General features: G+C 49.6%; 2 protein-coding genes across 3 annotated transcripts in view; one reads left to right on the top strand and one right to left on the bottom strand.

Moving 5' to 3' along the window:
* The first annotated feature begins 462 nt into the window (after window positions 1–462).
* On the top strand, window positions 463–31,871 carry C11H1orf198 (chromosome 11 C1orf198 homolog). The gene is made up of 4 exons (XM_032491838.1): window positions 463–852; window positions 13,865–13,915; window positions 24,566–25,114; window positions 28,967–31,871. The coding sequence occupies exons 1-4, from the start codon at window positions 520–522 to the stop codon at window positions 29,021–29,023; spliced, it is 990 nt and encodes a 329-aa protein (XP_032347729.1). The 5' UTR covers window positions 463–519; the 3' UTR covers window positions 29,024–31,871.
* A 31,825-nt stretch (window positions 31,872–63,696) lies between these two features.
* CAPN9 (calpain 9) overlaps window positions 63,697–70,683 on the bottom strand; it is a 46,660-nt gene continuing 39,673 nt past the window's right edge. For both annotated transcript variants that reach the window (XM_032491839.1, XM_032491840.1), the window contains exons 19-20: window positions 68,869–68,927; window positions 63,697–65,314 (exon numbers count right to left, since the gene is read on the bottom strand). In XM_032491839.1, coding sequence (XP_032347730.1) covers window positions 65,288–65,314; window positions 68,869–68,927 — 86 coding nt within the window. In that variant the 3' untranslated portion in view covers window positions 63,697–65,287. The remainder of the gene's footprint in view (window positions 65,315–68,868; window positions 68,928–70,683) is intronic.

Here is a 70,683-nt window from a genome sequence, read left to right on the forward strand (position 1 = left end):
TCAAACAAGTGACCACGTGGCGCTATGGCGGTCACCACCAGCAATCCTGTCAGACCGCCAGGCGCGGACTTGGGGACCCGCCAGCCACCTCCTGAGCTGGCCAAGGGGAGCCGCGAAAAGTGGGGTACCACGGGAACCCAGCAGAGAGCAGATCCGCAGGACCTGGGAGCCGCGAGGGGGTCGCAAGGGGGGAAGGCGGGGTTCCCGAGGTGGGCGGACACGGGAGGCGGGGTTCCCGAGAGTAGGGGTCGCGGAGGGCGGGGTTCCCGGAAGCAGTGGGGCGCAGAGGGCGGGGTCCCCGGAGTAGGGCGGGCGCGCGGGGGGCGGGACTGCAGGGATTGGGCGGGCTCGGGAGGCCGGGCGCCCGGGCGCAGCGGGGCGCCGGGGTCCCGGGGGGGGGAAGGGCGCCGTGCGGGGGCGGGCGGGGCGGGGCGGGGCGAGGGCGGGGGCGGTGCTCCGGCCGAGGGGCGGGGGCCGGGGCGGGCGCGGCGCGGGCGGGGAGCGGCCGGCAGGCCGGGCATGGCGTCCATGGCGGCGGCGATCGCGGCCTCGCGCTCGGCCGTCATGAGCGGGAACCGGCCTCTGGATGACAGGGAGCGGAAGCGCTTCACCTACTTCTCGTCGCTGAGCCCCATGGCCAGGAAGATCATGCAGGACAAGGAGAGGATCCGGGAGAAGTACGGGCCCGAGTGGGCGCGGCTGCCGCCAGCGCAGCAGGACGAGATCATCGACCGGTGCCTGGTGGGGCCGAGCGCCCCGGCGCCCCGCGACCCCGGGGACCCCGAGGAGCTCGCGCGCTTCCCCGGCCTGCGCGGGCCCACCGGCCAGAAGGTGGTGCGCTTCGGGGACGAGGTAGGTGCTCGCCGGGCGAGTTCCCCCCTTCCACGCCCCGAGGCGCCCCCGGCCCGGCGGACACCTGCCCCGAGAAGCCGCCCCAGCCGGGCGTGCGGGCAGGGGCTGGAGTGAAGCCGAAGGAGCGCGGTGGGTTGGGCGGGGGCCGGAGCCGGAGGTCTGTGGGGTGGGGGGATCCCTGGGGGAGTTTGTGGAGGATCGTCGAGAGGAGGAGGTCATTCAAGACCCGCGGTCTAGACCTGCCCCGCCGGGCAGCATGGGTCCCGAGACTTCTCCCGGAGCTGCAGACCAAAGTGGAAACAGCAAGGGATTTTAAGCCAGACAAGTCTGGGTTCCAATCCGCTCTGCCACTGAGCTGTCTGGCTGCAAGTGACCTAACCTCTTAGAGCCTCAGTTCCCCCCTCCCTACCCCAACTCCCAGCCCCTGAACTGGGAGTAATAGTACCCACCCCACGCCTGCCAGGGAATGCGGTCAGCAAATGATATGTATTAATATTAATATTTGTGATGAGCTGTGTGAGGAGAGTGAAATTGTCAAGCAAGATGACAAGAGGGAAGAGGTGCCTTCCAAGATCAGGAGGTGAAACCCAAGATGTTTCCTGGGATGTTTCCGAGTGAGCCTGACATCCAGCTTTGTTTTAGGGGTGGGCATGGCGGCCCCCTTTTTCTAACCCAAATCTAAGGGATGCATTGAAATGAGCTCTCTTGAGCCTTTGGTACATATAAGGGCATGCCTGGATCTCTGACCCAGACGCTGTGCTGGGACTTCTAGAGGGTCATGGTGAAGGAAAAACACTGAAACAACACAAGAAAAAACTCAAGGGTGACCATACTAAGTCACAAACTTGGGAGACTCAGGCCTTCTGTGCTGCTCAGAAAGTTGGTCTTTTTCTTGGAAATGTGTTTAACTAAAACCTGTTCGCTGCCATTAGAATCTGCGGCTCTTTGGTCTTTCAAACTCAACTTTTGCCAGGAGGGTCAAAGGCAAAGGGAGGGAGACGTATACAAAGAGACATATACAGCAAAAGCCACATCCTGTGGGGGCCGAGAGGCTGCAGGGGGAGGGGCTGGGCTTGGAGAGGTTTTCTGAGGAAGCTGTGGACTGTGGAAAGAATTCTAGTTAGGAATGAGGTTTAAATCTGATTTTCAAGCGTGGGTGTGCTGAGACATTTATTAATACAAAATGTTTGTGGTCATAAACCCACTTTACTGCGAGGGAAGTGTGAGAGGACAGAAATATGCTGGCGACATTGCCTTATTCTTTAGATTTTAAACTCCGAAGGCTTTGCCAGGAAAAACCAGGGTGTGGTGAACGGAAGGGATGAGAATATAGGTTTAAAATGTATTCCTAGAGCTGAAACATTTTTAGTGTGAAAATCTGCATCTCTTCAAAGACGTCTGCAGTGTTGGTGCTGAGCCTTGGGTGATGGAAAAGCAGGCAGCCCCTCTTTGGAAAAGTCATGAATGAATAACTGAGAGGAAATAAACCTGCAAGTACTTACAGATGTTGGAGAGTGACTGTCATTTTCCCTTAGCTTGCTGTCCGGCTAAGAATATCCGCATGCTCGCCCATCACCAAAACCCCCACGCCATGTAAGGGTCCAGGATTGCTGATAAGGGGAATTGTTTTGTGCCCTGATTCCTTGACTAGGCACCAGACTGAGCTCCTTGTAAATTTGTCAACCCAACGCGATTTAACAGCCAGCAGAACGTTTTGCTCGGACACCTGCACATCCTTCTAGGAGCAGATCAGCCCTGTTCTTCAGAACTAACCTCAGCTCTGCAAAAAGGGCTGTGAGAATGTCCCGGAATGCCTCTGACCGACCTCGCAGCACAGGTGGCAGAGAGACAGAGACACACTGAGTTTGAGGAGAGGTACGGAGGAACGTTGCCCAGGGTGTATTTTTGCCTGCCATGGCTCTGTGGTTTAACTGCACTGGAGAGTTTAAGGTGTGTTCTTGGGACTTGGCAGGAAGTTGGCACCAAAATGGAGCCGGTGGTCTCATGCCTAGGAGGAGGGCCACGCATGGAGGAAGGCTGGCTCCTGGGCATAAGGAGTGGTGGATAAGGACATGATAGGGGGCAACCCCTGGGGAGGCTGCTGGACAGAGTGGCCTAGTGGCCACTTCCTGTTTGTTCTGTCTTGGGAAGTGGTCCCAGAGGCCTCCACAGCTAATCACGAAGCGGAGAGTGCTCCCCAGTGCCCTCTAGTGCCCAGCCAGCTGCACCACCCCCAGCATCCACAGGCCGCCAGCTGATGGATGGCTGAGTGCTCAGGTGAACCACAGCTCTTGCTTGAGCCAATGGCTGACCTTGGCTAACAAGCAGGGTGGGTCTCTCGCTGATACTTGGGAAAGACCACCGGGGATACTGTGTTCCCAGGGCTTTTCCTCAGGCTGCACTCGAAAGCGCCTGGGTGTGGCCGTCAGCCTGCGGTTTGAATTTTGGCTCTCCTTTTGACCATGGTCAGTCCCTAGCCTCTCTGAGCTTCAGTGTTCCCGCCTCTACAATGGGAAGAACATTACCAGGATGGTCATAGAGATGATGGGTGTGAAAGGCCGATGGGACTGAGAAACGGTTGTGATGGTGAGAAGGTTAAGGCTTCAGCCAATCTCTCCGCGTCCACTTTGGAAAATCACTGACTCTCATGAAATGAGTAAATTGCTCATGTCGTTGAGCCTGGAGTTCCCTGTGAGAAGGCGCTGCTCCCTGGTCAGCGCTGGGGCTGTGCCTCGGGGCGCATGTTTGAAAGCTCGGTGGGCTCTGTCCACTGTGTGGACGTGATGCGGTCTGCTCCTGGTCACCAGCCTCAGACTGTGCCCCCTTTCAGCTACCCTGAAGGACAAGGACGGTGCCTGTTTCTCTGATTGCCCTCTCCCCCACCCCCACAGCAGTGTATTACATCACGTCATGCAAATGTAGCCTCTGAACGTGACCATCATCGAGTCATGGTTGAGTTTCGGGAACAGCAAGTGGAAACTTGCTTGTGTGTTCATGGTCACGGATCCTGGAGGCTGAGAGCGTGGTCGGAGCTCGGCTCACACGGCCACGTGGCCCACGTGGGGCTGTTCTGAGTACGACAGGTGTGGCAGCGTGTCATCTGTGTGTTCGTTTTGATCCTGGATATCTGTAAAGCAAGAAGACCAGGGTCCAGGCCCAGATCCACCCTTGCTGGGATGACGCACCTGCCGCAGAGATGGAGGCTGGCTGCCTTTGAACTTTGAAGCCGTGAGGGGGTCTTATCGGTGCTTAGGTTCTTACCACCTTGGCCATCAATCGAGTGACGATTGCTCAAAGCCTGTTGTATTGGAAACGAGAGCCTTTCACGCTCTGGGGGTGCTTAACCTTCTCACAGTCTCACGAACTCCTTTAAAGATCCCCCCACGTGAACACATGATCTCAGTGCAGCTTCAACGCGAGGACACCAGCCCCACCTGCTGCCCCGCTCCCATCAGCTCCCCGAGCCCCTCCTGCGCCCAGAATCTGGAGGTGCTGCCCTCTCAGCAACAAAGGAGGGGCACTGGGCGTCCCCTCAGCCGGTTCTGGTCCCGCCCGCCGCCAGCAAGGCTGCCCTCTTTGGGTGGCGAGGTTCTCCCTCCATGAGTGGGGGGCTCACGGGGCTTCCGGCTCACAGGCCTTGGTTGGAACAGACAGAGATGTTGAGGCAGGCCCCTGGGGTCAAGTTCTTGGTCTGACCACCACCATGAAGGCATGTTTGCAAACTGGTGCTTTTAACTGCCTGACTTTCCCTGTGCCTCTCGATTATCACGTTCCTCCTCTGGCAGTAAAAGTTTTGGAATGCCCCACTGGGGAGATGAAGGGTTTTCATTTTAGAGGGATTTCGCCATCACGCCAGTCTGCTTCTGCTGATCCCTGTCACCAGACAGCAAAACCAAACAAACAAACCAAAAAACCCCCTGAGTTTTTAGAAATGTGTTGCTCTCTGCTCCCTGCCCGGGACTCCCAAACTCCTGCCACCCATCCAGCAGGATGTGGGCGCACTGGTGAGAGTGACCGGGTTCTGAGCTCCACGCTGCATTCTTAGCTCCGAATAGGCCCTCTGCAGGTGACCCAGAAGTCTGCTTCTTGTGCACCTGCCCGCCCCTTTCACCTCAGGCAGGAAGGCTGTTTGCAGGTGCCAGCCCCAGAGGCCCTGATCTGGATTTTGCGTGCCGGAGAACACGGAGTTTTAAAGCCTTGGAGTCAGACACCCCGAGCCCCTGTTCAGCAGCTTAGTGTGACCAGCTGCTGTCGGGAGGAGGTGTTCCTCTGGCACCATCCCTAACATTCCTGCCACTGGTTCCCGCTGGCTGGCATGTCTCTTACTCCTCCCGACCTGCATCTCTTTTTCTGGGGCTGAGTCTCGGCCTCCTTGACTCCTGGACACCTTCCGCAGGCCTCTGCAGGCCCCGCGGCTTTGCCCAGCCCCACTGCCCACCCAGCTCCTGCTCTCCGCTGGCTGAAGAAGCCCCTGTCTCTGAAGAACTCAGGAGGCCAGGGGCCAGTATGGAAAACCCGAGTCCAGCGGACCTCGCTGAGCCCATGTCGTCCAACCCAGGCCTTCTGGGCTGCCGGCGAAGGGCCCCCTCACCCCCACTCCTCAGGCCAGCCTGCATGTTTGTGTTTTAAAATAAACTAATTAAATTGTTACATAGTTTATAAAATAACATACCTGTATGTTACTGTTAAAAGTTTCAAACAGTGCAGAACGAAGCAGCATTGTGAAGCAGTTGGCAGTGTCCTTCCAGAACCTTCCTCAGTTATTAGATCCTTTTTAGATTTGAGTTTGTTTGGAGACGTGGCTTCCTGATGACCTGTGACCTGTCAGGTCCCCTCTTTCCTTTCCACTTCGGCAGCTTGACTTTCTTTTTTCAGCCTTTGGGGAAAAAGCACGAAGTTGGAGAATTGCTTTCTCAGTAATTTGGACTTGTTTTTTTTAAGAAAGGTGGAATGTGTAATTATGATTTCCACCTTCCATCTGGCAGACGCATGCATTCTTTTAGAAAAGATGACAGAGTGGATGTGGCTTTTTGTGTCCCTGTTCCTGGGGTCTGTGCCCTGGCTCCAGGCAGGACTTGAAAACGTGGCCATGAGTCCAGTCCATTTCCACGGGCCTCGAGGGCGAGGCTGTGGGGCCTCTTCCACAGGCTTCTTCTTTCAGATGGACGGTCCTCTGCCCAGGGCAGCACCTGGCCTTGTACCCTGCAGAGCTGGGCTCCCTGGGAGGGAGGGCGTGGAACAGGTGGCCCTGGTAGCTGAGGCAGGAACGCGGTCTCTCCCTGGCTCCCGAGGGCGTGTGGCCCAGAGGCTGCCAGGGAACAGGTTTTGCAAAGAAATGAAATGACAGGTTCATGGTCATGGAGCAGGGGAGGGGGAAGTGCTGGGAAGCATGTTGGTAGGTGTGGCGTCATCTTGTAATTGACAGGAGCCACTAAGCGAGAGAGTCCCTTAGTCCTGGCAAAAAAAAAAAAAAAAAAAAAAAAAAAATCAAGGCCAGACCTGTCTGTTGAAACTTCCTGCTCATCCTCCTGTTCATTTCTTTAGACATCCCCGCCACGCCATCGCTCCTCCCGTCACCACGTCGGCGCCGAGGTTTTGTTTCTGCTGAGGTCTGTGGAGGCCTGAGTTTCTGAATCTGTGTTCATGGTAGACCCTGCCCAGTCATTAGATCGTAACTGCTTTTCTGTTGTTGAAACTGCAGTTTTGGACTTACAGCGATGGAAACCGTCTTATCTCAGCAGAGTTAAATATATTACAAGTCAAAGGGGAAAGCTTCTAGTCCATAAATAGATAAACAGTAGCCCCTAAGAATAAGCAGTTGGTTAAAAGAGCATGTTCTTCTTCCTCACTCCTCCCCCCTTTTTTTTTTTTTTTAGTAGACTTAATTTTTTAGAGCAGGTTTAGGTTCCCAGCAAAATTGAGTGGAACGTGCAAAAGAGTTCCCGTATACCCCTTCCCCGATGGGCACAGCCGCCCCCAGGGTCAGCACCCCCCCCCCCCGAGTGGCGCAGCTGTTACAGGGGATGAACCTGCTCTGACACATCGGCCTCGCCCCCAATCCAGAGTTTACATCAGGGCTCCCTCCTGGTGCTGTACATCCTGTGGTTTGGACAAATGTCCGATGGCACAATTCCATCAGGACAGTACCATACAGAGTATTTTTCGCTGCCCTAAAAATCTGTGCTCCTCCGTTCACCCCTCTCTCCCCTCCAGCCCCTGGCACCAGCTGAGGCTTTTAGTCTCCATGGTTTTGCCTTTTTCCAGAATGTCACATCATACAGTTGGCATCATACAGTAAGTAGCCTTTGCAGATTGGCTTTTTTTCACTTAATCATATGCATTGGAGGTTCCTCCATGTCTTTTCATGACTTGAGAGCTCATTTCTTTCTAGCGCTGAATGATATTTCAGCTTCTGGATGGACCACAGTTTACTTCCCTGTTCACCTACCGAAGGACATCGGGGCTGCTTCCAAGTTTTGGCAGTTATGAATAAAGCCACTACAATCAGCCGTGTGTAGGTTTTTGGTGGACCCGCGCTTCCAGCTCATTTAGCTAAATATGAAGGAGCATGATTGCGTCACTACTGTTTTTAAGATGCTCCTGCGTCTTTGAGGAACAGCCTGACACTGAACAGCTCACCACGAGGAATGTGCTTTGTGCTGGATGTGCCGGGAGGCCCAGCCTCTGACATCCCTGGGGGATGAGGCAGTTGGTGACGTGGGGGAGTGTCTGTACCACCCCCTTTCTCTATCTTACAGTATTTCACAGTTTAAAGTTCTTACCCTGACACCAAGATGCCCCATCTGTCAACCAGAAACTCCCCTAATTGAGGGACTTCAGGAAGACAGTGACAACGTGTGGTTCCAGCAAGCACCTCGCAGGGTTCCAGGACCCTGATGCGGCCTCTGAGTCACTCGAGATAAAGGAGATGTGTTTCTGGGGAACTTAATGGTTGGGATTCTGACTTTTAGAAACTCAGTTCTCTGGGTTGGGGGAGAAATTTGACCAACGGCGCGCGGAATTCTGACTCTGCTGCACAGGAACGTTTCCGCTTGCGGTCACCGCATTTCTCACGTGCTGTGGTGGCAGGAGTTTCATGTGATCTGTGAACGCTGGGAAGCATGAAATGAAAGCAGCCTTTTAACCTGATTTGCTGGAGCTTTGCAGCGTAGTAGGAGACCGTCTGTTCGCCTTGGTTGATTATCTCACGCGCAGAGTGTGACTTTGCCTGCTCCAAGGTGAGGCTGGTGAGAGCCGGCCCAGAAAACCCCTCGTGAGAGCAGCCTGAACCCGGGTTGCTTTAGCAGAAGTCCTTACTGTGGGGTGATGAGAGTCACCTCGCAGTATTTATTGAGACCGCCTCTGTCCGGGGGGGTGGCCTGGACAGACAGAGGTGGGCCCCTGAGCCTCGGAGGTCAGCCAGCGCGGTCTGCGTGGCCAAGTGTCCCCGACGTGAAGAGAGTCGGGGCCCTTTTGGAGGACTGAGCTTTGGAATTACCTGGGAAGTTGTTGGTTTTTTAAAACAGAGCCAGGTGGGACCCACAGTCTTCGTGTTAAGACAGCACCCTGGTGACTGATTTACAGCCGGACCTGGAACCTCTAGGCTGGGGATGCTCTTCAGAGAGTCTCCGTCCCAAGACCAGTAAGGACCAGGAGGTGGCCGTCCCCCTGGCTGCCTGGGACAGGTGTGCCAGGGAGAGGGCATCTGTGGGAAGGTGCTGTTTGTTCAGACTGCAGTTACAGAAAGGCGCCCAGGTTGTCCTTCAGAGAGGCCTGGGGTGGAAATGAGACTTCGGAAGCAATTCTCTGAATGTGGCAGGAGAGGCACCGCTTCCTGTCCACTGGCTGCCGGTGGCCTGGCTTTGTGCAGGGGAAGCTCAGAGCCGCTTTGAAAAGTCTGTGCTCCTGGCCCCACTCCCTCAGGCTGACCCGGGGACACCACTAGGGGACACCGTTGTAGACTGCCATCCGCAGGCACTGTCCACCCCACGTGCTTGAGCCCTGATGAAATTCCCCAGCCCTAAAATGGAAAGAAATTATAAAAGAATACAGGGCTTATGAGTCCCTGGTCCATTTCATTAAGAGGAGATGCTAATATTGATAACATTCCACGTTTGAAATGAATTTTAAAAGTCCAGAGTTTTTCATTTTAGAATCATTTTGGAATGCTCATCACTCTGACCGAGAAATCAACCAGTGGTAGAGGAGTTAGTCGCTTGTCACCAAATAATTTCAAAAGCAAAATCACTAAAATCCTTTAAAAGTGTAACAGTAAACAATTACACGCAATGCAGAACGTGGTGAATTTCAGCATGGTTGCTGTCGGTTGCAGCCTGCGGGGGGCAGTGCGGGGAGCAGTCCTGATGTGCAGCGCTTGCGGACTGGCGGGGAGGTGTCCCCCCAGGGCCTGCTGTAAGCCCCCAGGTGGCCCACTGGGTCAGAGCGGGTCAGGGAGCTGCAGTGACACCATCGGGTGGAGTTACAGGTGCACTTCCCATCCTGCGGATGTCGTGGACGTAAGTAACCTCAAGAGCGCAGGTAACAGCAAAATGGACTAAAGTAATTCAGAGATAACGGTTTTAGTATTTGTTACCTTTGACGGGGTTTTTTTTTTTTTTTTTGATTGGGGGGACACTTTTTTGAAAAATAAATTTTAATTTTGGGAGCCGTTTTAGCTTCCCAGCAAAAACAAATGGAAAGGATGGATTTCTGGCATACACCCTACTGTCACACAGGGACATCCTCCTGCACTATCAACAACCCCCTGACCAGAGTGGAATGTTTGTTACTATGGATGAACCTACACTGACGCATACATCATTATTGTTCGAAGTCCATAGTTTACACTGGGGTTTACTCTTGCTGTTGGATTTTCTCTGAGTTTGGGGGAAAGTGTCCATCATTGCAGTATTGGTACAGAGTATTTTCACAGCCCTGAAACTGCTCTGTGCTCTGCCCGTTTCATTCCTCCTTCTGTTTAACCCTGGCAACCACTGATCTGTTTACTGTCTCTGTGATTTTACCTTCTCCAGAATGTTGTATAGTTGGAATGGTACAATGTATAGCCTTTTCAGATTTTGTTTGTTGTGATAAAATACTGATAACACAAAACTGACCATTTTAAACATTTCTAGGTGTACAGTTAGTACATTCACAATGTCATGTAGCCATCACCATCGGTCATTTCTTGAACTTCTCCATCACCCCAAAGAGAAGCTCTGTACCTCTTAAAAATTCCTCCCTCTCCTCCCCGCTGGTGAGCTCTGCTTTCTATCTCCGTGAATTTGCCTAGTCTGGGTACCTCAGATAAGTGGAATCATGCAATATTCGCTCTGCTGTGACTGGCTTATTTCATTCAGCATGACGTCTTCAAGGTTGTGGCACGTGTCAGAATTTCCTTTCTCCTTCAGGCTGAGTGGTACTCGTTGATGTATGTACCACATTTTCTTCATCCATCTGTTGATGAACGTTTGTGTTTCCACGTTTTGGCTATTGTGAGTAAAGGCATACGAGTATCTGTTCAAGTCCCTGCTGTCTGTTCTTTTGGCTCTATACCTAAACATTGAATTGCCGGATCCAGTGTAATTCTGTGTTTAATTTTTCTGAGGAACCACCACACTGTTTCCATAGTGGCTGCACCATTTTACATTCAAACCAGCAACACATGAAGGTCCAGTTTCTCCATGTCCTTGCAAACACTTGTTATTTTCTGTTGTGTGTGTGTGTGTGTGTTTTTAATAATAGCCATCCTTATGTGTACGAAGTATATTACTTTTGTTTTTAACACCATATATTTAACTCTAAGTTTATATAATTTAACTTTTCACAATGACTGTGTTTAACAACAGGTTCAAAATGCCAGAAAATGTCACAGTCAGCTCTCGTGAGTGGGTGCCAGCCTGCCCCGGGTTGCAGCCTCCAAAAGTGAAAATGTCTGGGCCCCACAAAGATCATAAAACATGCCGGCATCCACCCTGCACAGAGTAGCAGAGTAGTAGCTGCTGGAGCTTCTCCGTGAGTGTGCATTCTGGCACCACAGGCAGAGAATGATCTTCTTTTTTCAAAAGCACTGTTTCTGTGAGGAGGTAAACGCTTTGTTTGGTGAACACTTTCTGGATGAGAGCGAGAGCACAGGCCTCTGGGACTTTGGACAGAGAGAACGGGATGTGTGTCCATCCTGGAGTCCTTGGGGCCGAGTGGGGACCTGCAGAGGCTCCCCGTGTTGTGCTTGCCTCTGATACTTGCCAGGCAATCAGGGCGCGTGTCCCGTGGCCCAGCTGTGGCTTCCCCTCTGCTTTTTGTCCTGTTTCTTTGGGATTTGGTTACCTGAGGCTTCTTCCCATGCTGCGCTCCGAAGAAAAATTTCCAGGGAGACTCAGGGTTGTCTCTGGTCTGGTCTGGTCTTATGGAGCGTTTGTCTCTGAGGATAACTCTCGGCCAAATGAAGCCCACCCAGTGTTGTCCTGTGGTCTAAGCAGACGTGTTTTGGTGCTTCTGTAGTTTCTTTCTTCTTTTCTTTTTTTACTGAAGTACATTCAGTTACAATGTGTCCATTTCTGGTGTACAACACAGTGTCCCAGTCATGTATATACATGCATATATTGATTATCATATTTTTTTCACTAAAGGTTCTTACAAGATGTTGAACATAGTTCCCTGTGCTCTACAGAAGAAACTTTTAAAAAAATCTATTTTTATATATAGTGGCTAAAATTTGTAAATCTCAAGCTTCTGTAATTTCTGATCCTGGGCGCCAGGGAGGCAGATGGGGGAAGTCTTCTAGGCAGTTCTACAGAAAGCATATGTGACGGTCAACAGCATGTGCCTGGCCACGTTTTGGTTGCCTGCCGATCACCGTGGGCGGAGAAGAAAGATCGCATCGTTTGTGTCGCATGCTCACATGTGCGTGTGTGCGCATTCGTGCACGCCTGTCGCCACTTCGCAATTCCGATGCTGTTTGCATCTGACTGCTTGGAAAGCCTGCTCTTGCCGCCAACGCTTTTTGTAGCTGGTGTGTGCAGCCAACGCCTGACATCAGAGCCTCAATCACATTTTTGTTTGGCACATTTATTTCTGTTCAGCACATTATTATTTTTGATGAGCTCAGAATTGCGGAAATCTGAGGAATTTGCCCCTTGATTCGGTTTCCTGCTGGAGCAAACAGAAGATTTTTGACTTGACACCAAGTTGGGGGGGCATCACAGGGGCCCCCCCTCTCTGTCTACAGCCCCCTTGGAATTTCGGCCAGTACGGGCTGCAGCCACGTGAGCCCGCTGGCTTCCCAGACTCCAGGCTGCATCTTTGTTCCCCTGAGTCTTGCGTTCACCCACCTCCCAAAGCCCCAAACGTTATTATTGTGATCTTTGCAGATTTCAAGCTGCATAATTAATATTCAGAGGATAGATCATGGCACATGAGAAGGGATGTCCAGTTCCAGTGTGTCCTGCTTTTGGCCAGTGGTCCTGTTCCCTTCCCTACCTCTGCCTGCCCAGTAAATCACCACACGTTTCCTCTGTCCCCTGAGGTGGCCACTTGGCTGTCCCCCTTGGATAGAAGGAGAACATTTGTCGTTGATTTTCCTTTGCTTTTTTTCCCCAGGTCCAAATCTAGAGTAAAGGGAACTTACTTTCCATCAACCACCTTTATTTTTCCCATCTGAAAACAAAGTCCTTCTTGTTTTATTGCTTCTAAGAGGCACTTAAAAGGTCTAGAGATCATAGAATTTTAAGGACTTTCAGGTCATTTAACTCAACTGCCCTCTCCTCCCCTCCCCTGAACACACGCACACAGGCACACACACACACACAGGGACCTGGACCCAGGAGGCCCCTGCAGCTAAGGCTTGTTAACTCACACCCCTGCCGTCAGCCCGCTTCCACTTTTGGAGGGACAGAGTTTGTACATTGAAAAGTAACTTGGGCCTCACTGAAATTCCCAGTAGGGGTGCAGTGGCCCACGTTCCCTCTTCTTTTTAAAGTTTTGCCTGACAGCTGGGAATGGCAGGAGACAGCTTGGAGGCTGGAGATGGAGTTGGCACTGAGAGAGGTGGGCCCTCTGCACAGCTGGCTCTCTTCTTGGAGGAGGGGGTGCCGGATAACCTCGCTCGGGAGGCAGGGGGTGCCCCTGCGTGGGAGGAAGACACTGCACGCCTGGGGGGCTTTATGCAAGGACAGTCTCCGTTCAAAATGCTCTACTCCATTTTCAGTCTGTATCGCCCAGGGGGGTCCCAGTTTTTGGTTCAGAAAATGTGCTCCCCAGTAGAAGCTGGGCCCAGATGAGACATTTGCTAGTGCTGGAAGACAGCTGGGAGGTTGGAGGGGTGGCCAAGGAAAGGTGATTTTCCAAACGTTTGTTTAGAGCAGTAAGCGAAACCTCGGGGATCCAAGGTCAAATTGCCGGTGACTGCTCTGAAGGGCTCTTTCTGGGCTGCTCTGCTCTAGGGCCAGAGTGATCTGAGTCCTTTTATAACTAGGCACGTGCATCCCATTGGCATTGTCTGCATTGATTTGCTGATCATTGCCTTTCAGGTCTTTGGTAGGCACTTTGGGCGAAGGAGGGGGGCTCAGATGTCAGCGCTCTTTTCAAATGTCATTTTTTTTAGTCCCGCTAGGGGAGGGTGATTCTCCTTTGACAGATGAGGAGACCGAGGCCCAGGAGGCTAAGTCATCCTCCCCCCGCCACGTGTAATCACATGTAGGGCTGAGACTTGAGCCCCTGAAGCCCTGTTTCTTTCCTACTCAGCTCCCCTGTCATTGCATCTGTCCCAGGGCCCCCCAGGCATTTGTCCAATGTCTGTCTGACATGGGGTGGGTGTGCAGGGCCCAGCAAGATGAGGGGAAAACCAAACCGGAGCGTCGCATGACTCTCTGCAGAGCCTGAAAACCTCAGGCTGGTTTCGAGCCAGGAGTTGGGATTCTTCCTAAATTTTGATGCCCCCGTGGCCTCGGCTGGTTGTTTGCATGGAGTATGTTTGGGTTTGGATTTGAGATTTATTCTTGAATTTTTGTTTCAGGACATAACTTGGCAAGATGAGCACTCTGCCCCTTTCTCCTGGGAAACGAGGGTAAGTTGGATTAAATTTAGATTCGTTCGCCCTTTTGAAAAGAATGGCGTCACTACAGATGCTCCTTTCAGCACTTGGGGGGCTCCGAAGCCAGGGGCCCCACCGCGGGGCTGCAGGGATGCGCCCGCTGCTGGGGAGGGGGGTTGGGGAAGGAGAGGAGGTGGGAGGGACCTGTGCTGAGTTAGGTTTGATGATGGATTTAAGTAGGGGTTGGAGAGGGAAGGGCATATCTCAGTGGTGGAGCGCACGCTTCACAGGCACGAGGTCCTGGGTTCAATCCTTGGTACCGCCATTAAAAATAAATAAATAAATAAACCTACTTACCTCTCCCCCCAAAAAAATAAAGTTGGGGTTGTCACTGTGGGGGGCACAGAGGCAGCCCCAGGTGTAGGGGGGCCCTTTCTCTGCTCACACCTCCCCTGCCAGCACTTGGCACCTTGGCGGGGGCTCCATGAGGCAAAACTTTGAGGGGAGCTCTTTTTGGGGGAGGGCATTAACAGCTGCTTTTATTAAAATGAAATCAAAAGGGCAACAGAGACAGGAAGTGGGGTGGATGAGGGGGCAAGAGAGAGACAGTGGCGGAGACAAGACAGTAGATCTGTCAGAATGGCCTGGAAGAGCCAGCTCTAAGGCGGAAGAGCCCTGAGGGTGAAAGACAAGCGGGGAAGGCTGCTGTCTGAGCCCCAGGAAGCTGGAGTAGCCAGCGGATACACGCACACGTGTCAGCCGGTGCGGCCCACCCCGGGGGCTCGCCCTGGCTCCAGGCATTCATTTATTGCTGCAGTATGACTGTTGCCAGAGTTGCTCCAGAGGGTCAAGCTTAACTGCTTTTAATTCAGGTCCCCATTCTCCCTTGTTGTCCCGGGACCAGTGTATTATTAATAAGAAGCAAAGTGACCAAAAGGCAGACGTCTCTAACCCCAGGAAAAGAAGGACAAAGACCAGGGTTCTCTGAATTCTAGAACATTCGCTGCTGTGTGTTGGAGGGTTCTTTCCATGGTGGGCATGACCATGACAGCTGTGTGTCTGGAGCAGCGCTCTGACTTGAGGTCAGATCAGGGCTTTCAAGCCCTGATATCCAAAGGGCATCACTTGTCCCCATAGTCGTTCACGCCAGCAGAAGTAACATACCAGGGGCTGCAAGAGGGGTGGGTCAGAGTGGGGGGCGGGTGGACTACAGGTGACCAGAGAGGCCCTCATGTCGGGGTCTGTGTCTTAAAATGAAGGATTTACAAGGGTTCAGATGGGTCAGGACAGCTGGCGTTGCACACAGGCGGTTTTCCAGCTGACCCTGATCGCCCCGAGTGATGCGGAAGCCTGTGGCAGTTGAGGGACTCTGTCACGAGAGAGTTGAGAAGGGGCTTTTGAGAGTACATGTTCCCACAGCAAGCACAGATGCCTTCTGCCTTCAGGGTGCCAGGTCATTGGTCTCAAACATCTGAAAATAGAGATGCAAACGTCTGCATCTTGCGCGAGCTTTTTATTGTTTTGTTTCCATGGCGGATTAATAACCCAAGTCTGTGCAGAGGGCAGGGTGAACAAAAATGTTGTGCCAGGGAGCTGTAGGGATCTGGGTGCTGGGGTGGCTGAGGGTGGGGTGGGAGGGAGCCAGGGATATCAAGAAGCAGCCTGGGATTGCAGCAGCTCTGAAATCCAAGCGGTGAATCCCTTGTCCCTTGAGAATGCAAAGGATGTTGTAGGCGGGTGCAAAGGGCATCAGTACACTGGCACCAGCCAGGGTCCTCAGTGGTCCTTTTATATGGGCCCCCAGATGGGTATCTGGGGAGCATGAGTCCTCAAGACGACACCTAGGAAGCGGCACGTGGGTCCTCTGCAGGTGGGAATGAGCAGCCTCAGGTACCGCGGCTCAGAGGCAGTGCAGGTGTCCCCGGACTGGGCCCTCTGTTACATGACACCTCGGTGACGAAGACCCAGAGAAGTCGAATTGGTTAAATGCCCTGAGCCCTAAGTCCGTCGTGTGCCTGTGAGGACACCTGCTCTCATCATAAGATTTTACCTTGTTAAATGTTGTGGAGTTGGACGTGTTATCTGCCGCAGATGACACTCTGGGACAAGGCGGGGGCAGCACCTGGCATGGCTGCTGAGAATGAGGCTCAGCTCCCGGGGTCAGTGTGGGAACAGTTGCCTGGGAAATGTCTCCAGAACACAGAGGGCTGACAGGGTCCAGCGGGGATGCTGACTGTCCACAGAGACCAGGCGGATCCCTTAGGAGCCTGCATCAGTGGGGAAGACTTGATAAAATCAAGTCAGTGTGTGTTGCCCGTGCTAACTGGCTTCCTTTTGGTAAAACGCAGAGTCTTTGTGGCTCAGAGCTCTCCGTTCCATTTCCTGTTCCCTTTGCATGAGAGAACCAGCATAGGGCATGAACTGTGGGCTCTCTGCGTCCTCGCTTTTTGGTTTGCTCTCTCAAGGTCAGACTTGCATAAAGTCAGAACTTTGTAGCGGCAACACAGAGAATGTTCTAGGGACCGAAGAGCCTAACCCCTACTCTGTTCCCACGAACCAGTGTCCAGCTTGAGAACGCCCCGCACTCAGCCCTCCCCAGCCGTAAGCTCCAGTGCCCTGAGTGCCTGCCTCCTTTATCCCACTCTTCTTAGGACTTAAAGATTGATGGGACTCTCTTTGGAGAGCTGCGCACAGGCGGTGGTACCCGGGGCAAGGTGGCCACGACCTCCCAGTGCGGGGCTGGAGATTCTCCCTCAGGTGATGCCTTGCAGCTTCGTGACTCGAAGCAGCCTTTTCTTTGCTCCTGATTCTGTGGGTCAGCGGTCTGGCCAGGTCTCAGCTGGGCTCTTGTTGTCGGCCTGGCCGGGGGAGTGCTCCTGTGCCGTCCGACAGCTGAGGGGAGCTGTCTGCTCAGGGAGAACTTGGCTTCTCCTGTGTCCATTTGGGGCCCCGCATGTCCAGCGAGCCACTTGGTGGTGGAAGAGTTCCCTGGGGCAAGAGGGGACGCCGAGAAGGCCCCCAGAGGCTGAGGCTTGGGGACCACGGGGTCCCCTCTGCTTTCTTCTGCTGGTCACACCCTGGCACAGCCCAGCCCAGATCCAGGGCATGAGGACAGAGACCGCATCTCCTGATGGAGAGTTGCGGAGGGTTTGTGCCATTTTGTATCTAAGACTCCAAACCCTGGAAGCCCTGAAATTGGGTCCTTTTATTGGGTTGTTTGTTGGTCATACATTGATTTCTTTTTTAATTTCAATCTTAATGGTGGTAAAATACACATAACATGAAATGTGCTCTCTGAGCCATTGTGAACATACAGTTCAGTGGCATTAAGTTCTCACTGTTGTGCAGCCATCCCACCATCCACCTCCAGAACTTGGTCCTCTTCCCAAACTGAAAGTCTGTTCCCTTTAAACAGAACCCCACCCCACCCCCCTGCCCTGGCCCCTGGCAACCACCCTTATGCTTTCTGTCTCTATGATGTCATCCATTGATTTTTTTCAAAAATTCAGCGGACATTGATTAGATGATTAGATTGAGTCAGATGTTATGTAAATAGTCCTGCTCTCAGAAAACTGCCCACTGAGCGGATGGCTGCACCTGGGGGGCAGAACTCACGCTGGAGAAGAGTTTTAGCCACACAATGCTTCCTTCAGTCACTCTCCCTGTTCACGTAACATGTGTTTACACTCACGATGGTGGGTATATTCTCATTCCTTCCTCCCATTGTTCAGTTCAGCAGACATTTGTTTAATGAGTGCCAAGTGTCCAGCTCTTCTTAGCTTTTTTCTGACTTCCCTGCCCCCCGATGGATCCGCTGAGGCCAGGATCAGCCGGACCTGAGGTCGCGACTGTCAGGCACAGAGCTGAGAGTCCCAGGAATTTGGGGTTTCTTCCCAGCATTGGCTCTGGGCTCCTTCCTTCAGGCCAGCCCACGGTGGTTCCATCTGCAGAGGAGGGACGGGCTGGCGCTGGGCTCAGGATCTTGAAACACACTCAGCTCTGATCAGGAGAGGCCTTGCTGCTGGGCGAGCACGGACTGGTCATCCTCGGGTTCTGCTCCGTCTTCCAGCTCATCCCTCCCTGCCCGGGTCTCCCCCTCCCAAGGTTGCCCCAGGCCTGGTGCCTCCGCTGCCTCCCTCCATCACGGGTGGGAGGCTCGGAGGGAGGACTTCCTGTCCTAGCCAGGCAGCGTGGTCTCAGTCCTTATCTTTTCCACTCATCCGTCAGCTTGGCAGGTGTGCTGGCGGAGAGGGTGCCTGCGGGGCCCCAGGGTTGATTCCTCTCTCATGCTGCTGAGGTTTCAAGAGGCAAACCATTAGCACTTGTAATGCTCCGGAGGGGGAGTCCGTGGGAGGAGCAGATTCTTGGCATTCCTCATCCGTCTGGGCTGGGAATTCAGGGGAGACTCCTGCGGGGGCAGGTCAGGCCCTGGCGCTGGGCAGCTGGACTCTGGGGACCCCCCTCCCCCAGGCTGTCTGGATTTTTCCTTTCTGTCTGCCCCAGTCCTTCCCCTGGTGTTCAGCTGCCTGTTTGGGGTTAGTAAGCAGGCCGGCGTGGGGTGGGAAGAAATCAGTTCCTTGATTCCAAAGATCTCTGAGGGCCAACGGGGACTATTCGCGGAGGAGGGAGGCCCCCTGTCCTGTCCTCAGGAGGAGAAGTGTGTGCCTGGGAGCAGTGCCTGAATTGTTGAAGAGAGGTTGGAGCCCTGGTCTGTCTGTGGCTCGAAGGCATCTCCTGCCCACGGGGGACAGAAGGGCCTTCCGTCAGGATGTCTGGACGTGGAGGGGTCCCTTGGCTGCCAGTTGTGCCTCTGCTTGGCCGTCCCTCCTTGCTGCCAGCCCAGAGTTTCTGAGAAGCACAGAGCCGCCCTGGCCCCCGGGCACAGCATCTCTCCAGCTTGGGGCTGCTCACCGAGACCCCATTTCTGCCCAGTAGCGAAGTCTCCCTACCCCCACCCATCCCCGTGCTTTCCCTGACTCATCTTCCTGAGATCCCGAGCAGGTCGGTGGCCCCCCGCTCTAGCCCTTTCCTGGCTCTCTGTGGGGCGCAGGGACGCGTGTGCAGTGCACAGGTGCAGTGACCAGTCTGCTCCCTCAGCCCAGGGCCCAGCCCGCCCCTTGGGCCCCAGGGGTCCTTCCTGCTGGTCTCTCCTCCAGCCCCTCAGCCCCATCCCACAGGCCTTGCACAGCCCCAGCCCGGCCATCCGTGCAGGTCCCAGAGCAGGTCCTGGCTCTGATGGTTCTCCCGGTCCTCCCAGTGGCCGGGCAGCTCCTGCAGCCCCCTCATCTGTGCCAAGCACCTTCGGGCATCCCAGGGCCGGTCCTCACAACACCCCCTTTTACAGACCAGGAAACTGAGGGCAGGAGTGAACTAGAAATCCATCCAGGGCCACACGCGTCACCCAGGCTGTGGGGTTCAGGACTGTCCCCGCTCCGTGTCCCCTCTGAGAAGTGTGGTGCGAGGCGGACACCCGGACACGTGTTAGGGTTGCTGGTGTCGGTTCTTTGTTGGTACGTCTCGTCTCTGTGAGGCGACAAGGCCCTGGAGGGCAGGGGCCACCCCTCCTCCCTTGACCTCCCTCACACCCACCAGCTGCCATTTTCCTAGGCTCCCAATGCCATGGGTCCCAACAGATGGGCACTGTGGACCCGCGCGGGATTGTCCATTGTCCGCCCGGCTCCCTGGTGAAAACAGGGGTGTGTTATTTGGCCCCTGGTACCTTGGGGTGAGGGGCGGGTGGGCCCCAGGCTCTGCCCCCGCCTCCCTGCTGCTGGAGGGGCTGACATCCCCAGCCTCAGTGGCCGGGCGGCACTGTCTCTTCCATCAGGTTGTCGTTCTCCTAATTTTTTTAAACTTCTCAAAGTTTTTTGTATCTTCCCCTCTTCTTCTTCCTCTTCCTTCTTTGGAGGGGAAGGTGGGGAGAGTAAATGTTAAATGGTTTGTGAATTTATTAGGATTTGCTCCAGTAAACTATTATGTTTCCTGACAATGTTTCTGCAGCCCATATCTCAACAATTTAGAGCTGCCAGCGGCTGCCAAGCCAAACAGTTAGTTTTGGCTGCCTGCTTCCCCCTTTACTGAAATATTACACATTCCTCTCCAGTGAGTGGGGTGTAAAAATAGACACTGGGCTCAGTTGTGGCCTTTCTGTTTTTAGAACGGACGTGGCCAGCTGAGACCCAGTTCCCCACATGAGGCAGCTGCCGCCCAGGCCTGGCTCGGTGGGACCAGACCCTCCGGGCACATCTCCCTGGGGCTCCAACCGCTGCCGCCAGGATTGAGGGCGCAGCTGTCAGCATCACTGTGAGGGGAGAGGGCTTCCTGTGCACCCCCGTGTCTCCTGTGAGACCATGGAGTTGACCCCGCCACTGACATCCTGTCCGAGCCCAGCCTGGCTAGGCTGGGGGCTGCTGACCCCTTGGGTTCTCTTCCTGGACAGCGGCCTTCAGCTGAGCCCAGCTTCTGCCCAGCTCAGCTCTGGGGGGTAGGGTTCCCGAGAGTTCTTTCTCCCCACCTGGAAAAGCTGATTTTTTCCAAAAAGAAGAAAACTGTGCTGGAACTTCCTGACTTTCCACCCTTCATCGCAGGCTCCAGAGCTGGTTCCCCTGCTGGCCTGTTGTGTCCCCATGGCAGAGCTGTCCCTTCCTGCTCCCTGATCTGCCCCAGTGTCAGAGGGCCACCCTCACGGAGCCTGCTGTGTGGTGCCTTCAAGGGCATGGTGGGAGGAGAGGTCAGAGCCCCCCGTGGGCGACGTGGGCTCTGGGGGAGTCTATGGGACGGGTAAGGAGCTGCATCCCATCCCTGCGGGGAGCATCTCAGCTCAGACTCCACCTCCAACGCCAGGCCAGGATGGGGCCTCCAGGGGCCCAGTCACTTCTGGGCACGGACACTGCCCACGGGTCCTAGCCGCGGGCACCAGGCCTCTGGTGACCAGGGGAAGGCAGGGAGGGGGCCAGCACCCAGAGGGGTCCACTGTGAATGCTGCTGATGCCCCCCAGGGAGCTGGGCTGCCCCCAAAACGTAGAACAGGAGCAGAGCCGGGTAGCACTTACTGTGTGCCAGCCCAGTCCTAGAACAGCAGTCCAGCGCTGGTGAGAGTGGGCAGCACGCCCTTTTCACTAACAGGAAAAGAGCCCAGGATCGGGCTGGCCCTTCACTGAGAGGAGCAGGTGGCTGTGGCTCTGGACCGGTGATGGTAATGGGGAGGTGCCTCTAAGGTGGCCCCAGGGCTGGGCGGGCACCCGGCTGAGGCCAGAGCTGGGAGGGAAGGGCAGGCCCCAGGGAGGGTGGAGGCAGGAGGTGAAAAGAGGGAAACCTCTGAGGCACAAAGGGAGCCTCGGGCAGATGCCATGTTCCCGGGACCCGCACGGTGGCGCCACTTTGTGTGTGATGGGGAGCCTGTTTCCCTGTGCCCTGGATGCTGCGCGCCCAGGCACCTGTGCAGGTCGACAACCCAAGGGTAGAAGATCTGGGGCACAGTCCTGGGGGGTGGCCTTGTCCCCCACCCCCAGACCCCACCCCGGTCCAGTTTTGTTGAGTTTGGGAGTTTGGGAGCTGCATCCGATGCACTCTCAACGGGCAAAAAGGCCCTTTGTTCCCTTCTGTCCTCCTCCGCCCCTGCCTAACGGGCATGTGTTTTCCATACAAAGAACAAACTTTTGCCCTTTGGGGCAAGGAGTGGGGAAGGAAAAGACCCTCATCAGCACAGCTGACCCAGGAGGACTGCCTTTCAAAAGGAGCTTGTCATCGTGTTTTATTTGCAGAACGGAAAACAACACCTGCTTCGGCAAAAAGGCTTAGAAGCCGACATAGTCTTACTGTTTTTCTTCTGTAAGTTCTTGTTTTCCTGGTTTCCCCCCCAGAACCCCTGAAAACCAGGTAACCGCCTCTGTGAGCAGGGCCACTGTTCTAACCAGATGTCACCGCCCCTGAGGGCCGTCACGAGGGCTCTGTTGGCCCCAGGGGCCATGAGAGCTTCTGTGGTTCTGCTGAGGTTCTGTCCCATCCAGCCCCGTGCTGCTTGAGTGTGCCAGTCGAGGACCTGAAGCTGTCCTGGGACCACTGAGACCGCCTTCTCTCCCCAGCATCCCTGGATCGGCCCAGTGCTGACTTCCACATAGACACGTGTTCAGCCCAGACTTCCGGAGGCTTCTCCCCGACTCGAGAAACTGCTGATCCTGAAAGAGCCTGGGGTTGGATGAAGTGCTCAGTTTTAAGTGCCCTTCTTACCCTGCAATTTCCAAATCAGTGTCAACGCTGTTCTCTAAGTCTTGGTCCCCACTTCCAAGCTATTTTAGTACTTGGCTTATTTAAAGAACCTTTTCTTTCTCTGCCCACAGCCTCCCTGTATTCTATTGTGGAATTTGGAAGTATATGCAGAGTATTGAGAATGGTTCACTCAGAAACAGCCCTTTAAAAATCAGATTAGATATACTTAGAGAAATCCTGCCTCGGACAGGGGTCTCTGGTGTTTGCACAGGCATCGTCCCTGGTGGCCGCTGGCTTTTATATGCACTGTGTCACCGAGCTCAGCTGCAGGGCTTGGCATCATCCCATCCAGGTTGAAGTCCCAGCAGCGCAGTCTCTTAATGGACTGGTGACCTAGGACAATTCACTCCTTTGCTCCAAATCCCCATTTTCTCATTTGTAGAATAAAAACTTAAAAAAAACAACAAAAATCCAATAACAAAGAAAATCAGATGCTACTCTGTTGTCTAGCTGGTGGCATTAGACATTGGGGCAGCCCCTGGCAAACAAACTTTGGTAGCACGCACCCAAAACCACAATCAAAGAAAGGTTTATACCTTTGGTAGTTTGATACCTCACTTCTGGAAACCTACATGAAAAATGAACTCCGAATGGGGGAGAGCTGTATGCATGAAGATGCTCGTGGCAATCTGAATTATAACAACAAAAGTTAGAAGTAGCCAGTTGTCCGCTAATAAGAAGATGGGTGAGTTGATGTTTGGACAGCCTCTCAGTGAAATGCCTTGTGCCCATTGAAAGCAGTGACCCCAAAGTCCATGTGACACCAGGGATATGCTGAGGTTTAAGTGAAAACACACAATACCCCGAATTATATGCATAACGGAAGTGCAACTTCATAAAACACGTGTCTGAAAAACATTACGTGAAAATACAAAAGTAGTAGTTAGTGATTATGGGAGAAGGGAAGCGTTATGAATGATTTTATCTAATTGTGACTTTTGGTAATTGTAGTTTTAATTCTTTTATTTTAAGAAGAAGAAGAAGAAGAAGAAGAAGGGGGTGTATGGGTCAATAGAAGCGGAGAGGAATGTTCCAGACAGATTTCAGAGCTGATGGAGGTGACAAGTGGCTTGCTCTGCAGGGCGTGGGGTGACGCCCTCCAGGGCTTAGGCTCCACCCAGTGGTTTGCTGGTCAGGACGGCTCGGCGCTCCCGCTGTTAGAGGTTGCAGTGGTTAGCAGCACTGGCTCGAGGAAAGCATTTCCGGGGCTGTTGGATTCGGGGTGTGGACCCTGCCCTGCCCTTGGGGAGGTGCCCCTACCAGGACCAGGACTGGGTCAGAGCAGCGGGGCAGTGCTGGGAGGAAGAGGAAGAGGAAGAGGAAGACCCTGTCTTGCCAGCTCAGGTGGCCGTGACAGATACTGCAGACTGGGGACTTAAACAATAGACGTTTACCTCTCACAGTCCTGGAGGCTGGGAGTCCGAGATCGCGGGACAAGCAGGGTCTGTCCTGGTGAGACCCCACTTCCTGATTTGCAGATGGCCGCCTTCCTGCTGTGCCCCTCCATGGTGGGGAGAGACAGCAACTCTGTGTCCCTTCTCATAAGGGCACTAATTCTGTCACTGGGGCCCCACCCTCATGACCTCATCTAACCTCCCAAAGGTCCAGCCTCCAAATACTATCACTTTGGGAATGAGGCCTTCAACATGTGAATTTGGAGGCACACAAACACACAGCCTGCAGCAGACGTGAAGGTGGAGTGTCAGGCAAAGGAGGGCAGGGTCAGGTCTTTGGAGCTGCACGCAGGCCTGCCCTTGACTGTCCTGGTTTAATCCACACTGCAGTGCTGCTGTATTGACTGGGCACCCTTCCGTGTCACCCCCAGGGGGCAGTCACCCTCCCCAGGAAGGTGCTAGAACCCCTCCTTTAAAACAAAAAATTTATTGAAGTATAGTTGACTTACAGTGCGTCAGTTTCTGGTGCACAGCAAAGTGATTCAGTTACATGCCCAACACACACACACACACACACATACATAAATACTCTTTTTGGATTCTTTTCCATTATAGGTTATTATGAAGTATCGAATAGAGTTCCCTGTGCTGTACAGTGGGTCCTTGTCTGTGTATTTTATATGTACTACTGTGTGTCTGTTAATCCCCAACTCCCGGGTATCCGTCCCCACCCGTTTCCCCTCTGGTAGAGGCAGGTGGATGCCTTCGTGGTCAGTCAGATTCAGGCGTCCAAGCTGTTCCTAGCACGTGATGTGACAGGGCCTGGCGCTCCAAGCTTCTGCCTGCACATTTTCCAGGATGTGATGGCGGACCTGGAAATAACCCCCCGAGGACAGACAGGAGGTTCCAGCAAATGGACAGCAGGCAGTGCTGACACTGCTGGGGGAGCTGTGCGGGCTGGCGCCCCTGTTGCGCGGACTGAACATGTTGCTCTCTTTCCTCCCTTCCCGTGTCCCCCCAGAGTCAGATGGAGTTCAGCATCTCCTCCTTATCTATCCAAGAGCCGAGCTGCGGCAGCGCCGGCGAGCCCAGGCAACCGTCCAAAGCTCCCCAGAGCTCGCAGGCCCTCCGTCCCTCCCAGGCCGGCAAGTCCTCCAGCCTGGACGCTCTGGGTCCCGCCCGGAAGGAGGAGGAAGCATCCTTCTGGAAGATCAATGCAGAGCGGTCTCGGGGGGAGGGCCCCGAGGCTGACTTCCAGTCGCTGACCCCCAGCCAGATCAAGTCCATCGAGAAAGGGGAAAAGGTCTTGCCTGCCTCTTCCTGGCAGGAGCCGGCCCCGAAGGCCAGGGAGGCCCAGGCAGAAAGGCCCGGCGTCCTCTGCCAGGAGTGGCGTGTCCTCCCCAGCACCAGCCTAGACCACGAGCGACCCCTGCCCGCCCAGGCCTGCACCAGCCCGCCGGGCGAAGCTGCCCCCGCCGGGCCCGTGGGGAAGCCGCCCTCCCCCGAGGCCGGGTGGGAGGCCGCGGAGGACACAGAGGACGCCCTGTTCTTGGATCCCGTGCCCGCACAGGTAGGTGCCTTGCTTCAGGCCGGGCGACCCCTTCCTCCAGGAGTGACAGGGGGCGGCTCCCCCATGCCCACGCTTCCTTCTTCCTCCCCTGCCCTTCCTCGGAGGACTTTGGGTTCAGGGCTGCTGAGCTGTCACTCAGCTTGGCGGCCAGCAAACGTGCAGGAGACGTGTCCTGAGTCCGTCTGGGTGCCGTGACCCGTTTGCCATTATGCGGTTGTGCCCCAGACGCCCGCTGCCCTTCCGCAGGTGGGATTGGGGGTGCAGCAGTGGGCAGGGGACCCACAGGAGGTCTGGGAGGTTGGGCTGCGGGGTTAGTGAGGAGGGGACCCACAGATGCCCTGGAAGAATGTGGAAGAAGCCGGTGGGACACGCCCCCCCCCTCCCCCCACCGCCCAGAGCCTCCGCCGGGAGCGGCCAGGCTTGTTCAGGGACCACGGGAGGCCTGCATCAGGAGTGATGGGCCGCTTCCCGTTTCTAAGCAGGACAGGACTAGGTGTCCAGGGAGGGGTCCTGAAGAAAGGACCTCTTTCTGGGGATGGAAGAGAAGCCAAAGAAAGATCTGAGTGGTTTTCTGGGTGAGGGCGGTGTGTCACGACGAAAAGGTCGCTCCAGGGACTAGGCAGTGTGAGTGGCTTCTGCACGTTTGCCCTTTTTTGTGGAGCCCCGACCAGTGTCTTTCCTGGCGGGTCTGCATTGCTTCAGCAGCTTAGCAAAGAGAAGAGAAAATGTTTGCTTATGACTTTAAATGGAGCTAGTGTTGGAGATTGCTCAAAACCTAAATATATAAAGAAATGATCATCGTATTTCTGAGGGAGGTCATGGTTTTGAGACATTGTTTTATGATGAACGAAGCAATGCTTTGGATAAGGCACGTCTGAGGACCACTGCTGGGGGAAGACCGTGGACCACTCACGTCCCCAGGTGAGGCCACAAGCAAGGTTCCCTGTCCTGTCCGTCTGGGGGATGGGCAGTGCTTCCCAGAACATGAATGCTTCTGCCCTTAGCTTCTCTGGATGGGTCAGGGTGCTTGCTGACGGTCAGAGGGGTAACCAAGGGCACCCCTGGGCCTCCTGGGAGTGCTCCCCTGCTCCCTGGTGCTGACCCTGAGCTGGGGCCATGCTGGGATGCAGGAGATCTCATTTTTAAACAAACACGTCCGGGCTCACGCAGCCTGCATGTTCTAGTACTTTCAGAGGAGCCCCCGGGAGGCTCTGCACCCAGGGCTGTCCCAGCAAAACCATATTAGACCTTTTCTTTGGGACCTGCTTACACAGCCAGTGGCCTATTTTGTCTGGTTGGGTCTGGATTTCGGAGCTGGGACAAGTCACCTGTTGGCATCACCTCTGTGCACCTTGGTGGTTTTGTCCATGTTGGTGTCATCTGGACTCCTTGGCCGTCTTCTTCTTCCTTCTTCTTCCTTCTTCCTCCTTTTTCCTCCTTCCTCCTCCTCCACATATACCAAAAAGATTTTGTTACGGTTACATATATACAACAGCTGTGGCACTGGATACATTTGCATTGTTGTGCCGCCGTCACTACCGTCCGTCCACAGAATTCTTTCATCTGGAAACTGAAACTCTGTCCCCATTAAACAGCCCTGCGACCCCTCCTCCTTCAGCCCCGGGCAACCATCGTTCTACTTTCTGTCTCTCTGGATTTGACTCCTCGAGGGACCTCATATACGTGGAGTCACGCAGTATTTGTCCTTTAGTGACTGGCATATTTCACTTGGCGTCATGTCCTCAAGATTCATCCATGAACCATGCGTCAGAATGTCCTTCCTCTTTAAGGCTGAGTAATATCCCACTGTGTGTGTGTACCACATTTTGTTTATCCATTCATCCAGTCTGTGGACACTTGGGTTGTTTCCACCTCTTGGCTGTTGTGAATAAGGCTGCCATGATGCTGGGTGTGCAAATACCCGTTTGAGTCCCTGCTTTCAATTCTCCTGGGCAGATGCCCGGAAGAAGAGCAGCTGGATCATATGGCAAGTCTGTGTTTAATTTTTGAGGAACTGCTGTGCTGTTTTCCAGCAACGACTGCACTGTTTCACACTTCCAGCAACAGTGCCCTGGGATTCCAGCTTCTCCGCATCCTCACCAACACTTCTTTTCTTTTTTCTTTTTTGATAATGGCCATCCTAATGGGTGTGAGGTGGTATCTCTCCCTGCGTTTTGATTCGCCTGTCTCTAAGGACTGGTGATGCTGCGTGCTTGGCCATTTGGGTATCTTCTTTGGGGAAATGTCTATTCCAGTCCCTTGCCTGGTTTTAATCGGCTGTGAGTTTCGTTGTTGAGCTGTGGTCATCCTCTGGGTACTTCCTGGATCGGGGTTCCAGAGGCTTCCACGCCTCCGTGGTCAGCTGTCCTCCTGAAGAAGGACCCCTGTGACAGGGACCCTCTGCCTTCCATCAGCTCCACATCAACTCTCCAGCCTGTCCCCTCTTTTCAGGGTCTCCCACATCTTAGGCCCCTCCCTCCCTTTGCAGCTCTGGTGCCTGCCCCAGGTGGCCCCTCTGTTCTGTGTCTCCAGTCTCCCTGCCCAGTGGCTCCTTCTCACAGATGCACACAGCTCACCTCTGTCCCTGTCCAGGGCGCATTTGTATAAGATACGTGCGGTTTTTGTTTTTGTTTTTTTTGGTGGGAGGTGATTAGGTTTATTTATTTATTCTTAGAGGAACTGGGGATTGAACCCAGGACTTCATGCATGCTAAACTTGCACTCTACCACTTGAGCTATACCCTCCTACCCTTGGAGGAGGAGGGTTTTTTTGTTTTTGTTTTCCTTTTAATGGAGGGACTGGGGATTGAACCCAGGACCTTGTGCATGCTAAGCATACAGTCTACCACTGAACTATCCCCTCTGCCCTTAGATGTGTGAGTCTTAGTTGTAAAGAGATGCAGGAAAGTGGGGAGGGGTGGGGAGACTAGGACGGGACACATGAAATCCTTTGGGAGAAAAGATTTCTGAGTGCAAAGCCCAGCACTCATCCATCCACAGAACTCTTCCATCAAGGTGTGAATTGCAGCCGCATTTAAGACACTGGTAGGAAACTAGAGAAAGGAGCGCTTGCCTGAACTCCTTCGGCTTTCCAAGCTCTGGCTGTCTCTGCTTCAGTCTGAGAGGCAGGAAACTGGGCCCGAGTCCCTCCTGCCACCGTGTGGAGGGCGGGCTGTCAGGGCTTCCCCGCTCCGGAAGGCTGCGGCCACCGGCTCACCACGTGCTTGTGTCAGACCAGAGGAGAGGGGCCTCTCAACTCAGGCTGCTGGAAGCTGGTGGAAACGGGTCTGAACGCAGCTGCCTGTGCTCACAGAGCAACCCCATGTCCTGTAAGCGGAATGAAGACTGGCCCTGGGTCAGGGAAAATCCCCTCCGGAACCTTCCACATCATCCGAAACAAAGAATTCTTTCTCCGTATTTTTCGTTCCCTCAACTTGGCCATTGATTTTTTGGTTTTGTCTGTCCCTCTGTATGTCTGTGTGTTTCATATTAGAAAAAGACTCTCTCTGTGACTTCTTGTATTCCGTGCTGATTCAGTTTAAGCACGCCTGTCCTTCAGAAATAGAAAGTATACTTTTTTCTCCTTTTCTCCATGGGGAGGGTCTACAGGCTGCCCTCAGACATGCCTGGGGACAGAGAGGGGGTACGTGTCGGATCCTGGCAGAGTGTGGCTTGCGATGAATTTTATTTAATTTTCTGGGTCCCAGCACTGAGGCAAAACGAGGTCAGGGAGCCACCGAGACGGAAGCAGGCTACTTCATTTGGGTCATTTTAAATGAGATGCTGTTTTTAGATTATGCATAACTTAAAAAAAGCCTCATGCCTTACTTTGATGTTTTTGTCCCTTCTACAGGTCAGCTCGAGTAATGTCATCTTGAAGACAGGATTTGATTTCCTGGACAATTGGTAAAAAATGCGTTCGAAAAAACAAACCAACCAAGAACCCCAAAATGCTTTCCCAAGTGGTAGGCAAAGGAGGAGAAAAAAAAGAGACAGCATTTTCCTGTGTCTTTTCCTGGTTTCTGTACACTTGTTTCTTAATCATTCGGAAGCTGGTAAATGTTGCCTTGTCCAGATTCCCAGTTTCTTTTTTTGGGGGAAGACCAGCTATCTATGCTATTTTCAATGATTTGATAACAGAAGTTTTACATTTGGAATTAAAAAAAAAACAAACAAACTCTTAGGAATTCAGGAAACCTTATAAATAAAAACTTCTGCTCCAGCTCCACCCAGTTCTTCCCCTCCTGAGAGTTTTCTCCATCGTGTCACAAAATCAGAAAGTGATTTCCATGGCCTCTGCGTGGTCCCCTCCCTTTTAAAACTGTGCGGAGCCACCTCTGATGGTGGGAGTTGGTGGCGACCTCAGCGTGAACGGCCCCGAATTCTCGCCCGATGCTCCCAGCTGTCCAGGGCTTCCCCAGCCGAAGCTGCGTGTCTCACGTCCTGTTCCTCCCTTCATCCTCGTCGTTTCCAGGAAAGACAGTTGGCACATGGTAGAGGTCGTCTTTAAGCTGATACTTACTCAAGCAAATTATTCATCATTGTTTAAGAAGAGTTGCATGTTTAAAAGTTTTGTATTAACTTCGCAGTTATTTTATATCTAGATGTAGCAGTTGTAGGGTTACCGCTTTTCTTGGGTTCGACCAGCTTCCCCCTGTAGAGCCTCGCTGCTCCTGGGGCCTGCCGTGTTCCCTGCCCTGCGCGTCTGCAGGAGGCAGGCCGGGTGGCAGGCGCCGCTGGCGGACCAGCATCCTCTGATCAGCCGCGTTAGGACCTCCCAGCGTGGGGCTGGCGACGGCAGCGCACGTGCTTCGGCCCGAGGACCGGTCAGACTGCGCCACGGAGGCCCCTCCCCAAGCCCGGAGCGAGGGCCGAAGCGCCCCCTGCAGGCCTTCGTGGTCATGGCAACAGCATCTCGTGGGGCTGGACTTGGCTGCCGGCAGCTTTGCCGCTGGGGAGGGGGCTGGGAGCAGCTCCGAGGCTGCCCAGAGGGACAAGGTGGCCCCTGCCCCAGATGGGGTGGGGTAGGATGGGAGGGGACGCCCTGTCCAGTGGCCCCTGCGCAGCGTGAGCCTGCAGGACATGCCCGAGCGCGGTTTCCACGTTGCCTCACTGTGTTCTCCTCACCTGACGCCTTAATCCCCGTGAGTCCTGCCGGTGAGCACCTGGTTTCAGTATCAAAGTGTGTCTTTTAAAATGCCTTTGTTTCGTAGGGCCTTCTGAAATGATTTCCAGAATATTTTAACCAGCTCCAGGGTAAAGACCATGGCGACATGTATTTTTTCCAGGAAAGTTTCTGCCAAAGCTGTGGCCTGGCCAACTTTTGGCTTGGTTTCTGCCAATTGCGTTATGTCCCTAAACCTCATTTGGCCCCTTGGGGTGTTGACTTTGTCCCTTCTTTTTGGTGACTGATTGCATTGTGGTGAATACAGGTTCTTTCTGTACCGTGTGAATATAGTTGAAACATTCAAGGGGGAAAAAAAGTTCCTAGCATTGTGGTGAGGGCAAAATGAGCCTAGAAGTCCCAGCTGGCATCACACAGTGGGTGCCAGCCCCTTGGGTCAGCCACTGAGCCTCAGATCTGGGCTCACCATCTGCTCCACTTCCAGCTTCGAGGGCTGTCGACTGTGTGAGAACCCACATTTGAAAGCAGGTCCCCATAACGAAAGAAAGATATTCAGAAGTGAGTTTGCATTCCTTGGTGTAGTGGAGAAGAAAGATCTACATTCTGGGACAGACGATTAGCCCGGGGTGATCTGTCTATTCTGCTGGGAGATGGTTCTAATTTCTTTTCCACTTTCTCCTGAAGCCCAGGATTCCCACCCATCAAGCTCTCCTGGGAGCTGAGGGGGTGCGGGGATTATGGAGAGCTTCTGCCTTTTTTGGCAACATCTGAGGTCCAGTAACCAGTGGTGTTCAGTTATCTGCAACAGTGTTTAAAGTTGCGTAGAGTCTCAGCCTCCTGAGATTAAATGTAAAATCAAAATTTGGGAAATCCTAGAGGGCGTTCTAAAGCTGTGTTGCTTTGCTCTGTTCTCGGAAGTGATGAAGCATGAGAGGGAGAGGTGGGGGCCTGGGGGACACACGCTCGTGGGTCTCATCCTGCTGACCTGCAGTTCCTCCTCTTAGCCCTGGGTGGTCTGTGCAAAGATGGGTCCTGGTACCGTCCTCCTGGGAATCTATGTTCAGTGTTTCCACGTAAGGGAAAATTAAGCTCTTCTGTTTGCCACTTTTTCCCCTATGGATCAGGATAGGGTTTCTAAAACCAGTCATTTTCATTTATTGTTTTAAAAATACACATTTTTCACGCATGCTGAGCATGCACGAGGCCCTGGGTTTAATTCCCAGTACTCCTCTAAAAATAAATAAATAAACCTAATTACCTCCCCCACCCCCTGCAAAAAAAAAAAAAAAATACACACTTTTCAGCTGAAGCCTGAATGTGGTTTTGGGTCCCCCCTCCCTTGTCTGCCCCCGAGGTTCAGCTCAAGGATTCAGTGTCTTGCTTTCGGTGACTGCAATTTGCAAAATCACAACCAGGAAATTAGAAACCAGTCTCAGTTCTTTCACCTGGGGTCCCTCCCTGCTGCCCTCTGGGTTTGAGGGTACCTCCCGCTCTGGGAACAGCACCCACGTGGGTGCAGAGCAGCCTCCCTTTCTTTGATACACGTTTTCAACAAATGAAAAATTCTTACTGACTACTTGTAACTTGGTTGTATTTTATATTAACAGCCTTTAATAAAGCCATTTAAAATTTGCTTGATGTGTCTTTTTTGGGACCGCTGCTGGAGCCAGGATGCCTGTGAGGATGATTGCTGTTGAACAGAGGAGGCTGGAAGGATTCATGCTAGTTAAAGGCAGATTGAAACATCTTCAGAAAGCCCACTTTTGCACAGTCCGGCTTTGCCCCCCCCCCCCCTGCAGGTTAGTGGGCAGCAATGGCCGAGGTCTAGTGGCCCCCAGCAGAAGGGCTGGGCTCCTGCCCTCAGGTGACACGGAAGCCATGCACGGCTTTCCAAAGACAAGCTGATTGCATCAGGTGGTGGACTCAGAAATGCAGGTGCGCTCTCCCTGAAAGCTTGCGCCTTGAGTATATTTGAAGCTGATTCTTCTTGGAAGAAGTACAGACTCAAGCGTGGCCTGTCAGTCCTGTTCCATTCATTAAGGTGCAGGTGGTAAGTTACCAGCTATTCATGGACAAGAATTTTTCGATGTCAGGTTTTAGAACTAATACCCCTGAGGAGAATGGGGCTTCAGGCTGACAGCCTTCTCCTAAGTCATCACACACAGGGGGGCCTTGCTGCCTTGGGGACCACAGATTTCCTGATAAGCAAGTGAATTATGTATTTGCTGACTCTGGTATTCAGTGATTTGATGACATCTGTGGGCCAGCAAGTGTTAAATTACTGTATGTACACATTATGAGAGGAGGCAGAGTAGCTCCCAAGCCCATAGGTTTGGCAACTTTCACAGTAGCTCAGTATGGTACTAACATAGCTACCCCCCCCCCAAAATAGTATTTCTATGCAAGGGGGAGCCATTGACATAGAGATAAAACATATCTGGGTGTGTTCAGCACTTTGTAGCCCGGAGGGGAGATATTGAATCTGGAAGACAGATATGTACTCTGTTGTGGAGTATTCATGGGGCTTTTCTAGAAGTTTCTTTGGTCTGACCCTCTTATATTCAATCTTCTTATGAACTTCTCAGCCTTCTGGGTGCCTTGATACCAAGATGGGGACACCCTAGGAGGGAATCAGTGATTCTGAACCCCACCCAAGCTCAGGCAGGAAGCAAACGAGCAGTTCTGAAATATCAGATCAAGTTAAGAAAAACCAAGAGTGGTGATACCAACTAGAAACATAAATTAAAAGAAAGTAACTCATCATGGCAATCAAAAATACAAAGTATCTAGGAATCAACTTCAACAAGTATACAAAGACTTCTTTAAAGAAAACTATAAAAAAGAGATAGAACATGTAGAAGAAAATCTGAATAATCCTGGGGGCGGGGGGAGGATAACTTAATATTATAAAAATGTTCATTTCCCCCAAATTGTTTTATAAAGTTAGCACAACCTCAACAAAAATGGCAGTTGGATATTTATGGGAAATTTGATCAATTTATAACACTAAATTGTAGATGGAGAAATCATAGTTCACTGAAGAAGGAGGGAGGCCTTGTGTATTAGCTGGGAACACACGTTTGTGCGTGTTGGTGCCGGGACAGATGATTAGATCAACACAGTAGGATGGAGACCTCGGGGCCAAACCCACACATATAAGGAGAGTTAGATCACAATCAAAGTGGCATCACAAATTAGCAGGAGGAAGGAGAGAGAGAAATGTGACTTGCTACCCAACACCACGCAGAATGTGGGCTCCATATGGATTCAGGCCCAGATTATAAAAGGTGCACATGTAAAGCCAATTTAGGAAAATATCATGTGACCTAAGGCAAGGAAGGACTTCCTTCATGAAAGTTCAAAAGTACAAACCATAAAGCAAAATAGTGAATCTCTTCCTTGAAAACTGAGGATTTCTGTCCGTGAAGTAGACTATGGATAGAGTTAATTAGCTGAAAGGATGGGAGGAGATATTTGCTATGTCCATTCCAATACAGGGTAAGTATCAGGATTACATAGGGCACTCCTACAAGTCAACAAAAAGAGGCCAGCAACCTGAACAGAGAATTAATGCTACAGAAAATCCTTAAAAACCATCGAGCACATGAGAAGGGACTGAAAATAATTGGTCGTCAGAGGGGAAAAATTAACGGGATAACGCCAAGTGTTGGCAGAAATGGGCTAGAGCAGTGGTTCTCAACAGGCGGGAGGTGGTGAGCCTGCCCACCTTGGGGACTTTTGGTAGTGTTGGGAGACACGTTTTGTCATCACAGCTGAGGGAGGGTATGCTATTGGCATCTAGTGGTTGGAGACCAGAGATGTACCAACCATCTTACAGTGCACAGGACAGCCCGGCAACAAGGAATGGTCTGGTCCAAAATGTGAGTACTGCTGAGGCTGAGGAATCCTGGGACAGAAGAGCTGTGCACCCATTGTGTCAAGAGTGATGTCAGGAGTAATCTGCTGCTATTTTTGCAAACTAAGTATGCGAATATCCCAGGACCCCACAATTCCCCTCCAGGACATGTGTCTTAAAGAAATTCTCACACAGGTGCTTCAGGGAGTATGTACAGGATTGTCCATTGCAGTGCTGTTTGTGGGAGTTGGAGGCAAGCTCAATGTCTATCATTGGGAAGACCATTAGAGAAAATGTGATGGACCCACACCATGGGTTATTACGCAGCACTGAAAAGCAGCAAATTAGATTTACACAGGGCAACGTGGATGGATCTGAACAACTGTGTTATTTACTGCAAAAAGACAAGAAACAGTGGAATACAGAATAATACTATCTGCATAAATTAAAACCATGCACAGAAAACAGGACATTTAACAATAGAATGATTGCCTTTTGGAGGAGGAGAGGTGGAAATAAGGGTAGCAGAAAAGAGATATAACAGAGAGCTCTAGAATGGACCAATGGCGATCATGTTCCCGTAGATGGCTGTTGGCGAAGAAGTTTGCCCTCTTTCGTCGTTGAGATCTGTTACTGATCTCTCCCATCAGACAGGACACTCTTGTTTAACTGGTGTGTTAGTTCAGAGGTGGCCCTTGGCCAGCATTGGTTAGATCTTTCGTGGCTGGGCTCTGGTTGTGATTTGTGTGACTCTGTAGTTGGACATCAGCCAACATCTGAAAGCCTGAATCAATCCAGGTACAACTGAGCAGGTTGGGAGAAGAGTGGGGGTTAAGAACTAGTGACACCTGATGCCCTGTTCCTTTGGGGACAGAGGTCACACGGGCTGTGTGAGACTGGGCAGGGCACTCTGCAGAGGGGAAGATGATTCCAGCACTTGCCCAATGCCTCCCCCAGAGCAACCTGAAACTTACCCCAGCTAAGAATTTATCATGCAATAAAATCATACACAATACTATGTGTGAGGATCTTTAAAAATTATTCTTAATATTCTTTTTTTTTTTTAATGGAAGTGCTGGGGATTGAACCCAGTACCTCGTGTTCTTAATGTTCTAACTACATAACAGAAAGTGTGTAAAACATAGTCTATTGCTTTAACACAACGCCAGCAGTTTGAAGCATGTACTACTAATCTTCTATTGTGAAAATATCCAAGTCCAAGTGGAAAGCCTGCATCACAGGGACGGCCCAGACTGGAAATGAGATCCAAATGCAAGTCTGGCAACCACGTGGGCTCTGACTGCTCCCTGAGCCATGTGTTCCATTGCCTTCCCTCCATCCCCTTGTTCTGTCTTCCTCCACAGATTCATGGCGACATCTAGCCCCAGAATTGCAATAATGTTATATTTTCCTTCATAGTTCTTACTGTGTCACAACCTGGCACTAAGCACTGGAGATTTCATAGCGTCTAATACACACACTTGCTACCCTCATGCAGCTTATGTTCTAGTAGAGGAGGTAAGACTAAACTAAACACACAGACAATTTTATAGTTGAAAATTGTTCAAAGTGAACAAGCATTCTGCTTCTGGCCATGATAGAGTAATCAGGACTAGACTTCACCCTCTCATTATAAACAACTAGAAGACTGGAGAAAATATATGTAACAGTGACTTACATAGACTTTGGACAACAGTCATGCAGGACTGGGATCCTGAGAGAGGGGAGAAAAGTGAAGTAAGGCTTATAATTGTCTTGACTTTCTGACTTGAGGCATTTTCTAGACTGTGTTGCAGAAAGCCTCCTTGAGCTGAGGAGAATGAGTCTGGGGGAGGAAAAGGTAGTTGGAGTTTGCAGGAGGGAACTGTGCAGAGAAAGAGCTCCAGAAATATGCATAGGATTCCCCTTGAGTATGTTGGAAGCAATTTCCAGACTGGAGCACAGGGAGGGAAAATCCAGAGCCTGGCAATCTTGCTGAGATGAGAATGATTTTGAAGTTGGGGAGGCAAGGCAGACTAGAATGAAAAGGGCAGAGTTCCAAAAAGGAAGATCTGTAGAAATCGACATGGGGATTCCCTTAGTCTTTGGCCAAAGACCAATCTGTACATGTATTGGGTGAAACTCTAAGGGGCCAGTCAAGAACAACCTCCAAGGAAATAGCAGTTGTCAGGGAATTATAAGATGAACAATTCTCAGCATTCACACAATGCCTGGAATTTTTCAAGTTCCCTTCAGTCAAAGTGCAAACCACGTTGAATATATGGGGCTGTCATCAGAGATCCTAGAAGGGCCGTGCACTAGAAGTGGGGCTAAATTAGCCTCAAAATACAGGGTGCTCTAGATGTGCCCTAAAATAGTTTTAAACCCAAACATAAAAAGATCAAGCCAATTCCCAAATAATGTTGCTGCCTGCCAGAACATGTCCCACACTCTTTATAGGAATACTACAAAATCCAGCATTAAACATAAACATCACAATGTTCATCAATCAATCATAATTATTAGACATACAAATAAGCAAGGATATGTGACTTAAACAGGAGAAAAAAAGACCAACCTAGAAATGACAGAGATGAGAGAATTGGCAGACAGGATTTTAAAACTGCTATTATGAATATAACCCACATGCTCAAGGATGTAAAACGTGAAGAAGAGAGAAAGGGAACTCATAGAGCTAAAACTATCTTAAGTGAAAATTTCACCAGAGCAGATTAAAATTAGATGATACACTGCAGAAATAGGTGCATGTGAAGGCAGCAGTAGAATCTACCCAAAGTGAAGCCAAAAGATTGGGAAACAAATGAACAGAGCCTCAGTGCATGTGGGAAAATATTAACTGACCCAATATATGTGTAATCAAAATCCCAAAGGGCAAAAAGAGAGACAGAGGGATGGAAAAATTATTTGAAGAAATAATGGCCAAATTTTCCCAAATTTGATAAAAACTATAGACTCACAGATTCAAGGACTCAGTGAATTCCAAGTCAGGTAAACACACACAAAGACACCCCAAACCACACTAGGAATCAGGAACAAAGAGAAAAACTACAAAAACAGCCAAAGAAAAAGACATATTAAGTACGGGGTCAGGGGAGAATTACTACAGAGTTCTCATCCCAAAATATGCAAGCTTGAAGTAAATGGAGCCACATATTTAAAGTGCTGAAAAGAAAGACAGAACTATCAAGCTAGAATTTAAGATGCAACAACAAAAATTCTTCAATATTGAAGGCAAAATTAAAACTTACATTTGTGTATATATGTATGTATATATATACAAAAGCTGAGAAAATTCGTCACCATCTAACTTGCATTACGAGAAATATTAAATGTAGCTCTTTAGGTAATGGAAAAATGATACTAGGCCGAAGATTGGGTCTGCACAAAGGAACGAAGAATGCAGAAAATGGTAGATATGTGGGCAAACACAAAAGCCTTTTTTAAAGATTTAAAAACATTCAGATAATTGCTCAAAGCAAGAATAATAACAATGTATCGTGGCACCTACAACATATACCCATGTAAAACATATGACAATCATTGAAAAGTAGACGAAGAAATGGAAGCATACTATTGTAAGGAGCTTATATTATACATGAAATGATTTAATTATTAAAAGTAGACTGTGGTCAATTAAACATACAAATTGTAAACTGTATAGGAACCACTAAAAAATTAAAGTGATGATGGGCAGGTAATAAGTTAATTGTGGAAATGAAAGGGAATGTTAAGAGCTAATCAACAAGAAAGCAAGAAGAGAGGAAAACAGAAACAGAAAAATGGGACAAACATAACACAAATAGCAAGATGGGAGATTTATGCACAACTGTATTGACAATCATGTTAAATGCAAATGGCCTGAGTACGCCAATTAAAAAGCAGGAATTGTTAGACTGGATAAAAAAGCAAGCCCCTACTGTATGGTGTTTACAAGAAATACACTTTAAATACAAAAACCAAGGTAGGTTAAAAGTAAAAGGATGGAAAGGAATGTACCATGCAATCATTAATCAGAAGAAATTTGGAGTAGATATATTTTTATCAAATTGGACTTAGTACAAAGAATATTATCAAGATAAAAAGTATATTTCATAATAAGAGGGGGTCAGTTAATACCTCGTAATAGTCTTTAATTGGTATACGCCTAACAATAGAGCTTCAAGATACATGAAGCAAAGGCTGAAAGAACTGAAAGAGAAACAGACGAGTTTACACACGTAGTTTGAGATGGCAACACTTGCAGTAATTGATAGAACAGGTAGATGGAAAAATCACTGAGGAGATGAGATTGGGTTATCATTCTCCATCAACTTGACACAACTGACATTTGTGGAACACTCTACTCAACAACCACAGAATACACAATTTTTTCAAGTGTACGTGAAAAATTGACCAAGATACAGTATGTGCTGGGCCATACAATAAGTACCAGTAAAACGAGAAGAACTGAAATCATCCAGAGTATGGTTTCTGATTGCAATGCAATCAACCCCATCAACAGACCCAGCCAACTGCCAGAAACACGCATGAGCGGATATCCAGGGCCAGCGGGTCTCATGCTTCCCGTCTTAGTCAACCCAGGCGGCCATCACAAGTTACCATAGACTGGGGGGAACACAGACAACAGATTTTTATTTCTCCCAGTCCTGGAAGCTGGAGATCCAAGATCAGGGTGCCACCATAGCCAGGACCTGGTGACCTCACATGGTCCTGCTGTGGAGGAGAGAAGGCTAACTACCTTCCTCTTCTTGTAAGGACACTAAGCCCATTGTGGGGGCCCCACCTTCATGACCTGATTACCTGCCAAACACCCCACCTCCCAATACCATCCTATTGGGAGTTAGGGTTTCAGCATGTGAGTGTGGGGAGGACACAAACGCACAGTCCATGGCACCAGCCAAGTGCAAACACACAAGGAAAACTCGCTGACAAGATGAGGAAACAAGAGGAGCCATCCCAGCTGAGCCCCGCCCAAACACGACCCCGCAGAATCGTGAGCAAATAAATGGTTGCTATTTTAAGTGCTGAATTTTGGGGTGGCTTGACGGACAGCAAGATAACTGTCAAGCCTTTCCTACTGCCCCCCCCCCAAAAGCCTACAGTGGATTTTTTTTAATGTATTTGTAAGGTTCTTTTACTTTTTATTTTCTTTTATTTTTTATTGAAATATAGTCAGTTTACAATGCTGTGTCAGTTTCTGGTGTACAGCCTAATATCTCAGTCATACATATACATGCATGTATTACTTTTTATATTCTTTTTCATTATAGGTTACAAGGCTTTGAATATAGTTCCCTGTGCTATACGGTAGAAACTTACAGTTTATCTGTTTTACATATAGTAGTTAGTATCTGCAAATCTCAACTCCCAATGTATCCCTTTGCTCTCCCTTTCCCCCCTGGTAACTACAAGTTTGTTTCTATGTCTGTGAGTCAGTTTCTATTTTGTAACTAAGTTCATTTGTATCACTTCTTTTAGTTCCCCCACATAAGTGATATCATATGGTATCTGTCTTTCTCTTTCTGGCTTCCTTCCCTTAATATGACGACCTCTAGGTTGAGTTTCTATTATGAAGAGGACAGGAGAGCAAAAGTGAATATAACAATATATATAGTGACAACAAAACAAAACCAGACTCACTCATAGATAAAGAGAATAAACTAGTGGTTACCAATGGGGAGAGGTGCAAATTATTATATACAAAATAAGCTATAAGGATATATTGTACAACACAGAGAATACAGCCAATATTTTATAACTATAAATGGACTATAACCTTAAAAAACTGTGAATCACTATATTGTACACCTGTAACTTACATCATAATTGTACATCAACTGTACTGCAATTAAAAAAATAAAACAAATTTAAAAAAATCAAAAATACCAAAGATAACCTTGCCTTGTGAGCAGAAGCATCCAGTGACGATTTGCCCTGTGATCTTCATTTTGTGACGCAAAGGACCTACCTTTGCAGGTCCTTGGCCACCTACTGAGCATTTTCCCTCGTTCTCTCTCCATTGCTGAGTTGACCAATGGCGGCCACCTGCGATGTCAGGGAAAGAGGAGCCCTGGGATGATGTTAAAGCCTCCTGACAAGGTTGCTGGAGGCTGGCGGGCGCTCTGAGGATGAGCACTAAAGACAGGCTCTCCCGTGATGCCCAGCGTCCATCCTCCACGCCAGGATGGTCCGTCAACTAGCAGGTGTGCACCGTCCCCAGTGCCGGGTCACTGGGGGGATGTAAAGACACATAAAGGCACACTCGCTGCTCCCAGGAAGTGAGCTGGGGAGGCTGAGCGAGCTGCAATTGAAAAAGTATTCACTGTTCATCTGTGCTGGACCGTGAGTCACTGTCACTGACCCACCTGTGGGGACTTAAGTTAGAGAACGGACAGGGAAAAGGTGTGGGGCAGGTTGGGAGGGCGCCAGGCAAGAAACAGCATTTTGTCTTCTCTGCTCCTCTTGACCTGTCCTCTCTCACATGCGACGGCTGTGGGAGGAGAGTCATCACTTTGCCCCTGGCTTCGAGGCGGTCTCATCATTTGTGGTTGAGATAGCAAGAGCTCTCGGTACCTTTGAGTTATTATAATAAGAGTTAACATTCATTAGACACCTAGCTTAAGCAACTGGTGTACTGGGTGTTTTATTTTATGCAATTAAATCCTTCCCATACTCCCAGTGACGCTGGTATTGCTATTAATCCCATTTTACAGATAATGAAACTGAGGCTCAGATTGGTTAAGTAACTTCTCTGGGGGACACAGCTAGTAAGTGACCAGCCTGGGATTCAAGCCCCGTCCGAGCACGTGGGTGATCCTTGCCGACGCCCTACTAGCCTTCAGACTCAATGCAGTAGTCCTTTCCTAAAAGAGAAGTCTGTCCTCTGAAACAGCTTCCTCTTTTATAACATCAGATTCACTGAGCTGTGACTCCCAAAGCCTTTGGGTTCTGTCTCTTCTTCCAGCACAAAAACCCCAAATAGCCCATTTTCCTGAACTTAGCATCGGTCCCTCTTTTCAGAGGCTTATTTGTCTTATAGGCAAAAATTCCTCTGGTCACTTTACCACCCAATTTTACATGGATGATGTTCTTGACTTTTTAAAAAATAAAAGCTGTTGTTCCCTTGTCCTCCACGTGGCCCTCAGTGTCTGATGCTGCCAGTCCCACATGGGATGAAGTTCCAAGTGCCCACAGCAGGCACACGTGGCAGCGCTGCCTACAGGGAGACAGGTCCCGTATCTGAAGAACGCCGTCTCCTGGAGGGGAGGCAGCCTCTCCCCCTGGGGACAAGTAGCGCAGCTGAGGAGCAAAATCACCTTCAAAACGTCCCGCGGAAGCGGCAGCAGGAGGGGCCGGCCGAGACCGCCCTCCCCTCGGCTCTCGGACCTCTGTCTGCTGCTTCCCCTCTCAGAGCTCCAGGTACCCTTCTCTACAGATCAGCATCAGCATGGTACAAGATTTTTTAAAATTTCTGGCACAAAATAGTCACCCGGTAAATGTTAGATGACTCCACACTCCTGCATAGCACGATATTAGGCTGTAGGGGCATTTAAATTATGGCCCTCAGAAACTATATCTTCATATGAGATATTTAAACATAATATTTTTAAATCATATGGTGTACTTTAGATGCTGTGGAGCAAATGTATTTATTGCAAAGCCTGGATGACACAGCCTACAAAACGTGTTTTTTCAGACTTCAGGAATCTGAGTGTCCTAGACTCTGGCGTGCGCTGGGCTCCATTAGTAGTTTTCAATCTGTGATATTTGAGTTCTTAAAGCACTGAGGTTAGAGGAGAGGGTAGAGCTCAGTGGTAGAGCACGTGCTTAGCATGCATGAGGTCCTGGGTTCAATCTCCAGCATCTGCATTAAATAAATAAACAAACCTAATTACCCCCCGCCCCCAAAAAAACCATTTTAGGGGACATCTTGGAGAGATTTGGTGGCTGGTCTGTCCCCTTCAACTGGGGAGCTCTAATTTGATCTCTTTCCTACCTTGAGGCTTATATTAGATCTTTGTTGTGAAAAGATGTCCAGTGGAAAAACCAAGGTTGGAGCCACTGAGTAGTGTAAACGCTGTTTGCTTCAGCTTCTCTGAGCATAAGGAGATCTTTCAAGTCCTCCGAGCTAGCCTGGTTTAAGCTCATAGCTGCCCCGGGTTAGAAAGAGCTTTACAGGAGCTACTTGGATAATGCAGAGCCATCCTGCAGAGCAGTGTGGCCACACGTGGACACTGAGCCCTCGGGGTGCTAACTGAGATGTGCTGGAAATGCAAGTTACACCTTGGATTTCGAAGGCTTAGGATGAAAAAAGAAGGTAAACTATTTCACTGATAATCTTGTTATATTGATTACATGTTGAAATAATATTTCAGATCCATAGGGTTAAATAAAACGCAATATTGAAATCCCTTCCATTTGTTTCTTTCTACATTTTTTGGTGTAGTTACCGAAAAATCGAACATTTTCCAAAGAAGAGTTACAAATAGCCAACAGGTCCATGAGAAGGGGCTCAATGTCAATAATCATCGGGGAAATGCAAATCAAAACCACCAGGAGATCGCACATCACACTTCAGATTGGCTGTCATCAAAAAGGCAAGAAATAAGTGTTGGCGAGGATGTGGAGAGAAGGGAACCCTCACGCACAGCTGGCGGGAATGTAAATTGATGTGGAAGGTCCTCCAAAAATTAAAAATAGAACTACCATATGATCCAGCAATTCCACTCCTGGTCATTTAGCTGAAGAAAATGAAGACACTGACTTGAAAAATTACATACACCTCTATGTTCATTGCAGCATTTTTTACAATAGCCAAGACATGGAAGCACCCCAAGTGTCCATCAACAGACAAATGGATGTAGAGACAATGGAATACAACTCAGCCATAAAAAGAAGGGAATGTTACCTTTCATGACAACGTGAATGAACCTTGGGGCCATCGTGCTGACTGAAATAAGTCAGACAGGCGTATGACAGCCACATGATTTCACTTCTATGTGAAATCTAAAAAACAAAACAAAACTCATAGACACAGAGAACAGATTGGTGATTGTCAGAAGCCAGGGTTAGAGGGGAGGTGGATATGGGTGGAGGTGGTCAAAGGGTACCAACTTCCAGTTGTAAGATTTAGAAAGATGACATCGTTGGGGGGGGAGGGTACAGCTCAGTGGTAGAGCACATGCTTAGCATGCACGAGGTCCTGGGTTCAATCTCCAGTCCCTCCATTAAAAAAATAAATAAATAAACCTAATTACCCTCCCCCCCAAAAAACCACTTAAAAATAAATAAAATAAAAAGACAAAAAATCATGGCTCATGTTATACTTCCTTTGGCAGCATAATGTAGCATTTTGTCCTCTCCAAAGGGCCTTCTGGAATACTCTTCCATTTGACTTGCAAACAGCCCTGTGTAGGACTGAGCTGTGTGAGATGTGTGCTGGGTTCTCACAAGCCGTGTGGACAGAAGGCTGAGGTCTCGTCCTGCTTACGATCCCTGTGACTTCAACCAAGTCTATGTCCGTTTCTGTAAAGTGAGGACTCCCTGGCAGCCCCGCATGATTCTTGTAAAGCTCAGGCTGGACAGCGAACGAGACCCCCGGGTGGAGTGTGGGCGCCACCTCCTTGTAAGAGGATGAGAAGGCTTTTCCACGCGGAGCACGACACTTGTCCCTGCTGGGCTGGCGTCCTCTCCTCCCTCCTGCAGGGAGTCCACCAGGAGCCTCAGGGCTACACACTCCCTCCCAACCTGCTGCTCCAGTGAGTTGTCACATTAATTTGAGCAGAGAGTCCCCTGCAAAGGGCAGGTTTGCCTGTTGGCTTACCCTGACCTTTTGGGATGGTGAATCAGGAAAATAAACAAAACGGACCTCAGAGAATCGTGCAAAATGGGCTCTGGGTCAAGGAGCTTCTTCAAGGCAGTGGCTTTTCTTGCGAATAACTAGTGGGTTTTGAATCCTTACCAGACCACTGTTTATAGTGACTCCTCTGCCCCATTTGTCCTCCCCCAGGGTGATGCCGACCAGCCTTTCCAGCTTCCAGTTGAAAAAACAGAGGAAAATAGACGTTGAGTGTTCTGTTCACAAGCACCCAACAAACAAGGGCAGAGCCAAGGGCGGTGTCCAGGGGCACGAGGAGCCAAGGGGGTGAGGCAATGGGGGCTGGATGTGGTGGGAGGAGGGGGAGCAGCCGGGCCGAGGGCCACCTGTGGGGAGGACAGGCCGTCGCACAGACGAGAGGTGGTGACACTCGTGCCCCGTGAATGAGGCCGAACACGCTCCTGTCTTGGAGAGGTCAGCGGTCATCTTCTTGGCTGGGACCCCTTCAGCCTGGTGCACCCTCGCCGCCTTCCCCCGCGTCTCATGGGACAACCAGTGTGGGGCCGGGAGCTCCATCCCACGCAAGGTTGTTCCGTGGGTTTGCGTGTTGTTGGATAGCAGGGTGGAGCGACCCCGGGAGCAGCCACACCCTCTAAAATACAGCTTCTAAAAGCGTCCCTGAGGGCTCAGAGCTGGGTGGGGAAGATTCGTGGAATCACCAGCCCAGGGGTCCCGAATCCTAGACCTGAGCGCCAGCGACCTTGGGTGCAGGGTGCACCCACTCCACACCTCGCTCTCCTTCCTTCTGGAGCACAAGGGTGACATCACTGGTGTCTCTGACCTTTGCTTACTGGGGGGCCCTCGCTGCTGGGTCCCACCTCCGGTCTCAGCTTGGGGAGTCACAGGGAAGGATGCAAAGGCAGGGAGGGGGTGGAGAATGGACTCTGGAGGCACATAGACTGACTCCTTCGCAGCCATGTGCCCTGAGGGTTTCCATGGCCTTTTTCAAAGGTTGTATGGACCTGACAGGTTTGCTGAGAGGGCTGGCATTGCAGTTAATGCAACGGACTGAAGCATCGTCCTTAGGGACTCGGGGAGGCGGCAAAGGAGAGGGGCAGAACGAGGCTCCCCCCTGCTGGGTGCCTAAAAAGACGGCACGCAGCCAACCGTCTCCCCGCGCCCTCTCCCAGCCACCACCTCCAAGCTGACACCTAGCCCCCTCAAGAGGGCATGATGGCTTTTTGCAACTTTGTTTCCGTTTTCAGGCCGCTCTGATGAGCCTTTCCTCCGCTTCCTCCCGCCTGCCACCTTGCCTGGCAGGCACCCCGCAGAGGGTTGGTGGCCCTGCACTGCCATTTCCCTGATGCCCAAAGGCTGCCACCACTGAGGGGTGGCAGGTGCCTTCTCTGGGCCACGCTGAAGTGCCCCAGACATGCCAGCCCCCGCCCCTTCCTGTCCAGCTCTGCCCCGTGTTCTGTGCCCGGCAGGCGCCAGGGCTGGGGTGGGGGACAGGGACTGTGGTGAGAAGCCCAGGGTTGGTCCCGGCGGACTCTGTCTGCCTTCCACGCCCTGCACACCAGTTCCGCTCACCTGGGCCCTGGCCCCCCTCCGACTTGGGGGCTGCTTCTGCAGTGCCCTGAGACAGACAGTGCATCTCCAGGGTGCTGTGGGCGGCAGGCAGACAGCCATTTCCTCTGGAATCGCTCACCGGGTGTCAGCTTGCATCCCCTTACCCAGCTGATGCTGACGCAGGGTCTGGGGACCAGTGGGGCTCTGTGGCATCTCTCCTCGTCCTCAGTGCCACCCTCAAGGCCCCTGGGGCCCTAGGTCCTGCGCACCTGCGTCTAGGAGACTGTTGGTCCATAAACGACCCACTTTCTAGAACCAGACCACTCACCAAAACCGTCTCCTACCTGTGGTTATCTCCCCGGCCAGGGGCGCAGGGGTGGTCTGCTCCTATGACCTACAGGAAAGAGCTGCCTTTTCTAAGTGTCTTCTTGTTCAGAAAGCACCTAAGACATGTTCCTTAACCTTTTCTGTTCTCCAGGTTTCTCATCTGCACTTGGGGTGAAGTAACAGTTCTGTGGGGACGAAGTGAGGAAAAACACAAAGCAAAGTCACAAACACTCAACGCGAGTCACCGTCACGACTGAGCCTGGCAGTAATGCTGCCTGAAGTCCACTCTCGGGAGCTTTTTCTCACCCTGAAATGTTGTGACCTCTATTTCCCGTGGCTTCGATGATTGCTCACGGCTTCACTGTATCAATTGTAATCTCACGCAGCAAATGCAATGCAGAAACACAGCTAGACGCCTCACACGCCCCGGTGCTGGGTCCCTGACGAGTCCTTCCTTCCCCGTAGGGGGCTTCGGCCACCGGCATCTGCCCTGAAGCGCTGTCCTGACGGGTAACTCATTTTCAAATGTTCTGGATTCAACTTTAGTAACACTCGATGTGGATAACAGTCTCTGCTGCCTGTGGTCTTTTTTTTTTTTTAATTGAAATACAGTCGGTTTACAATGATGTGTTAATGTCTGGTGTACAGCATAGTGATTCAGTTGTACATATATATATATTTCTTTCATTATAAGCTATAACAGGATATTGAATATAGTTCCCTGTGCTGTACAGTAGGACCTTGGTGTTTATCTATTTTGTATTTAGTACTGTGTATCTGCAAATTCTGAACCCCCAATGTATTCATCACCCCCGGTAACCATCAGTTTGCTAAGTCTGTGAGTATTTCTGTTTTGTTTTTAAGTTCATTTGTGTCATTTTTAAAGATTCCATGTATAAGTGATATCATATGGTATTTATCTTTCTTTTTCTGGCTTTCACTTAGAATGAAAATCTCTAGGTCCATCCATGTTGCTGCAAATGGCATTATTTTATTCTTTTTTGCTATTGAGTAGTATTCCATTGTATAAATATACCACAACTTCTTTATCCAGTCATCTGTCAATAGACATTCAGATTGTTTCCACGTCTTGGCTATTGTAAATAGTGCTGCTGTGAACATTGGGGTGCATGGATCTTTTCGAATTAGAGTTCCCTCTGGATATATGCCCAGGAGTGGGATTGCTGGATCATAGGGTAAGTCTATTTTTAGTTTTTTAAAGAATCTCCGTCCTGTCCTCCATAGTGGCTGCACCAAATGACAGTCCCACCAACCATGTAGGAGGGTTCCCTTTTCTCCACACCGTCTCCAGCATTTAATGTTTGTGGACTTTTGAATGATGGCCATTCTGACTAGTGTGAGGTGATACCTCCTTGTAGTTCTGAATTGCATTTCTCTGATAATTAGAAATATGGGGCATTTTTTCATGTGACTATTGGCCATCTGTATGTCTTCACTGGAGAAATGTTTGTTTAGTCTGCCCTCTGTGGTCTTAAGAATTGAGTCATATTGTGACCGACCTGCGTGCTAGGACTCTGTAACCAATAGGAATTGACAAGAGGCCAGATGAGGCATTCAGGCAAGGCTGTACTGGGACTCGTGCTACAGCAGGAGGGAGTGAAAACGAGTAATAGGTGCCCTTGCTCGCTTCCCAAGGAGGGGTGAGTTGGTTCCTTAAATGGGGTGAGGGTGGGGGCAGAGGGGTGACTTAGGGGGTCTCATAGGGGTGCTGTGTGCAGGGATCATGTGCAGTGCTTGCTTTTGCTCTGGGCATCTCAGAAGTGATAGCTGGTTTCTGCACTTTTTTATCTTGTTCATACTTTGCCCCAACTGTGCATTCATGCAGTTATTTTTAGTCTCTTATCATTTCTTTGGATTCTTCTGCTCCGAGGAGGATTGTCTGTTTGTCAGGTGCGAGCCCTGCAGTAAAGGGTCCCAGGTCCCAGCCCGTCTCATTAGTAAAGCAAAATCACCTTCCTGCTGCCAGTTAAAAGCATCCTTCACCTGCCCGTCCCCCAGACTAGAAGCTCCTTGAGGGCAGGGACCCCCCTGCCAGTCTTGTAGCGTCTCCAGCCTCCAGGCGGCATGTTTCTGGTCACCTGTCTGCTGACAAGTCGCTGCAGCTCTTCCCTTTTTCCTGCTGCACGTCCCTCACCCCCCTGGTGGGGGCGGGCGGCTGGGTGGTCTCTGGCAGGGGCAGCCTGCACATCTGCTGTCTGGATTGCGAAGGGGCTTCCCTGGGGTCGGGGGGCTCTCAGAAGGGGGCTTAGAGCTGGACGTTAGAGCTGGAAAGGGAGTCATTGATCCTTGAAGGCCTTCGGATGTGTTGGAGGTTGTCCACGGCTGGGCAGAGGGATTTGACAGCCATCGTATGGTTGAAGTCAGAGTTAGAGAAAAACTAGCCCTTCTGGATTGTGCCCAGGCTGCTATTTGGGCAACAAACAAACAAACAAACAAACAAAACCCTACTGTCCACCCTGTGAGCTCCTTGTCTGCGCCCACTGCTCACCCAGCCATGCACCTGCATGGAGGCAGCAGCCTTAGACAGCTGGCTGGTGTCTGAGCTCTGACCCACCCTGAGCTACCTAGTGGGCATTAATGCAAACCATGAAGGTGGGAGAGGGCCTACCGGGAGCGCTTAAGACAGCTGTGGATGAGACAGAGTGACCATAGAGCCAAGGAAGCTTCCAGTCTCCGAGGAAGCCCCGCTGGCCCTCTGTAGGCTCTAAAATCCATCAGGCAGACGGCTGCGGTACAGCGAAGAGAGGATGCCCGGCTGCAGTCCTGCTCTGCATGACACTGGCCAGCCGCCTCCTCTCCATCCACAGTTCCAGGGAAACAGGGATGGGGTTTAACCTGCAGCCCAGAGAGGGGCTCTGGAGGAGGGGGGAACTCTCCAGAATGACACGCACACTTTGTGTGTATGTACATCTTCCAGAGGAAAGGGCCAGAAACTATTCTTTTTTAGGTTCTCAAAGGAGTCCCTGACCCAGAAAAATAGGGGCCACTATGCAGGGTGACTGGAGGGTCCTTTGCATCACAGACAACCTTGATTTCTAAATGACAGGCTCTCAGTCCTGTCAGCAGATTTCTGACATGGATAGAGGTATTGTCTGAATCTGACCCTGGGTGTGACTCTGAGGGGAAGCTGGGATGGGACAGTCTGGGGTCACAGTTCTACTTTTCCCAGCACTGGGGAAGAGACACGCTCTCCAAAGTGCTGTGTTCTTCCTAAGTAATGAGAAGCAGATGCTCCTGGTAGAAACATTTCCTTTTGTTCCCTGTCCACAGGCTCCTGGGCGTCTCGGGCGGACAGACCGCTGGCCCCGCCCCACGCCGCCCTCCTGTGTCCTGGATGTCATCTGTTGTGGTTCCTGCCCCACGGCAGGGGGCGGCTGCCTCCTGGGCCCCAGGACTATTGCTGGGGGACGAAGACGCCCCCTGGGGTGTTTCACAGCCACCCTGGCCACGCCAGCTTCTAGGTGCACAGTGACAGTGTTGTCAATTTTCTGTACAAAACTGTTTTTCCATGTTTTTCCCTGCTGTCTTTAGGACAGGGCAGAAATTCATAAACAGAAGCCACCTGGGGCCCAGGGAGTCCATCTCACAAGCAGGATGAGGTGAAGCGCTGAATTCTCAGCTGCACTTCTACTTTGAGACCTCCTGGCCCCATACCTCCTGCCCTTTCGAGGGGACCACCCTGGCCAGGCCTCCGCACCGGGTCGACCACCAGGATGTGGAAGCGAAAAAAGAGAAATCCTTGAATCTCCAGAAGGGAATGATCTGATGTGTGAGTTCCTCAGGCTTTGGGGAGAAAAAATTCCCCCTGGCAGGCCTCATATGGGTTGTCTCTGGAAATCCAGGCTGAACCAGCCCTCAGCCCACCCTCCCCACCGGCCGCTCCCCAGCAGCCGCTGCTCCGCTTCGAAATTCACACCATCAGACAGCTGGTTTTTTATACACATTTTTCTTTATCCTGCCCAACTCCAACTTTAAAACAGGCCTGCCAGTTTGAGTAGCCTTTTGGCAGGAGAGGTGAGGAGTTCCATTCTCCACCCGAGGGCCTCGTGGTTAGTTCTCTGCCAGGTGCCTCCCCAGCCAGCCAGACCCGGCTCTCCCCAAGGAAGGAGGCAGTGTTTCCCTGAACGAGAGGAGCCAGGAAGGTTTTTCTGGTGACGTCCAGGTTCCTGAGCTTGGTGCCATGAACTACGTCTCTTTGATGACATGGCCTCCCCCTCAGCCCTGCCTGGGCCTGGCCGAGCCTCAGGGGACGGATGCGGAATTGATCCTCCAGACCACGGGGACATCTTAGACCTCAGGTGGGGTTTCTCATCTTCATGGTGAAACATCGTGTCAAGACCTTGAAGAGACAATTCCAAGTGTCCTGCCACAGGGGGTCCCCTGACCCAGGGGGCGTGACCCCCACCCCCTGATGTTGCTGAGGGCCTCATGTTCGCCAGGACCATGGCCCCTGTGACCTGACAGTGCTCAGTGGGCAGAGGTATAACTTCCCACAGTGAAGGTGCCCCCCCCCGCAACTGCCCCAGCCACATCCTCCATCCCGCTCAGCACCGGGGGTAGGGACTCTCCGGTTGCCAGGTCCTTGGCCTTCTGCTGGGTTACTCCCCCCACCCCTAGCACCATGGGCACATTTTCCTTCACTTTAAATTCCTTGGCTGTGGGAGAGCCCTCGAAAGCTGAGGCCCTGAATCCCCCCTCCCCGCCAAGTGTCTCGCTCCTGCTTCTGGGCTGCTGAGCAGGGCTGGGACTGCCCTGTCCCTCGGAATTCCTTCTCTTCGGGACGCCTGGCCTTCCTTCCCACAGCAGCCAGTTCACATCACGGCTCTTCCTAAGCCCTCATCCCTCCGCAGCCTTCCCTCCGCGTTTCTGGAAACAGAGTCCCTGCCTGGCCTCGGCCCTCCTCCCCTCTTCTCGCCTTCTCAGTCCCCAGCTGGGGGTGCAGGCGAGGTGTCCAGCTTCTGGTGGCAGGCTTTCCTCACCTGTAATGGGGGAGTGATGACAGGAGCTGCTCCTTGGGCTCCTGTGCGTGTTAAGTAGTCAGCACAAGGCTGAGCCGGCCCACGGTAACCGCTCCGTCCCCCAGAGCTGCTTTGTTCTGGCACTTTCGGAGGCAGAGGTGTCTGTGCAGAGCTTGTCCTCTGCTGGTCCTGTAAGCTTGTCCCTCTTACCCATGAGGAGCAGCTACTCCCTGCTCCCCCCACCCCCGCTTCTCAGCCAGGGGGCATTGGGACATCGGGGTGACCAGGCCACATGCCTCTCCTGAACCCCTGGGCCAGCCCCAATGTTCTGGTAGCAGAGAACTAGCCCAGCTTCCCAAGTGCAACCTTCAAGACTTCAGTTGGGTCCCATTGGCCAACATAAAGCCTGTCCCGGAGCCATCCAGGGTCAAGGGTGAGGGCCTGGGTCAGGGGCGGGAGAAGTGGGGCCCTCATGCAGTCCATCCAGCCCAGACAGCATGGTTTGTCCACCAGCAGGAGAGCATTCATCACTCTGTGTCGCAGTTGTGTGATTATTCACCTGTCCCTCCCCACCTGGCCTGGGTTCCAGCTCCTGTAGTGGCAGGAACTATGTCTAATTCACCCAGCATCACCAGCGCTTAGCACGGTGCGGCCCCCAGAAGGTTCTCGCTGGCAGTTGACTGAATTGAGTTGGTTCTCCCATCTCCACCTCAGCCTCAAAAAGCTTGTTATGCTCTGCCTTTGACCAGATGTCCTCTCTCGTCTTTAATCACACATCTTTCCTTGTCCCTGCTGCCCACTCCAGCCCTCACTGTCACTGACGGGTACAGTCTGGAACAACCAGTCTTCCCCACGCCCTGACCCCTCCAGGCCGGGTCACCTTTTATTACATTCAAACCACTCATCAGCATCTCAAAGCCCCTCTCACCTTTTAATAACAAATAGTTGTCTCTTGTGCAAAACTTCCTCCTCAGGTGGTACAGGACCCTGGACAGAGCCTCGTCCTGCACCTCAGAAACACCCAGACTGAGCCCCGACTTAACACCTTTCAGCTGTGAGACTCTCACCCCAGGAAGGCAGCATCTCTTCACTGTACAAGAGTCTGTTTTCCTCTGAGCCTTAACTAGCGACTGGTTCCCACTCCTCGCCTGTGACCCGAGTCAAACTCCTGTTCTGAAGACCTAGAGGTTTTCTGCACATCCAAGAGACTTTGGAGCCCAAGGAGAGGGATGGCTTGGGTTGAGGGGCTGCATTTTTGTTCTGGAAGTTGAGACGGGAAAACAGAGCTTCAGATTCAAACCCCTCTCTCCTCCATCCCACGGACCCCTGGGGTCACGCGATACTTCTCAGTTCTCTCTGATCGTCTCCTCACTTTTTTAAGAAAAGCTTTTCCTTCTTTCTGTGTCATAACATCAGGTTTCTTTAGGGTTCTAGATCTTAGGTGCTCTCTTTTTACACTTGTATTTTTATAGAAGCTTGACGTTCAACAGCTTATCTGAATGGACACCTTCCAAATTCCGTCACCAGCTCTGAGATCTCACAGTCCCACGTCCCATGTCTTGTCCAGATCCTTCCATACTGAGATGCTAAAATTAGTTCAAATATCAAATAGAAGCAGGCTCCTCATCCCAATTCGCCTGTTTTCCATAGCAGGGCCGTCTCCCCGCTGTCCGACAGTCACACATCAGCCGCCCATGTTTTCTCCCTCCTGTGATGACTTCTGCCCCTTTCTCTCTTCCGTCAGCGTTCAGACTGGCCCATCGCTTTACTCCAGAAGGCTGTGGGGACGCTAGTAAGTAATCCCTTCTTTGTACCCTTTCCATCTTCTTCCAAGGACAACACCACCATTCCTGGATTTGTGGAAATCCAAGGAAATGAGGCCCCGATGGGTTTTGATTTATCTGGGCCACGTCAGCAGCAGGGCTGTGGGTGGTGCCGGATAGTCCAGATGTGAGGGGAGCGCGAGCATTGGAGGAACCAGATTTTCTGTGCTGCTCCTTCTCCCTCGCTGAGGGAGGACCAACCCCACACCCTTGGTGAATGTCCTAAGAAGTCTTGGCCTCTGACCTTTTAGCATCCTCCGACCTGTGAAGGAGGATAGGACTTCTTCCCGGTCAAGTTCTTTCCAAGAAAATGATCTCATTTATCTTGGTGAAAGGTTTATTTTTAAAGTGCACATTTCATTTTCCATTATTTAATAGACACATAATGTGTTGCAGCTTCTTTCTAAGTGATTTCATACATAACAATTATATGCATAGTTCCAAGGCATATATGAGCCTCAATAAATCTATTTCTTTCAGTACCGTGGCCATAACAGTACACTGCGCAACGTGTGCCAGTGGTATGGTTTGCTTTAGGAAAATTGTTAGTCTTGAAGAAAAAATCCTGGGACTTTGGAGCAGGGCTCAGCAGGCACGCTGTGCAGCAGATGCAGCTGGATCTCTCCTTCCAGGTGGAGTTAGACTGGGTGGGAGGGGCTGAGGACGGAGCTAGAGTTAAAAAAAATGATTCCTGACACTCAAGGTAAGGCAGACTTTCTTCAGGCCCATCGTGAGGGCTCACTGCAATGGGGCTGTCAACAAAAATAATCAATAAACAATCAATAATGGGGGGAAGGGAGATCTTAGTGGTAGAGGGCATGCTTAGTATGCACAAGGTCCTGGGTTCAATCCCCAGTACCTCCATTAAAAACAAACAAACCTAATTACATAATCCCCCCAAAAGAAATCAATCAGTTGAAACTGACCCAAAACTGACACAGATAATAGAATTAGTAGACAAGGACATAAACACTGTTAGTATAACTGTATTCCATGTGCTCAAGAAGCTAGAGGAAAGACTGCAAATGTTAAGTAGGGACATGGATGATATAAAAACCCAGACTTCTAGAGATGAAAACCAGAATGGTTGAGATGAAATAAAAAGTACACAGAATGGGATTAACAGCAGAGTAGACACTGAAGAAAAATAATTAGTACCCTTGAAGATATTGCAAAGAAACTATCCCAATAAAACAAAGAGAGAAAAAAGATGGAAAAATATAGAACATGTAAGCTATGGGACAACGTCAAGGTGCCTTGACATGCCCAATGCAGAAAGCGGATGAGGAAACAAACATACTTCTAAAAATAATGACTGAAAACTCTCCAAAGTTAGTGAAAACTATAAACTTGTAGACCTAAAATGTTCAACAGACACTAAATACAGAGAAACTACTAAGGCACATCAATCATAATCAGCAATAACAAAGAGAAAATTTTAAAAGAAGCCAGAAAAAAAAAAGACACTTTATATACAAAGGACCAAAAAAAAGAGATGACAATAGTTTCCTCATCAGAAGTATTGCAAGACTCAAATTACTAGAATCAGCAATGAAAGGGGAACACCACACTGTAAACCAATTAGACTTCAATAAAAAATAAAAATACAGAAAAATGGAAAAAAATGAAAGGGCGGACATGACAACAAATGTCACAGAAATAAAAAGGATTATAAGAGAATACAATGAGCAATTGTATGGTAACAAACTGAATAATCTAGGTGAAATGAGCAAATTCCTAGAAATGCTCTATCAAGGTTGACTCATGAAGAAACAGAAAATCTGAGAACTCTAATTAGTAAGGAAATTGAATCAGTAAACAAAAATCTTCCCAAAAGAAAAGCCCAGGACTAGATGGCTTCACTGGTAAATTCCACCAAACATTTAAAGAATATCCTAATCCTTCTCAAACTCTACCAAAAATTGAAGGGAAGGAACACTTTCTAGCTGATTCTATGAGGGTAGCATTACCCTGATACAAAAACCAGACAAAGACATTATAAGAAGACACTGTAAGAAAGAGAAACTAGAAACCAATACCCCAGGTGGATGTTGATGCAAAAGTCCTCAGTAAAATACTAGCACACCGAATTCAGCAGCATATTAAAAGCATTATGTTCCACGACCAAGTGGGATTTACTCCTGGAGAGCAAGGATGGTTCAACAAATAAAAGTCAATTAATGTAACACATCACATTAATAGAATGAAGGAAAAAAAATTCACAGATAATCTCAGGTGCAGAAAAAACATCTGACAAGATTCAACATAATTTTGTGATAAAGACACTCAATAAATTAGGAATAGAAGAGACCATCCTCAATGGGATAAAACCATCCATGAGAAATTCACATCTAACATATTCAATGATAAAAGACTGAACACTTTTCCCTTAAGATCAATAAGAAAAAATGTCACCTTTCACTAATTCTATTCAAAATAGTACTGGAAGTTCTAGTAAAAGCAATTAGGCAAGAAAAAGAAATAAAAAACATCCAAATTTGAAAGGAAGAAATAAAATTCTCTCTCTTGCAGATGACATGGTCTTGTACATAGAAAACCTTAAACATATTGATTTTTATATATTTCTACCAAATGTAATAATAAGTAAAGATAAATATAATGTGAGATTTCTGTGGGAACCTTTTCTCACTCTTCCAGGGACTTTTAACCAATTGAATGCTGCTTGGATAGGTTGCTTTTTAAAAATATTATAATTATTGCATACAGCAGGCATTTTCTGTGAACCGCCTCATGATTCTTTTGTGTAGGAAAAGGAACTTGCCCCTGTTTTCTGTCAAAGGTTTTTACCATAGTGCTCATCGCTTCAGTGAAGGCCCTCTGTATGCTGGAAATGTCTAGTATCTGGAAGGCATGATGCAGTCTCTGGAGCAGAACACCCTGGGAGATTGGAGCTGTGGCTGAGCCAGTGTCGAGGGCAGAGCCAGCAAAAATGTGCAGCGAGCAGCACTTCCAGCATCCACAAAGCCAAGTCTCTCCTGACTCTTCAAGGGGATCAGAGGGGCACAGAAATACATATACCGGGTCTGATGCAGGAAAATAGAGTGTGAGAGGTTGGCCCAGCACCCCACCAAGTGAGGGTCCTTGGCTTCACACAGGAACGAATTCAAGAGGGAGCCATAGTAGAGCGAAATTAGATTTACTTATTCAGGGAAATACTCACTCCGTAGACAGAGAGAGGCAGCAGGTGAGAGGCGGCCCCAGAGCATGGGGTCATCTAGGATGGAGACGGGGGTGGGGGTGGTTAGTTTTTATGGGCTTGGTAATTTCCTATGCTAACAAGTGGGAGGGTTATTCCAACTACTTTGGGGAAGGAACAGGGATTTGCAGGAATTGGGCCACCACCCACTTTTTGGCCTTTTATGGTCAGCCTGGGAACTGTCATGGCACTTGTGGGTATGTCATTTAGCAGCTATATTATTACAAGCATATAATGAAGCATATAATGAAGCTCAAGGTCTACTGGAAGTCAACCTCCCACCATCTTGGGCCTCCAGATCTACTAGAATTTGAATTTTCCGCCATCTTGAGCCTCCAAGTTTACTGGGAGTTGCATCTTCCGCCATCTTGGTTCTAACCAGTTTTTGTCCTGTCCTCAAAGGCTGTGTCATTGTTTTTATGGCTGTGCCCTGCCTCCTTCCCTCCTGTCTCAGGTCCAATTTCCCTTCCTCCTCACCTGTGGTCCACAAACATTAACTGGGCAGAAGAGAGAGGGCCCAGCCATTAACGTGGGCCAAAGCTGTGCTGGTCACTTGGGACACACAGAGGTGGGGATGACTTGACCCTGCCTCTGCCATCACTTGCTCCTGGTCTGCAGGGGACACCGCAGTGGGGCAAGGGCAAGAGCACAGTAGAGGCGGTGCTGGCCTCCAGCAAGACCGAGAGCATGGTTCCCGGTCGGGGGACAGCCGGCCAGCTCCGGGCTGCTTCCCTGAGGACAAGTCAGACTCAGCCAGGAATGTGCTTCGAGGGCTAGCACAGCCCTGGGTTCTCCCGGGAGCAGTGAGGAGGGGTGACCATATTTGAAGCAGGAAGGTGACGTAGCTCCCGTCACAGCGCTAGCTGAGTGAGCGTCAGTATTTGCAGAATGCAAACATGAAGATGTCTGTGGAAGGCCTCATGCAGAGGCAAATGCGGACGCACTTCTCCTCCACCCTGTGTTGTCAGGGAGCCCGGAGGGGAGGAGGAAGGCGTAGATTTGAGAGTAACTGGCATAGAGACGGTGACTGAAGCCTCGAGTACACAAAATGCAGGTGTGTATAGAGGGAGATGAACAGGGGCTGAGGGCTATTCCTTGAATCTTTAAGTTTGAACAAAATGGAGAGAGCATGGAAGTGAGAGGGTCAAAAAGTGGCGAGGGGCTGGGGGAAGGAAACGGCTCAGTGGTAGAGCGCGTGTTTAGCATGCACGAGATCCCGGGTTTAATTCCCAGTACCTCCATTAATAAATAATGGAGACTTTACCAAAAAATGCTCAATATTGCTAATTATCAGAGAACTGCAAATCAAAACTACGAGGTATCACCTCACATTGGTCACAATGGCCATCATTCAAAAGTCCACAAACAATAAATGCCGGAGAGGCTGTGGGAAAAAGGGAGCCTCCTACACTGCTGGTGGGCATGTCATTTGGTGCAGCCACTAGGGAAAACAGTGTGGAGATTCTTTAAAAAAACTGAAAATAGACTTACCCTATGATCCAGCAGTCCCACTCCTGGGCACATATCCAGAGGAAACTCTAATTTGAAAAGACACATGCACCTCAATGTTCACAGCAGCACTATTTACAATAGCCAAGACATGGAAACAACCTAAATGCCCATCAACAGACAACTGGATAAAGATGTGGTGTACACACAAACACACACACACACACACATACACATACACGTACACACACGTACACATATACAGTGGAATACTACAGTACTACTCAGCCATAAAATAGAATGAAATAATGTCATTTGCAGCAACATGGATGGACCTGGAGAATGTCATTCTAAGTGAAGTCAGACAGAGAAAAAAAATACCATATGAGATTGCTCATATGTGGAATCTAAAAAAAGGACACAAATGAACTTATTTACAAAACAGAGACAGACTCACAGACATAGAAAACAAACTTATGGTTAACCAGGGGGGAAGGGGATGGGAAAGGATAAATTGGGAGTTCAGGATTTGCAGATACTAACTACTATATATAAAATAGATAAACAACAAGGTCCTACTGTAGAGCACAGGGAACTATATTCAATACCTTATAATAGCCCATAATGAAAAAGAACACGAAAAGGAATACATATATATATATATATATAAAATATATATATATAAAACTGAATCATTATGCTGTACACCAGAAATTAACAAAACATTGTAAATTGACTGTCAGTTTTTAAAAAGGGGGCCAGGAAGACAGGAGAAGGTGGTAACAGGGCCCAGAACAGAGGAGTCCTTCACACTGAAGGGCGTGGCTGGGCTCCCAGGGCAGCAGAGAAGTCACAGAGGGTGGGGACTGATGGGCGTCCCCCTGAGCTGGCAGCGTCCCAGCTGAGGTGTCAGCACAGGGGTGAGGAGGCCAGTTCCAGCAGCACTGAGCAGTGACCGTGGGGACGGCCATCCAGGTGGAGGACTGTTCAGAATCTAGAAGGTAAACTGTGAGTGACAAGAGGGACAGAATTTAGAGGAGGGAGGAGCTGAGCTTGTTGACAGGCTGAAAGGAAGAGGTCCTGCTGTGGCCGAGAGAGACTGCTCTGGACAACCACGTCCTTCCCAGGACCCTGAGCCCCATCAGGGAATCAGATGAATGAATTCTCAGGCCCGCCAGCCCCACCTCTGCTGCCTCTGCCAGTCTTTCCATTCGCACTTGATTTGTCTTCAAGGTCCCGGAGTTAGAGAAGGAATCATGTAATTGCACAGTGCAAGGGAGCCCAGAGAAGTTAAGTGGTATGGTTAACGTCACACAGCAAGCTGGAAGTACATTCCAGACTAACGAGTCTCCAAACTCTAAATCCAATGCCATTTCCGTTAGGTAATCATGCATTTGCCCCAGGCAGTTCAGTGCCTCGCTTGCTATGTTTGTTCCCTCTCCTTGGAAGGAGAGGAACTTTTCCTCCCAGCTGAGTTCTCCTGGAAAGAATCAGATGAACTCCCTCCTCAGGAACATCCCTGGGCTGTGTTCTTCTGTCTAGAGGCGCCTTGTGTAGCAAAGAGAGTCTCTCCTCTCTCCAGCTGCATCTCTCTCTCCTTCTTGTTTCTTCTCCATCTTTTTCTCTCTTCTTCTGTCTCAGTGGATGTCACCCTGCCCCTCCCCCACCCCTCCTCCCCAGCCCCTCCAGTCTTCAGAAGGGCGCAGCGGGCAGTGGGGCTGGGAGAATGCCCCAGCGGGGCATCAGGAGCCGCAAAGCCTACTGTTGATTCACAGCTGCGGTGCTGAAACAGCCTTCCCAGTGGTACTTGGCATGCAGTCTTGGCTCTCAGTAGAATGACGCTTTGTTATCGTAAATGATCCAGTGCACTGAACTGAGCTGGCACCGAAGACCTCCGCGCCCCTGCCAACCGGGTCACATGCTCTGGTACTTTCTGAAGCCGGGCCCTTCAGTGAGCCCTGTGGCTCTGCCTAGGATGGTGAAGAGGAGCCCAGGGCAGGCTCTGAATTTTAGATAAAGGTGCCTGCAGCCTGTGACTCCCTCCTGGTAGGACACAAGGGATTTGGTCTAAGGCTCTTTGGGAAAAGATTTCCACTCCCAGGGTTGGGTGCAGATTCTTTAGATGTGACACAGGACGCCATCAGACCTGGGGACAAGCCCTCTGGAGAGGGAGAGCTGAGAGGCAGGTCATCTCTGCTGCCTGAAGGAACGGGGCTGGAGGAATGACCTCTCTTTGCAGTGGCCCACAGGCTGCCCCTGCTCCATCTCAGGGCCCACGGAAGTCTTCATTTGGAGAATTGTTTTCCTTTATATGGTACTTTACTGAGGGCTTACCATATTCTAGAGTGTCAGGCACTGCCATCCCATACACAAATTCCCATTTGTCATCTGTTGTACATTTTGCATCCAGGAAAGTTAGGTCACAGAAAAGTTAAGATATACAGATCTGGGGGTTGGGGTATAGCTCAGTGATAGAGCGTGTGCTTAGCATGCATGAGGTCCTGGGTTCAATCCCCAGTCCCTCCATTTGAAAAAAAAAGATACACACGGTCACGAGCCACGCTTTGGGTGCTAAGCTAGCCCCAGGGGAGAGGCAACTCCTGGCAGAGGGAGACAGGCCAAGCTGCAGATAAGGCTCCTCTCTGAACCTGAAATCCTGCAGCGGAATATCATTCCTGAAGCTTAAAGCTGAAAGCTTTCATCACCCTTCAACGTGTAAGGAGGAGAGGAGATTTGTTTTCCTTTAGTGTCGTTAGTCCCTTGTACTATTACATATTATTCTAAGAATGATGCTCAGGTTATTTTATAGCCTCATCGAATCTCAAGATTGGGAAGGAGGCCACTCCCGCCAGCTGAGTCTTGAATGTCTGCGCAACTTCTGCCGGAACCGGTAGCGGTCGGCCTTGGGTCGGCCTAGTGTCCCTCGACTGTTCCCGAGCCCCTCTGAGCCTCAGTTTGGGTTGCTTTAAAATCCATTTTATAGGGAAGAGAAAACCCAACTTGAAAGATTGTGTGAATATTAAATGAACTAATTAGAAAGTGTAACTGATCATCTGATGGAGCGAGATGAACTCAGGAAGCAACCTTGGTCTCGTCTTTCACTGTAATTCACCCACTAGGCCTGGTCCCTCCCGGCCCTGGGCGAGACATTGGGCAGGCCTCAGGCCTCCGCTGGTCCTCCCCAGGTAGCAGACATGTCCATGGACTCTGGAAGTCAAGAAGCACACTCTCAAGTCGGTAATTAAAATGTCTCATCCAAGGTCCAGATGGGCCATCGAGGTTGAATCCACTGACACAGTAACTGGACTAAAGGTCTATGTGGTAGTTACATATTTTGAATATCACCCCAAAGTCATCCCTGCAGTCAGGGGAGGAGCCGTGACCTGTCTAGATATATACCTATTGCTCCCAGTCAAGCTGAAGCTTCTGATATTAAACAATTGAAAATTAATAGACAGATGGGCCGAGTTTGATGTGTTCGACCTCAGTTCAAACCGTGTCTTGTTGAACTGGTGGTTACCACCCTAAATATGAACCCTCGTCCTGTAAAAGATGCGTGAAAGCAACAATCATTCTTGAAACTAAAGGGAAAAACACAAACGTGGATTGGCATTCTGACTGATTTAACAAAAACCAGCAGCTGTGTTAGACATTGACTAATTCAATATTATTTATCTACTTATTTTCTCTCTTACGTCTGCTCTTTATCTCATAGATCATGTACTTTTTATTACTCATTTTACTGAGGTATAATTTATATACTGCAAAACACAGCCATTATAAGTGTACAAAGAGATGCTTTCTAGTAAATGTATAGAGTTGTGCAACCGTCACCATGGTCCATTTTTAGTTCATTTCCATCCCCCCGGAAAGCTCCTTCACGCTGTTTGCAGTTAATCCCCACTCCCACTCCCAGCCCCAGGCAGCCACGGGTCTGCTTTTTGTCTCTGTGGATTTGTCTTTTCTAGGAGCTTCATGGAAATGGAAGTGGAATAAGCACGTAACAGTGGTTGATTTTACAACAGTTGTAATAATTCTGTAAAGAATGCTGTTTATCCATTCCCCTGCCATGGACTGTTTTCATTTTGGGGGCTTTGTAAAGAATGGTGCTATGAATAGTCACGCACAAGCCTCTGTGTCTCCACCTTGCATTTTTATTTTTCATAGGAGGATACCCAGGAGTGGAATTGTTTATTTCTATGGTAAGCGTGTGTTTAACTTTTAAAGAAACTGCCAACCTGTTTCTCAAAGTGGCAGTATCAGTTTACATTCCCACCACCAGCAGGGGAAGGCTCAGTTTCTGCACATCTTCACCAATACTTGATATTGCCAATCTTTTTCATTATCGCCACTGTATGTGTGGTATCTCACTGTGGCTTTAAAGGGTAGGTGTGTGCATCTCCCTAATGACTAATTAATGATGTCAAGCATCTTTCCGTGTGTTTATTAGCCATTTGTATATCCACCTTGGAGAAATGTCAATTGAAATCTTTGCCCATTTGAAAACTTGAGTTGTTTCTTTTTTTCTTACTGAGTTGTAAAAGTTCTTCATATATTCTGGATATAAATCATTGATCAGACAGATGATTTGCAAATATTTTCTTCCAGTTTGTGGCTTTTCTTTTTATAATGATGCCTTCTGAAAAGGAAATATTTTAATTTCAATGAAGTCTTATTTACAAAGTTTTTTTTTTTTTTTTAATGGATTGCACTTTTGGTGTCATGTCGAAGACATCTTTGCTTAATGCAAAGTCACAAAGACTTACTCCTGCATTTTGTTTTAGAAGGTTGGTAGTTTTAACTCACTTTTAAGTACGATGCATTTTGAGTTGATTTTTTTACTTGGTAAGATGCCAATCTAAGTTTGGCTTTGTTTATTTCACATATGGCTCTGTGGGTAACCAGTCCTTCCAGCACTATTCGTTGAAAAGACCATCCTTTCCTCCATTGAGTTGACTTGGCACCTTGGTCACGTTAGCTAAAAGTGTATCAATATTATTGAGCTTTCTAAGGACAAATCTTTCATTTTCTCAATTTTCTCTGTTCTTCAGTTTTCTAGTTCATTGATTTCTGCTCTGATCTTTCTTTCTTATCGCTTTCTTTGGGTTTAATTTGCCTTTCTCTCTCTCTTTGTCTTTCTTGTTTCTTAAGACAGAAGTCATTGATTTGAGAACTTTCTGCTCTCCTAAGTCCTACTTTAGTTCCATTCCATTAATTTTGATATGCTGTATTCTTGTTTAATTCAGTTCAAAATATTTCTAATTTTCACTGATTTTTTCTTTGATTCATGGGTTATTTAGAAATGTGTTGTTTAATTTCTAAAAATTGAGGATTTCCCAAATTTATCTCTTTTATTTCTGATTTCTAATTCCTTTGTGGCTGGAGAACATACTCTAAATGATTTAAATCCTTTTAAATATATTGAAATTTGTTTTATGGCCTAGTATATGGTATAAACTGGAGAACGTTCCATATACCTTTGAAAACAATATGTATTTGTTATTTTTAGGTAGCGTGTTCTATGAATGTCAAGTTGGTTGATAGTATTGTTCAAATCCTCTATATCCTTGCTGATTTTCTGTCTAGCTGTTCTCTCAATTACTGTAAGTTGGGTATTGAACTAACTATAATTGTTAAATCGTCTCTCTCTTTTCATTTCTATCCATTTTTACTTCATAAATTTTAAGACTTTGCTGGTAGACACTATTACATTTAAATTTGTTATATCTTCCTAATGTATTTATCCTTTATCATCATGAAATGCCCCTCCTTGTCTCTAGTAATATATATTTTTTTCTTAAAGTCTATTTTGTCTAATGGTAATATGTTCCCTCTGGCTCTCTTGTTGCTACCGTTTGCATGGTATACCCTTTTTATCATTTTACTTCAAACCTATTTGTGAGTTTGTGTGTGTGTGTGTGAAATGTGTCTCTTCTAGACTGTATCCACTGAATCTTGATTTTTTAATCCAATCTGACAATAGCTGCCTTTTGATTATAGTGTTTAGTCCATTTATATTTAATATAATTATTGATGTGGTTGGATTTAGGTCTTCCATTTTGTTTTCTACATCTCACTTTTAAATCTGTTCTCCCTTTACTGCTTTTGTGCTAAACAGTTTTTTCAGCACACCATTTTGATTCCTTTGTTGCTTTACTGCAGTTTTGGGTTATTTTCTTAGTGCTGACCCTACAGATTACAGTATGCATTTTAACTTACACAATCTACTTCAGGTTAATTCTGACTTCATTCCAGTAAAATACAGCAATATTGCTCTAATATACCTTCATTCCCTCCCTTCTCCTTTGTGCTGTGATTATCGTGTATCTCTGCATGTGTTATAAACCCAACAATATAGTGTTAGAATTTTTTTTATAAAATCTTACATCTTTTAACAAAATTACGAGAAAAGAGAAAAATATATTTACACAATCTTTTATATTTACCTAGATACCATTTCCAGTACTCTTACTTTCTACCTGCAAATTCAAGTTACCATCTAGTGTGAGGCCAACAGATGAGAAGACAATTGCCATTGAAAAAATAACTTGTTATATTCACAGACCCCAAGAAGAGGGGGCACCCTGTGCCATGCAGGGCCACATGGGGAAGCACCAGGGTCAGTCATGAAGCAGGAAGAGTGAAGGAAAACTGTGGGTGAGGGTTTTTATTGTAGTTTCCATGGAAGGAATAGATGAGGCAGGGTAAGAAGGCTGAGGGTTGGCTAGTTTGAATAACTCCAGCAGGGTCTAGGGCACAGGGTCTGTCTCTGTTGTCCAGTAGGATTATTAGGGCAGGTGGAAGGTGGCGTGGAGTGTGAGAGCCCAATAAAAGAGGTAGTTGGGATGTAGGCTCTGGATTGGTTAGTTTGCACATGAAAGGCACTCTCAGGTGAACTATTTACTGTCCCCGGGACCTGAGTAGCTCTGGGAGGGTTAGTCGCTCTGGGCTCAGAAGGCCTCAAGATGTCAAATATCAGGTACACAAACATGGTTATCACACAACACCCCCATCCTGCATCTGTTGCTGGGTGACTCGGGGAAGGATGGTGAGGGAGGAGACCACGTTGCCCTGGCCTCTTTACCCAGGGGTGGGGGTTCTGATGAAGCTTCAGTCTAACTTGGTTTCATCCCAGCCACCTCTCCCTCCATTTCGCCTCATCTGCCACAAATGTATTAATGAGAACCTGAGACCTAGCCCTTACTGAGTCCAGATCTTATTATGGTTTTTCCATTATTCCAATTTGGTGGGATGTTCCTGTTCAGTGTTAGAGGAGCTAGAGAGAGCAAGGCTTCATTCTCTTCTCCCCCATCATGGGGGAGATGAATGAGATCAAGTCTGACCTGAATCTGGACTCCCTGAGATAAAACAACATTGTATCTGGCTTTTCTGATCCAAAAGCTTTGGACACAAAGAATGTCTGGACTGGATGGAGGCTGTGGTGGTTACCAGCTCTTGGAGGAGGCAGAGATCTCCATGTTATTCCATTCTTACCACTAAGCATCCAGGATTTCCTGAGGTTTGCCCTAATGAGGAATCACGCCCAGGATGCAGAAAATGCTTACTTATGACCTCACACCTTTCCCTTCTCATCTCAGGCCACAGACACATTTAAAAAAGCATTGTTCCGTGGAGGATGTTTGAGTACAGTGATTGAAGCTATGTGGAAACCAGGGTTCTGAGCACCGAGTTGCGCTTTGATGAATTAGCAACAGGAGGAGGTGGGGGAAGTGAGGGGGAGGCATCGCTGGCAATGCCTTAACCTGGATGGAAGGCACAGGTGCTGGCATCAGCCACCTCGGGGCAGTGACTTTCCAAAGAAGGCGCATCAAATCAGAGACCACAGCTGAGTTCATCTCATTCTTCCAAGATCGGGGGTGGGGTCATGATAGGGTGGGACAGTGGAAGCGGAGAGACGCCTGCGCCTGAAGGCTGTACACCAGCAGACGTTCTGAAGTTCACGGTCCAAACCAAGACTCAGCCAGACAGACTGCATCCCCGCCAGAGAAGCCTCAAATGTTCATTGTCAAGATGATGAACTGGGAATAAAAGGAGAGCGAGAGAACGGTTATCCTTCCGCTTCCTACCAGCCCGTTTGTTGACGTCACAGGAGTTCCACCAGCTGATTATTTTGCCTGCAAACGTGGACTTCTGCCTCAACATGAGACATTACAAAAACTAATTAATTAATTCTCAGCACTTGAAATTTTCCAGAGGTCCCGAGTCCTTTCCAAGCGAGCTCAGGTCAAGGGCGGATGGGGAGAGAGAGAGAAAGGTGCTTCCTCCCTGTTAAAGAGACAGCCTCCCTGAGGCACCTGCGGCAGAGCAATATAAAATCAGCATTATTTTCCTCTTGGACAAGAATGTTTTGAGGATGGAGGTGATTCTTGGTCATGGAGGGTCTGCAGGAAAGGGAAGCAGCCTGGGCGTCTGGTCTCTTTACAAGTGAGCTGGTGAAGAAGTGCATGGACTTCCTGCCTCCTCCTTCCCACCAGCTTTTTTTTTCTTCTCTTTTTCATCTTTATTTTCTTGGAATGTGTTTGGTCTTTTATGGTAGACTTCCATAACCACAACTGGATCTTGAATTTATCAAAAGCCCTTTCTACGTCTACTAAAATTACCATATTTTTCTCTTTTAAATTATTAATACAACAAGTTACATTGGTTGGTTTTTGCAATGCTAAATCCAGCCTTGCATTTGGGGAATAAATCTCACTTGGCCATAAAATATTATCTTTCATTCCTGATTATTGCTGAGTTTGATTTTGTAAAGAATTATTTTTGTTTCATTTCTTAATCAATTCTTAATCTGGTTCTGGCTTTGCTAACTCAGATATATATATCTATAGTATCTTCTCTTCCTTTACTTTCTGAAGGAGTTTGTAAGTTTTATAGTGTTTCTTCCTTCAGTGTTTCTGAGAACTCATCAATAGAGCTATTTGGTCTCAAATTTTGTTTGGAGTGAGGTTTTAGATACCAAATCAATTTCAGCACTGTTCTGATTTTGTTTCTCTTGTGTGTCTCTTCTGGTAAATTAATGTCAATTTTCCCTGAGTGTTCAAGTTTACTGCCCTGGATTTTTCCACAGCACCGCCTTAATGTCACATAGTAAATGTGGCAATGTCCCTTATTTCCTTAATACTGGCGATCACACCCTCTGTCCTCCAACTCTCCCTTCTTCTCGCCCTCCTTCACCTCCCCCTGCCCTCCCCCAAGCCTTGCCCCATATTGAATCAGGTCTATGCATTTTATTGATTGTTTTCAAAGGGCCAAATTTTGGTTTCGTTGACATTTGCTATTATTTCTTCTATGTCCTTAATGATTTGGGGGGGGGTGTCTACTTTTCCTAACAATTCCTGAGAGAAGACTTTTGACAGTCATATGCCTCCCACCAGCTTTTTTATCGTGACAGTGCCTTGGGGGAACATGATTACGTGGGATGGTTTTCTCTCCTCTCTGCCCTCCTTCCCGGGCACTGCATGTGCCAAGGCCAGGGTTCTGGAAGGCGGCTGGATGGAGGAAGACACACAGGCTCTGGCAGCAGAGTAGCTGCAGCTGAGGCCGGCCCAGCCAGAGGAAGGCTTGGACGGTTCCCTGGGTGGAGGGGAGGGGGCATTTAAAACAGTGGCTGTCAGTTCGGCCCCACACTGGATGCACCAGGGGAATCTTTAAAATATCAATGCTTGGGTCCCCCCTCCCTCAGAGATTTGGATTTAATTGGTCGGGGGCATGGCCAGACCTTTGAGAATCCCCTAGACGATTCTAACTTGCAGCTAGAGTTAGGGCGGCAGGTTCAAAGGGAGACAGAGAGGGTTTTTCCTGCTGTTTTGGAGAGTGGTAAGTATGAGGTAAGGACATTCGCTTACAACAAATGGCTCGGTCTGTTGAGGAGGAGGAAATGGGGACCCAGAACTCACTCCAGCCCCCACATCCGTGGACACTTGGGTTGGAAGGGGCACCTTGAACCTGAAACAATGGAATGCTGGCTCCATGAGTCTGGTACTTTGCGGTCTTTGGCTAAGAGCCATCGAATGCCAGCCAAGCCTGCCCACTCTCCCCTGCCCTGTGCACACGTGGCAACAGCCACTCTTTCTTCATGCTTATTGGTAGCAAAACTTTGCAGTAAGTGAGAAATTAAGGTGGGCCAGGGGCCCGTCTCGTTTCCATAAGGGATAGTTTGAGTGCGTACCTCTCTCAAGGGCGTCCTGGGGTGTTTTGCACACTGCGAGTTAGAGGAGTTACATGGACTGAATGCACTGTGCCTGCTACAGGTGAGAGAGAATACCAGAAAGGAGAAAGGCCCAGTTTCTGTTCTCAGTGAAACTGTAATACATCCAGGGGTCTGAGCCACCCATGAGACAATCGGTCAGCGCGACAAACTGCTAAGTTACATGATATCATAAACCAGACTTCCGGTGTCAGAGTAAGGCCCAGCTCTCTGCAAATGGTGAGACAGACACACAGGGCGGGCTGACTGACAGTTTCATGCCCTGTCTAATACACGCCGCCGTCAACCTCCTCTTCTGGGAATAGACAGTGAAACGGTACCCAGATCCAGAGTAAATGCTGACTTTGGCAATGTGTGCAGTGAGAGCACAGACGTGGGAGGGGAGGAGAGAGGGCTCAGAGATGGGGAAAGGGTCACAGGCTGCCTGGCTTTACTGCCCTTTGGTCCTAGGAAAAGCAAAGCTGGACAGAAAGCACAGGGAGAGAAAGAAAAAAAAAGATAAAAATTACAGGACCGTCGTCGGGCAGGTACAGCTCAAGTGGTAGAGCGCATGCTTAGCATACACAAGGTCCTGGGTTCAAACCCCAGCACCTCCTCTAAAAATAAATAACTAACTAAACCTAATTAAGCTCCCCAAAAAATGATTAAAGGAAAGAGTCCTGTAGTTTCCCCCCCCCCCCCGCCACCTTTGGGCAGAAGAATGTCTAACCAGTGTTCTCGTATGTTAGTGGGTTTAGGATTTCCTGCAGGTCCTGCTAAAATGAGATCCATCCAGTGGGTCTGGGATGGGGCCTGGCACTCTGCATTTCTTCTTTTGTTTTTATGTTGTTGATTTGTTTTACTGAGATGGAATTAACACAAGACATGGCATCAGTATCAGGTGTAAACGTGTGGATTTGAGACGTTGATACATTGTAACATGATTACCACGTGGTGTCGGCTGGCACCTGTCACATACTCATTTCTTTTTTGCGGTGAGGACAGTTAAGATCCAGTCTCTGAGCAGTTTTGAAGTTCATAACATGGGACTGGAAGGGGGCTGAGGAGCTGACGTGGCAGGAGGAGGGGAAGGACAAGCGGGCAGGGCTGGCTCGCTCACTCTTTCCAGTGATGGACCTCTCTGTGCCTCAGTAACCACCCCTGCAAAATGGGGATACTGTTAGTCCTTAGCTCGAAGGGCTGTTGTGGTCATATTGAGTGCTAAATGGATAGCACCTCAAAAAATGAACAATGTTATTATTATAACTACCCCGAGGAGAGGTGTTAACCCCCACGTGGGATCATGTATTCAGCAAGTGTTTTTGGAGTGTGGCTTCTGCCCAGCCCTGGCTGGATCCCTGAGCGGAAGTTCTGGATCGGTCATACCTCGTTTATGTTGAGATGAATGAACTCCTTGTTCTTCGTCCTGAGGGCCTGGAACACCCCTGATGGGAGAGACACAAGAAAGGCATCATTGTGAAGTGCCCTCAACAGGACTCATTATTTGCTGGCCACTGAGGGGCCTGTGAGGTGCTGCCCCATCTGCTGGCAGGGACGAGCATCCTCTAGGGCGGCCAGACTCAGGCCCAGGGAAGGGATTTCTCTCAACTGGGGGAAGCGTCTGGAATTCCTGGGATGGCAGAAGCCGGTGGCCTTAGCATCGCAGGTCTGCCAACTACCGGGCACCGCTCAGCCGGCCAGCTCCTGGACCTGAAACACCTTCCTGATCTGCACTGCAATCCGTGGACCTTCTCTCCAGAAAAAAAGCACATGGAGAGAGTTTTGCATGAGTCTTGAAAGCTGGTCAGTCTCTATGAGCCCCTGTTGAGAAGGTGAGCCCTGGATGGACCCCCACGTGGGCGGAACGTGGGTTGGAGAGGGAGTCCGTCTGAGCTGGACGCCCTGCGTGCTGCACTGAATAACCTAACACAGTTACCTTCCTCTCCTGGCTTCAGCCTCCACATCTCAGTCGAAATGTGGAGCCAGCCAACCCCAGCGTCACCTGCGAGTCACCCTGGGAGATTTAAAATACAACACGAAGGGGAGGGGGCTGCCGTAGAACAAAGGGCACAGAGCCCAGCAGCCCAGCACCCCTGGTAAATCTCTTCATGGACCAGATCTTAGTGGATGCCGAGGACTTACTGAGAATTTTGTGAGGGGTGCAGGTCGACATATGGTAAAGACAAGTCTATCTGATAGGGATGTTCACAGATGAAAGGACCAAGTTTCTGGGATCTGTTATTAAGTCATTCAGGGAAAAAAGTGTACGCATTAGGGGAACATAGGAAAAAGGCTAGCAAGATGATAATTGCTGAGGCTGGGCTGGTTAGAAAGTGCTGGAACCACTGGGTTTAGAAAAAAGATGCTGTGTGCCACCCCTTAGATTTTAATTTAATTGGTCTGTGCATCCTGGTCATCACATTTTTTGGAAGCTCTCCCAGGGACTGTCGTGTGTGGCAGGATTTGAGAAGTAGGGGTGGGGGTGGGGCTCAAGGAGACTGATACTATTCTTTATACTTAAGTATAAAGCAAAATATGAGCAAAAATTTCTAGGAAAAAAGGTTAAAATCAGCCTGGAGTAAAGCCTTAGCTTTAGTGCATTTAAAGTTCTCCCAATGGTGAAGCTAACGTGAGGGTCCCGGAGAGGGTGATGTTTTAAGTCTTAAGTGCCTTGTCCCTGATATTCCTCGGTTATAAGAACACGCTGAGAATTCCCTAGAGGAAAGGACTGAGGCTGCGCAGATTCAGAAAGGAAAAGGGAAGTTGCAAGGAGACAAGTCATCACATCTCATTACAGGTTGACCACCCTGTAAATCTAATTAAAGTGACCGCCTTTCCCGTGGAACCGAGAGCACAGACCCCGCCTTGGTTTAGCCAGTGCCTCGAAGTCATCCAGCAAACGGACTTGAGACGGTGCCAAGCAGGACTGGCTCCAAAATTTGTGGGGCCCAGGGAAAAATGGAAATTTGGAACGCCTAGTTAAAAAATTATTAAGGTTCAAGATGGCATTTAACCAAGCGAGGGCATCCTGGGGTCACCTGGGCAGGTGGTCCCCCAGGGTAGCTGCCCTGGCGCTGAGTTACAGGCCCCTATGTGCTTCGTTCAGCTTCAGTTGTGTGACCCCGCCCCGGGGATGGGTGGTGGACATAGGCCACCAAGGCTAAGGACCACCCATGCGTGGTCTCTCTCTCCCTGGGGTGA

Source organism: Camelus ferus, chromosome 11 (assembly GCF_009834535.1).
Source record: "Camelus ferus isolate YT-003-E chromosome 11, BCGSAC_Cfer_1.0, whole genome shotgun sequence".
NCBI classification, from domain to species: domain Eukaryota; kingdom Metazoa; phylum Chordata; class Mammalia; order Artiodactyla; family Camelidae; genus Camelus; species Camelus ferus.

Excerpts from the sequence above, each read along its gene's own strand:
- C11H1orf198 (XM_032491838.1), top strand. The coding sequence starts at position 520 with ATGGCGTCCATGGCGGCGGCGATCGCGGCCTCGCGCTCGGCCGTCATG. Across the intron at positions 853-13,864 it reads TGGTGCGCTTCGGGGACGAG|GACATAACTTGGCAAGATGA; the intron begins GTAGGTGCTCGC and ends TTTTTGTTTCAG. Across the intron at positions 25,115-28,966 it reads TGGATCCCGTGCCCGCACAG|GTCAGCTCGAGTAATGTCAT; the intron begins GTAGGTGCCTTG and ends TCCCTTCTACAG.